Source organism: Uloborus diversus, chromosome 2 (genome assembly GCF_026930045.1).
Source record: "Uloborus diversus isolate 005 chromosome 2, Udiv.v.3.1, whole genome shotgun sequence".
In the NCBI taxonomy this organism is placed as follows: domain Eukaryota; kingdom Metazoa; phylum Arthropoda; class Arachnida; order Araneae; family Uloboridae; genus Uloborus; species Uloborus diversus.
Window position 1 is genome coordinate 141,226,364 of NC_072732.1, and position 72,089 is coordinate 141,298,452.

The 72,089-nt window shown below is 34.5% G+C and overlaps 2 protein-coding genes across 2 annotated transcripts; both read right to left on the reverse strand.

Annotated features, from left to right (window-relative positions):
* Nucleotides 1-40,963: 40,963 nt before the first annotated feature.
* Nucleotides 40,964-43,020, reverse strand: LOC129216575 (uncharacterized transmembrane protein DDB_G0289901-like). The gene has a single exon (XM_054850789.1). It carries the CDS (start codon nt 43,018-43,020, stop codon nt 41,053-41,055), a length of 1,968 nt encoding a protein of 655 aa, XP_054706764.1. The 3' UTR covers nt 40,964-41,052.
* Nucleotides 43,021-43,036: 16 nt separating this feature from the next.
* On the reverse strand, nt 43,037-53,902 carry LOC129216576 (heterogeneous nuclear ribonucleoprotein A1-like). The gene is made up of 3 exons (XM_054850791.1): nt 53,812-53,902; nt 43,193-43,757; nt 43,037-43,136 (listed from the first exon to the last, which is right to left on the reverse strand). Exons 1-3 carry the CDS (start codon nt 53,900-53,902, stop codon nt 43,037-43,039), a joined length of 756 nt encoding a protein of 251 aa, XP_054706766.1.
* Between the last annotated feature and the right edge of the window lie 18,187 nt (nt 53,903-72,089).

Genomic DNA, 72,089 nt, shown 5'->3' on the forward strand with positions numbered 1-72,089 from the left:
TTATTAACTTGGTGTAAATATTGAGTTTGTTTATTGTAGCTGCGTTTTAAGAACCTCGCTCTTTTCATGGCTATTTCTTTTTTCAGCAAAATTTATGTCACTGTTATAGCTTTATAGCTTTTATGAAAAATGCAAACTTTTCTATTCATAAAATTTAAATAAGTACAAAAATATTCCTATTATGATTTAATATTGTAATTAATCTGTTACCTTTTTTTGTTTAATTTGATGATTAAAAAATGTCTACGTGCAATCTTTCCACTTTAATTGCATAATTTGTTGACGGTTTCATAGTTTTATTCTTTTTTTTAATGATTAAACAACATAATTTAATGTTTTTTAACTGTGTTTAGTGCACCTAAATCCATACATTATTACAATATTACTGAAATTTTAGTTATATGTTCAATTTTAAAAACAAAAACAAGTCAATTGGTTATTAAAAGTCTCTTTGTTTTTCTTCCTTTTTTTTCTTTCTTTTTTTCTTTTTCTTTTCTTTTCTTTTTTTTTTTTTGGCTGTTGTTCTTTCTTGTTCATCATACAGCAGTCAAAAAAAGGAGAAGCAGCCCTATACAGATTGTATGTAGTACGATCCAAAAGTTCGGGGATAAGCTGTATAAAACCTTACCCAGAATAGTTCTCATTACCGAAGCACATCCACCTTCAAAAGGTCACCTTGAAGGACTATGTACTTCTGCCAGTGTCCATATAACTTTGGAATCACTCCTAGAAGCCATTTTTCGCTACCTTTTATGATGCAGCTTTATTTTCCCCTGACGGAAGAAAGCGGCGTCCATGCAAATGTTTTTTTTTTTTTTTTTGCTAGGAACAGGTAAAAGTCATACGGAGCTAAGTCCGACGAAATGTTATGTTATTTGTTTGTCATATCAGAGTATTGACCAATCGAACCGTGCATCCTCAACATGAAAGTCGCCTTCTTCTCCAGGATGAATTTAAAGCAGCAGCGCAAGAGGTCTTACAGGAGGTTGCGAAAAATGTCTTCCAGGAGTGCTTCTAAAAGCTATACGAACGTTGGCAGAAGTGCATAGTCGTCCAAGGTGACTATTTTGTAGATAGATGTGCTTCGGTAATGTGAACTATTCAGGGTAAGGTTTCATACAACTTGTCCTCGAACTTTTAGATCATACTACGTACGTATGAATTTTCAACCTACTATTTCATAACGTTTTTGAGTGACGCAAGTTTACGCGCATGAAAACATCCCAAGAGAATTTGCGATAATTAACTGAGGAGGCGTTCAAAATGGATATTTCGGTCATCTATATGCTCTTAGGTACATATGCATGTACAGATGTGCCGAAAAAGTTTAAATTGGGTGATCGTAAAATAGAAATTTAGGTCGAAATCTGATTTTTTTTTTTTTTTTTGTGATTACGATTCCTAATTCGTAGAAAGGAAGCAAAGTGAAATGACTCAATGATCCTTTAAATCCCTGATAATCTCATCAATTTATTTCTGTTTGATTTTTTTTTCCTTTTTTTTTGCCATCGGCCAACGGCATCGGCCATCGGCAATCGGCCATTTGGAAGAAAACAATCGGCCATCGGCCATCTTTGAACAATCGGCCAACAATCGGCATCGGCCCATCGGCCAAAAAATGCCATCGGTCGAGCCCTAATGATGACATTGAGAAAGCTGTCAAGGAACAGCAGATGGCCTTTAGGAATATGCTGCAAAATAATACACTTGAAACAAGAGAAATTTATTAAGAGAAAAGAAATCTAGCAAAGCGCATCATACGTAACGCACATCAGGAATCGTGGGACAAATTTATTAGTCATGTTGAAAATGATGTGCATGGTAGGGAGACATTGGCTTACAAGATCCTTAGAAAATTGAACAAGGAGGAGAGAGACAATGCTGACATTAATATCATTAAAACGAAAGAATGGATTGAGCATTACAGAAACCTCTGGTATAGCCCAACTGCAGCTATAGAGTTTGATATCGGAACAATAGACCAGGACATAGATTACATCGAAATGAATGAGCTGCAGGAAGCATTGAAGAGTATAAAAAACAGGAAAACTGTAGGTACTGACAACCTGAACGCGGAGCTCCTAAAATATGGAGGAAGCTTACTGCATGAAAAAATGCTCCATCTATTTAATATTAGCTGGAAAAATTGCGAGACTCCCATGGACTGGAAAACTAGTAAAATTATATATATCTTCAAAAAAGGAGATAGAAATTGCTGTGGGAACTAAAGAGGTATTAGCGTACTTAATAGCACCTATAAATTATACAGTAAGATAATTAACAATAGGCTACGGACGATTATGGATCCATTACTTCTAGAGGAACAATCTGGATTCAGAAAAGGCAGATCATGTATGGATGATGTGTTTGTAGTAAAACAAATAATTGAGAAGCGTCGAGAATTCAATCTAGAAACACATATGATTTTTATTGACTATGAAAAGGCTTTTGATCGTGTAGATAGAGAGAAACTGTGGTCTATAATGGAAAAAAGAGGCATTCCTAGACATCTAATCCAGACCTGTCAGTCTCTCTATGAAAATACAGACATACTGATTGATACAGAGAAAATCAAAACTAATCAAGGAGTACGTCAAGGTTGTGGTTTATCCCCAACCCTTTTCAATATTTATATTGATGATATCCTGTGTACTTGGAAAGCATTAGTTAATGCTGGTATTAACCTAAATATGTCAACTTACGTTAATACATTACTCTTTGCTGACGACCAGATTATTATCCAATCAAATGAAGACGATCTTCAAAGATCCACCTACATACTCCACAAGATATGCCAAGAATATAATATGAAGATCTCAATCCCGAAAACTAAAACAATGGCATTTAGGGGTAAAGAGCCAATTAGAAGTAAAATTGTTATTGAAAATAGAAGTATTGAACAGGTGAAGCACTTCAACTACTTAGGATGTGACATCACCTTTGACCACGACAATGATGTCCAAAACAAACTACATAGGTTTCAACACTTATGCGGAACCCTTACAAGAACCCTAAAGGGAAAAACGAGAAAGGACACACAACTGAAGTTCTATAAGGTTATGGCAGTGCCAACCTTACTATACGGCTCTGAAACATGGACTTTGAACAGTCAAGAAACTAGTAGAATTCAAGCAGCAGAGATGAAGTATTTGCGATCACTGAAGAAATGCACTATCCTAGACAAAATAAGGAACGAATCCATTCGAAGGGAATTACAGACATTCAGCCTAAATGAAAAAATCACGGAATATCGCAACGATTGGAAAAACCATATTCGACGTATGGCACGAGGGAGACTTCCAAGAGCTGCCTTTTATTACAGACTAAGGGGCAAACGAAACCGTGGTAGGCCCAGGAAACGGTGGGGCGACCAAGAAGCCGGAACAGGCTTTATGCCTAATCCTTGAAGAAGAAGAAGAAGAAGAGTGTGACGTATGAAAAAAAAAACAGTATTTCAGCAGTTTGACTCTAGTTAAGTGACTTTAAAAACGGATATTAGTTTTAGAATTATAAAGGTCTACATTACTTCTTTGAGTTCCTCACTGTTTCGATTTGCACTTTGGTCGTTGCTTATAAAAATTTCTCCTGGCGGTGGCATGTCTGGAGCGTTGGCATTTATTAATTGGTCAGCACTTGTTACTCTCCATTGGCCATTAACATTATGTATCTTCCATTCCAGACGACCATCTTCTCCCAGAAGCGACCACCCGTCTTCGCCACCTGTACCAACAACATTCCATTTCTTTGCTTCAACAACTGCTTTTGCAAGTTCTGGAGGGATACCTCTCTCTCCATCAAAATGTGGGTCCAGGTAAGTATCCGGACCAGCTCCTGTTAAGTCAACATGATCCGGGAAGCTTTCCGGAATTGAAGCATCAATACCTAGTTCTGGCAGAAGAGTTGAAGGTACGTTTTCTCCAAAATCTTGGATGAAGTATTGTATTTGAGGTGATGGCAACGTTGGAGATAATGGATAAGAGTGTTCTGACGCAGGAGTTTCGGTTATGTACTCTTGAACTTCGAATACATTGGCTGGGTTGTTTGTAGATGGTACCGCAAAGTTGTTAAAAGTATCCCTGATTTCAGCTATATAAGGATAGTTTGGAGAAAACTGTGACTGCAACTCTTTTTCTTGGATTTCAAATAGATGTTGTACGTATTCATCGTCTAATGTCGATTCAATGGAAGATATGGATGCATTTGTTGGAAGTGCAGGAGTTAGTATTGGTTGTTCAGCACCACCTAAGGATTCGCCATCTGCCACAGTTTGTTCGTCGTTGGTTTCATGAGAATTTAGAAGTTCTGAGGAATTTTGGGAAATCAGAGGTGGGAAATCGGAAACTCCGGGAGGGAATTCAGGAAATTGAACATTTTCTGACTGAGGAATGTTAACTGAAGTTGATTTTATGTTGACAATCGTTTCATTTCTGTAAGGAATGTTCGGAATATACGTTACTGGCTCTAACGGTTCACCCAAATTTTCTTTCATCTTGAATACATTCTGAAAATAAATATAAAATACGATAAACAAAACACCATTTAGAAATTGCACTAAAAATCGATTTTTGACTATACTGCCGTGTACAGGTAAACGGCAGTAACTGCAGATTTTTCGATTTTTATTTTTTTTTTTTTGCATTTTTGAAATCTTTATTACTATAATTTTATGGTACAAACACTTTTATTTGGCTGCCGCAGAAAAAAAAGCATTTTTTTTATCAGTGGTAATTAGCAGTAACTGCTTTTTTAGCAACATTTTGCGGGCAGTCGGCAGTATGTACATACTGCTCTTTACCTGCCCACGGAAGAACGAAAACTTTCTCCCGTGGTCTGGTAAACGGCAGTAACTGCTTTTGTCGCTACATTTTGCAGGTAATTGGCAGAATGCACTTCCTGCTCTTTACCTGCACACGGAAGAACGAAAACTTTCTCCCGTGGGCAGGCAAACGGCAGTAACTGCAAATTTTTTGATTTTCATGAAATTTTTTGCCTATGATCGTTCTGCCGTGGGAGGGTAAATGGCAGTAACTGCAATTTTTTCCATTTTCTTTTCTTTTCTTTTTTTTTTTTTCGTTTGGAATTTTTCAAATCTATGCTTCTTTAGTTTTATGGTGCAAACATGTTTATTTGGTTAGCGCTAAATAAAAGCATTTTTTTAAATCAGTGGTGATTAGCAGTAACTGATATTATCGCTACATTATGCAGGTAATCAGCAGTATGTACTTACTGCTCTATACCTGCCCATAACCATTGTCTGGAGAATGGAACATAAATGAATCGCCGCCAAAACCTGGACCAAGACGCATAAACGGTTTTCGCGATTTCTTTTTAGCTCAACTAAGGGCAAGCAGTAACGTCCCGATGGGAGGTCATTGTGTGACCTCTCAAAAATTTCCTTGATTAGACAAATTTAGAGAAAATATTGCATTTTTTTAAATGATTCCTAGTCGCTTCTCATTAGATGTAGGTATGCGTGCCAGGTCGTATTTTATCTTTCGGCAAAATTTGGGAATTACCGTCTCTCGTCTTTGAGCGAAAGAGATACTTAAAAGGGGGAGATACTTTGGGAAAAATAATCATACTTTATTTCAAATAAAGTCGAAGAAAACGTTTTGTAATTTCACAGCCCTCAAACATTAAAAAAAAATCTTTGATTCTTCATATCCGTGTTCTAAAAACAATAAAACAAAATTTTTTTTGCTAAATGTACAGTTATAGAAGATAACATACGAGTAAACACAAGTAATGCTTGGCAGACGATAAATAAACGTGTACCAACAGAACGATTCTGTTCCATTTGTTTTGTTCTGTCGCAGATGGTATTTTTCACAATTTTTTATATACAGTGGCTCCCAAAAATGTTCGTACACCTTGAAATTTTTTAGTAAAACTAAAATAACGCGAAACTGAATTCGAATATGAAGTCCAATATTTTTTTCACATCATTCCTATGTCATTCTAAATACAACCCAGTAGTTTTTTTTTTAAATATTGACGGATCTTTTTTTTAATGTGTCAGAAAACGAAGAAACAGAGAAATAACACGCCACAAAAGTCATCGTACACTCAAATATTTTCGAATAAATTCATGATTAAAAGTATCATATGCCGTTTATTAAATATTTTTGCATTGTGTTGACCCTTAAAAGTCATTTGGCTTTAATTTTTTGTTTATTTATTCCTTGATATTGTGCTTATTACTTTAAAATGGCTGGTATTCGTAAAAAACAACAAACACCATTCGAAATTTGATTTTTTCCTCACGGTAGCGGTAAATTGGTTTAAAATGTCTCAAAATTAGATAATTTATACCATTTCATAGTAAAATGCTAGATAAAATGGTTTAAAGAAAAGAATCGGACCGAAAACAAGGTAAGAAAGTTCAACTGGCAAAGTTGACAAAGCGTGATCGGAGATTTAAAGTTAAAAAAAATATGAAAAATACACATTTGAGTGCTGTAAATGTTTCTGCAGGGTTAAATGAAAAATTTTACATTTAATTTTCGCCTAAAATTGTTCACCAAGTACTCTGATTAGCTGGATTAAATGGGACCTCTTCCCGCTGAAATTTTCTTGGTCGTGCGAAAAACAGAAAGCTTACGCTTTTCGTCGCAAAATCAATGATAAATAAGCTCACAACGTTTTACAATTACGTCTTACTTACAGCTAAAAATGAATTGAACATTTTTGGTTAAATTGTTGTGTAATTGTAAGTAGAAGAAAAAATTTGGAACCTAATCTTAAGAACTTAGTTGGACCAGTTAATCGGGATGGTGGAGGTGTTATAGTGTGAGGGTGCATATCAGCATCATGACTTGGTAGTTTGGAATTTTTTGATGAAATAATGAATCATGCCGTTCCTTTAAATATTTTAAAACCCAATTTTGAACTATTAGCCAAAAATTTGGTTATTGGAAACAACTTTGTTTTTTATCAAGACAACGATATGGAGTACACGGTATCCAACGTTTGCGTCTAGTGCCTCGAAAATTGTTTTAAAGTTTAGGAAATTTCCTCTCAATCTCCAGATTTGAACTTAAAGCAACATATTTAGAAATATTTGGAGGCTAGATTACGAAAATACGGCTTTGAAACAAAAATAGAGCTAGAAACAGTAAGACTCGAAGTGTTGTTGAACACTTACACAGAAATTACGCAAAAGAAGAAAGAAAAAAGAATGAAATTTATTCCCAGGCGTTTAAGAAGGTGTTGTTGATACTGCATGATCATCTACTAAATAATAACTTAATAAAAAGTTAGATTATTCAATAATATATAGACATTTTTTAAAGTGTACGAAGACTTTTGTGAGATAAAATTTCCGGCACTTTTTGGTTTTTTATTTTTAAAAAATTAAGCTTTAATATTTTTTAAAAACTTTTCATGCAGTTTTGATAAAAATTGATCATAGATCTTATAATTAAATACCTGTTCCGAAACATTAATTCTAACCAATGGATAGGGGCCAATTTCGCTGGAAGTCGTAGGTGTACGAACACTTTTGGGAGCCACTGTATACTAAGCTGCTGCAGTTTTAGTAGTTCGATGAGAGCCATTATCAACACACGAAGCATTTCTTTCGCCTAAATTTTCATGGATATTTATTGCTTTATTGCAAAGTGCGGAACATTAAGCGATTTGTCGTAGTTTTAAAAATGCCTAAAGAATCTTCTAGTTGCCAAGTAACAACGTATGAACATTAAAGAGTTTTCGACATTGCCGTAAGCAATCAAAACATATGCCTTTTTATTTTATTTTTAAATTACATTTCATTTATTGATATTAAATTTATGTCAAGTGTATACACGGTATTATTTATTTTTTAAAGTAAAATATATTATTCACATTGCAATAAACATACTTCGTAATGACATATCTACTCCGTATTATGTTGAATTTGTAATTATTGGTCATTCAATAGTACATTGTGCAGTTACTGCTGATTGCCAGTAAAAGTGCATGAAAATTACTGCTGCGAAGTGCAGGTAAACGGCAGTATCTGCTTTAATTAAAGTTTTGATTGCAAAATCAAATTGAAACAAACTGCCCAAAAAATACTTCGATGTAAACATATAGAATAGCCTAAAATCAAATTTCAATATTTAATTGATATTTGTGGGAAATCAAAGACGCGTTTCTTCAAATATCTCAGAAACTCATTTTTGTAGATACTGCCGTTTACCTGCACACGGCAGCATAATTACACAAATAGAAGAACTAAAAAAGCATATTAGAAAATGCAAAAATCATTCAATGGAAATTCCATAATTTTTAAAGAATTTATATTCAAAAGCGTATTTTGATATGATATATTTTGTAGCATAAAAATTTAAAGCACTTAAAGTTGCGTAAGCGAAGTGAAAGTTATAGTGTAAAACTTTCAGTTTTAAATGCTGAAAAATTATATTAATCTCTTATGTCTCATCATATTTTTGAGTGTGTTCACTTAGTCACATTACTTTTAAACACCTGAGTATTGCTATATTGCTATAGTATAGTTTTAGAGCAATACGTAATGGTAACCTTTTTTCAAAATACAAAAAAAAAAAAAAAAAGGTACATGTTACCTTTTTACCTTACTTTTAAATTGCTTATTTTTCTGGGTCTAATAATTCTGCTCTGCTAAAATACATTGCAATATCATTTAATTTTAGAGGCAGTTTGGTTCAGATTTACAGAAAAGTTTCCAAACTTTTGTTAAAACCATTTTTTCAATTCCTGTATCAAAATATAATAATCTCGTACTTTTTTCTATATTTGAAGAATTTCGTAGAACCTGAAGATTAAGCCAATTTTCAAAGCTGTGCTTCGTTATACAGTATTTTGCTTATTCTCAATCCCCGATCAGCAGATAGAGGGAGTTTAAATTGTTAAAGTAATTTAAATTGTAAGAAAAAAGAAAAAAAAAACCATTTTGTATTCCTAAGAACTCAGTTAGTATCAGAAATTAATTTTCATCGTGATAGAATTCAATTGTTCGAGACCTAAATTAGGACTTCTTACCTTATTTCCATGGGATGGTTTAGAAAGAGTCTTTTCAATTTGTTTGGCAATAAATTGATTTGAAGAATTTCTCACTGGAACCCACAGAGGCTGTTTCGGCTCGTCGTGATTGTCCTTTCCTTCCACTGACCATCGATCTCCTTCCGCCTCGCTGTTTTGAGCTGACCATTTCACTTGGTCACCATTTTTCTGATACGACCATCCACTACCCCCTTGACCTAAGCTCCAAACCACATATGCGTTAGCCCCAGGATTTGGTGTAAACTTGTCGAGTTTTACCACTGGTCTCTTGGTGGAAGTTGTCGAATCTTGGAAAATGTCCGATTTTATTCCTGGCCTTTTTGTTGGAATCGTAATGTCTAGAAAAAAGTTATTCTTAAATTTAAGAGCATTAATAATACCGCGGCTTTTTTTTTAAAAAAAAAGGTGATGTATTACATGAATAATAATTGAACTAATTGAGGCAGTGAGAAGCAAAGGGATGTAAATGCCAAAATTAAATCTTGGTAATTTGATAATCTTCTATATATATAAAAATGAATGTTTGTCTGTATGTCATCCATGAACTCAAAAACTACCCGGCAGATTTGGCTGAAACTTTCACCGTTTGTTATTTTTGGTACTGGGATTGTTTATAGACCAGTTCGAAAAAAATCCGATCGATAGTTCCTTTTTCATTCCAATTTAAGTCACAATCCATTGGATAAATACGAATAAAATTATCGGCTGCAGAAATTAATTCGCGTGAAAGATCTCATTGATAAGAAGTTAGCTGTTGCCATTTTTCTTGAGTTTGAACAAACAAATTCTTTCTTAATTGTTTTATGGCTTTTCATGCAACGGGGGGGGGGGGGGGGGTAAAACTTTTTCTATTTGATATTTTTAGCGATTGATTGATCTTGCAAACTGCGTGAGTACAAAATTTGAGTATAGTCACGGCTTCACTTGATACCTGGACCGATTATTATGAAAATTGCTATATATATATATATATATGTATTTTTCCACGGAGAAGGTGCATAATATGCTCATTGAAGCTACTCGCCACCAGGTGGCACTGCAGAGTAGCAACTTCTGCCCCGTTCAACCGATTGTCATGAAAATCAGTAAAATGATGTATTTTTTTTGTTGGCGTAGCAACGCGTGTCGGGTACAGCTAGTAATCAATAAAATTGGTAGGAGAACCTCTCCTCTGTTTTAGGTCAAGAGACGGTACTAGTATCACTGGTGGGTACTACTATATAGCGTGATTTAGAAAAAAAAATAAACCTAGGATCAGAACTTTAAACGCATTTTAGTCGAAATTTTAAAAAGCCCACTTACATCTCTTTCCTGCTCACTGCCTCAATTACAAATTCAAAAATTGTCACACAATAAAAATACCCTTGTAAATAATTGCAGGATAAATACATCCTTTATAGAGGCTTATGATAAATTACTCATGAAATAAGTATCACAAGTATACTAGACTGGTTATTACACGCAATAATGACTTGAGTGTCCGCAAGAAATAATTGAACTGGAGAAAAATTTGCTTTCCTCATTTTTAAATACGAAGCAGATTACCGTGAATTAGTTTTGAAATTTAATACGCTTAATGGTCTTATATATTTTATGCAAAGTAGATTATTGACTATAAAGTGTTTTTCATCATCGGAAAATAATAAGTCAGCTGCTTTCTTTACTCACCGTTTGTGGGAAGGATCAAAAAAGCAGACGGAATACTAAACAATAACAAAATTAACATGTTCTAATGGAAAAATATCTAACATCAAGAATTAAATAAGGCTCATGAACTCACTTTGGGAAACTTTATCTCCGTAGAATGAGGAAAAGCTGTTCATTTCTGTTGGTTTTACTGTGCTGTACAAAATTGGTTCCTCATTTTCTGTTTCTGTTTCTTCCAGAGAAGCATCGATGTCTTCTAAAGGAATGTCATCCGCTTCTATTAGAGTCGTGATGTCGTGATCCTCAGTAGTAGTAGTTATATGAATGCTTGGTAATGTAGTTATTTCAATATTACTATTATGTTTTCTTGTTTGGTAATACTCGGGCAATGCTGTCGCTATTCTACCATAATCTCTTGTTATATAAAATGGCTCAACTGTTGTTTTCACTACAGAAGTGCGTTTTCTGCTAACACTTCTAGACGGTCCGTCGTCTTTTATTGGATCTGGTGTTATCACAGATTCAAACTCTGTCTCGGGTGCGACATTTGGCTTCTGTCTCTCAAACGTATCAATGCTTGTACCAAATGAATTTTTTTGAGGTCTTCGTTTATCAGTCCCTGGACGTTCTGTTGTCCTGTGACGTTTTCTCCAAGATGTTTGAGGGGAGGTGGTAGTACTGGAAATTTTCGTTCTTGTTCTGACCCTTGAGGAAGTGGTACCAGTTCGATAATTCAATCCAGTATCTTGATGCAGTGGCACTTGAGTAGATGTTGTTTTAGTTTGAACAGGTATCGGAGTAGTAGTTTTGACGCTCAAGCGACCGCTTTCCCTTGACCAAAGAGGACGTGTATTGTTCCTGAATCTGCGTTTTGTTCCAAATCCAGGTCTTCTAATATTTGATTGAGAGCTTTTTGGTTTATTAGAAGAATCTCTTGTTTCGGGTTTGGTTGCCTCGGGAACATCGACATCATCCTCCAAATTGTTTTTCTTTTCTTCTTGCTTATCGTTCACATTTGTGCTTGGGATGTGTACATTTAACTGTTCTTCGACTTCTGGTGTTTCTGTTGTTGAAGAAATAAACGGAGTGCTAGATGTTCTTATTCTTTTACGAAAAATGATGGGAGTTTTTGTAGATCTGTTTCTTCCAAACAACCTAGTTTTCGAGTTTATGGCAGAGTTTTTGTCATCTTCTTTTAGCGATGGTAATGGCGTCGTTGTTAAGGGAAATTCTGTAGTTGATGTGACACTTTCGGTTTGGGGTAGAGGTGTTGTACCAGTGGACGGTTTTGCAGGGAACAAAGAATTTTTTCTGATTGCTGGTCTTCGTCTTCTTGCAGAATCAAACCAGAAACCAGGTCTTGAGCCTGGAGCCAATGGCTTGACTCCTGGTTCGTCATCTGAAAGGGAAAAGTTTATCAAACAACTTTAATATTATTATTATTATTATTATTATTATTATTATTGATATATAAGCCTAGTGAAAAAATACAATATATCTTTGTAATTTTATTTCTAAAATTTTAATGATTTGCTATCCCCAAACAAATTTTTGTGAACTATGATACTAATATGTAGTTACAATATAATTTTAAGTTATTTTAAACTTTTTTTCTGAAAGGATGTGGTTGTATGTTACTCGTAAAACAAAGTCGACGGACGACATTACCATACATTAAAAAGCAAATTCCGTGCTCGGTATCAAGTGCAACATACCTAAAAGGTATTTTAAATTAATTGTTGAAAACGTAAATTGTAAAACAAATTAAATGTGCATTTGTTTCACTTCAGAACTTCAGAATTCGTTTCACTTCAGAAGATTAGTTTCACTATTACTTCTATCCCTACACTGTCGACTCTCGATAACTCGAAGCGTTATGGCTCGAATATTATTTTATCTCGAATTTTTCATTTGGTCCTAAAATAGTTTAGTGTTTTCAATGCAAAGTTGTCTTTATGTCTCGACTGTACCTACTCATTTTGAGTCGAAATTTTTACAAGAGTTTTGTTTCCATTTTATGCATAAAAAAGCAGCTAAAATGAGAAAAAAAATTTTTTTTCCTTTAAGACATTGCTTTGCTAAAAGTTTGTGTCAGGGGGATAATTTATTTACAATAGTGCTCCTCAATACACAGTGTTTCACTTAAACTTAATGACATTTTAAGAATCGATAAAATTCTAGGCAATCCAAAATAACTTCATTTTTCGAAGAATATTAACAAAATTTATTCTGTGTAAAGATATTTTTGCGTAGTACTAACAATTAATATTATCCAAACTATAAGTGTTATACGTGAAATACACCGCCAGTTCAGTCATTTCCAGCCGAGGACTGCAGTTTCGTGCTTATTAGCACTCATCAGCCCGGCATAGGAAAGTGACTGAGCTGGAGATGGGAAAACCATTTAAGGAAGCCAAGAGTGCGAAACAAACTGGTAGCTAATATAGAATTAGCAGACCAGACGAGTGACCGAAGCAATGGTTCGGTTCAACTCGAAGATTGAACGCAAGGCAATACTGAATATACCTTGCCTTGCGTTCAATCTTCGAGTTGAACCGAACCATTGCTTCGGTCACTCGTCTGGTCTGCTAATTCTATATTAGCTACCAGTTTGTTTCGCACTCTTGGCTTCCTTAATTGGTTTTCCCATCTCCAGCTCAGTCACTTTCCTATGCCGGGCTGATGAGTGCTAATAAGCACGAAACTGCAGTCCTCGGCTGGAAATGACTGAACTGGCGGTGTATTTCACGTATTTCCGCTTTAGCCCTGGCTAATGGGCGGTAATTTACTGAATATATAAGTGTTATAGTCATTACGCACTATTCCTGAAAAGGAAAATAAATATTATTCTTTAGAAGGCTGGGAAAATGAAGTTCGATAACTCGAACAACGGATTACTTGAAGGTTTTAGCTGGTCCCTCGGGACTTCAAGCTATTGAGAGTTGACTGTATTTCGAGTATGTAAAACTTACTTTTTTCCCGTCAGTTTAGGAAGACTGAAATAGATGAATGAAAAATTTAAACGAAGCTTTTCTAAGACTTTAGATGTCTTATTGCTTTAAAGTAACCAAGAGTTGAAACATTGGGAAATGTAGTTATGAGATTACAGGAACGGGAGAGAAATTAATGGATTTAGAAGATCAACTTTATGCTTGCGATCATTCATGTCAAAATTAAGACATAAGTCCGACATTAAATCTTGATTCAAAGGTAGAAACTTGTTGAAAATCATGTAGTAATTGTTAATGTTAACGTACTGTAAATATGTAAATACTGTAAATAACTCCTAGTTGGCTGGGTGGGTGGAAAAGACAGGGTAGAACCCAGGAAAAAGGTTGACAAGGGGGTAAACAGTTAAATGAAAAATCTTCTGCCCACCATTCCTTGAAACTTTACATATCACTCACTGCAGCTCGTTCATCTGCATTGCTCAAATAAAATTTTTCAGTGGCGGACATTTGTAAACTCTTATCATAACAGAGAAATTAATTCACCTTTTACTACTGCAAGGTCCTCCCTCGCTTCGGCCTGTTCGTTGTCTATTTCCGTTTCCTGGGCCCTAACATCCCGTCGCTGGACAGAGGTGGTAGACTTGCGTGGCAAAGTAGACCTCTTCCACGTGACTGGTGACCGGGTTGTTGTAGATGTAGTCGATTCCGTCCTGGCTGTAGTTGTTGAAGCCAGTGTTGGTCTGGTGGGTCGTACTCGCCGCCATGTAACAGCTGCATTGCATACACATACGAAGATGACCAGGAGGGTGAATAAGAGAGCTTTACTTGATGTCTGTCAAGAAAAGTACTCATCAAAAGTATATGCAGTCAAAGAAGATGTTTTATTGCAAACGCAAAATATATAAATAAATAAAAGTAAATAAATAATAATGTATACTTATGTGCATAGCGTACAGATACGTATGTATTTGTGAGGAAAAAAATTCCACAGAAACGAAAATAAATAAATAAATAACAATAAACCCCACAAACTTAAAAATGAACCCAGAATGCAATATAAATCCTAGAAATAACCTAAAAAAGTCCATGGTAATGCGTTGCACTTGTTGTGAATTTAACTTAATTTTATATAGAAACTGTGATTAAGTTAAGTTTTGAAAAGAACCAAATGGAAATAAAAGAGCTTTAAACAAAAATATTGAAGAAAATGAGGGAAAAAAATCAGTTCATTAAACGAATTGTGACGAAGTGAAACGATCTGATAACTAAGTTAATGCCTAAAAAATACGACGTCCTGAAAATTCAAAGTTCACTTTGAGATCAACTGCAAATATGGGGAATACACAATGCCATTTTTTTAGTGTAATATTTTACATATTATTTAATAAAATGATTTCCTGTTTTCAAATCCTTTCGAAAAAAAAAAGAAAAAACATTTACATTTTTTTGCTTTTAGTCTTTTCTTAAAGTTTCGCGAGTTCCAAAAAAATGTAAAACCTTTCTTTCGTTTTGATGTGGCCGAAAATGATTGTTAAGAAGCACCATTCCTCTCATTTTTTAAACCACTCCGTCACGCAGTGCTTTGTTGGGAGCAATTTTCTGTCAGTGATATGCAGATTCCGCAAACAGGGATTTAGGAAAATATAAAAATGATGTCTTCCATATCGTGGAGCAATAACTTCATTGTTTGACCCGGAAAAAAAGATGTTTTTCAAACAATTTTCCGTGAAAACGGTTTTTTAAATTTTAGTCTTTGCTGAAGGAGTTATTATTTGAATGTTAGAGAAAATATTTACTTGTATTTTGAATTTTGTAAAGAAAAATTTGGTGTCCTAATCATGAAACAGAATAAGGTTGGAAAATTAAAAACTTCTAAAATCGGAATTAGAATTGTTTAAATTTATTGCCAACATTGAAATTGACGCATCATTCGTAGAACAGGGTGGCGACAGATCAGGGAAATCAGGGAGATCAGGGAAAAGTCAGAGAACTTTATTAATCAGGGAAAAGTCGGGGAAATATCAGGGAATTTTGAAAAAATATCAAAAAATCAGGGAAAAGTGATTTTATGAAGAAAGAAAAAAAATTTTTTTTTTTGCTTTACAAAATTAAGTACTCTAATTCCCTGCGCGTTTCCCGCCAATTATCTGTTTAAAAAAAAGTAAAATTAATGAGGTGCGATTATACACTGTCGCATATTTGTGCATCTTTTTTCCTCAACGCCAAAGTATTGAATCTTACTTCTTAACCACAGAATGAACTTCCTAAGATTACTTCTGTGTGTGTTAGGTTGTTTATTTTACCTAGTTTGAAATTTCCTTTTACGCTTTCAATGAACAACCATACAGGCAAAGAGGAAGCCTTCATTAATGTCTTAGCTCCTTTGCCTTTATTCCATTGTCTCGAAGTATAATTACTTCGCGTATTGTAATCACGATTTCAAGAAGAAATCTTTGGTTTTTGAATTAATACTATAAAAGCTCAAAAGTTATTACTTCTTTGCGTTTTTATTTAAATTGCTGAAATTGAACTTTCAATTAAAAAAACTTTGTTTTCTGCCGTTATATTATTTGTTGTCACCGCAGATTATGAAGGTTTTCTTTTCTTCAGACTTAAGTGATTCTTTAATTTTATAACCAAGTTGTATTCTTTTTTTATATATTTTGAAATTAATTAATTGCTTTTTTTTCCTTCTTGCATTCCAAAGTTGTTTGTTACAAAAACAATCTAAGATTTTTTTCTTTACATACTGAAATCATTTGAAATAGAGTTAACTTGTGTACTTAAGTAAATATCTTTATTTTTTTATTGTTAAAATGCTGTATTCATTCGTTAAAACCTATATTCTTGATTAGAGAAAAGCTTCCTATGAATGGATGTCAAATGATTTCATCTGTTTTGCATACATATGTCAATTAAGAATAACTACATTACTTCTATTCTTTCACTATTACTTGTTATTCTTGCAACAATTATTATACTGTTTGAAAACTTAGTTCAAAATAATTTCAATTACTTTTTAGTAATCATAAATACATATATGCTTTTAAGAGTAATTTTAATAGTTTCTTAAAGTTCTTATGCTAAGTGGTTTCTGGAAGTAAAGCATTTTTTTTTTTTTAATTTTCTACAATCTTTCCACGTAGAAAAATTTAATATACTGTTTTGTAGGTTTTTTTTCCCCAAAACATTGACTTGATATGTTTTTTTTAACCATTTTATTAAAAAAGTAGCATCTTTTTAAAACATATCTTTAGTTCAACAACTTAACACAACTTAAAACGTTTAAAATACTGTATTTTATACAAACATACAATGGATTTCAAGTAGAGCAAAGAAAGAAAACCATTATCATTGGTAATGTAAATCAGGGGAATTTGGTGAACTTAATCAGGGAAAAGTCAGGGAACTTTTTTTCACGGATCCTGTCGCTACCCTGTAGAAAGAAATAATGTTAGTTGGTAAAAAATTTCACTTTTATTTGAAATATTTCTAAACATAAAGTTTAGTAAATATCGCAGAATATTTTTAAGTTCTAAAAACAACAAATGCTTATGAACTCGGGTTTATTTTTAGCGACTACTTATTTTAACACTATATGAGATGCAAAAACTCACATGAGTTAAATTTTGTTTTGATGACATTGATTTACGTCTGCGTCCTGTGTCTTTCATTTTTTTTCAAAAATACAATCATTTGAATATTAGTCAATAAATTCTAATAATAATAACATTAACTAACTAGAGACTCATAACTTGTATCCAACGACGCAAAAACTTACCATTTTATTTCAAAAATGCTGTTGCGTCTTCCTTTGAATAAACTGTTTTACGAATTAAAATTTGTACAAAAATAATATTTGAAATCTTGACACATAAGTTTTGAATTATTCCGAAATTTACGATATTTATAAGGCTAAAATATTTTCGTATCTTTAACGCCAATTGCAATACTAAGGATATTGCTTCTCTTTTTCTTTTTCTTATTTTGGAACAATGGCTGAAAAATTGAAAATGAATTGTTATTGAATGATTACCCTTAAACAGTTTCAAAATCTTCAAATGAAATACAGCATCATAGCCACGACAATCAAATATTTATGCATTTAGTGTTTCGATAAAGTTGATTTTTTAATTTACTTGTTTCATCCCTATTCAAATAGTACAGTGAAGGGAACCAATGATCATCAATTACCATTCATCAAGGTATTGTTTCGAATCGAAATTAATGAAAAAGTAATTAAATATCCAACTAACATTCTTCTTTTGCATTAATGAAGAACATGAATTGTATATTACCTGCTTACAGCGATAACAATTACAACTGTAAAGGGAAGAGAACCAATGACAGTCTGTTGACTTCTATCAAGTTCTTTTTCCAAATTACCATCATTAAGTCCTTATAGGGCTACTATTCCTCGTAGTATACATTAAAGTGATTTTCAGAGTAAGATTTCTCTGAAAGATAAGGAATTCATTCCTGTCATTTAGTAAAAGGAATTTAGTTTTTAACCCTTCATTCTTTGAGAAAATAGAAAACTGATAGAATGGCGCATTCGGTGTTCATATACTTTTCTAGGTTTGGTACCACCTAATCCAGATTCGGTGACATTGATAACTATGGACATTGAACAGTTTAAAGCTTTTTTCTCGAAACCTCAGAGAGGGTTGAAAAGCCGTTTAAGTATTCTAATAGTAATATTCTTCTTTTTTTTTTTGCATGGTAGTAAATGTTTATTGCATCTGTAGTAAAATCGTTTCGATACGAGTCGAAAAAGTGAAATTCATGAATCAATGGCAATCTTTCTAATCTACCATCATCTAATCCAGCGGCGGTGTATTGTATACAATGGACATTTAAAAATTGAAAGTATTCTTCCCACAGTCTTAGAAAGAGTTATACACAAGTTATGTATCCCATTTCCATTCTTTTTTCTTAGGAATAATCGGTAATAAATTCCTTATCATATCGGTTGTAATGTAAAATTCTTTTGATATAAATGTGGCACATTAGAGAGTTTGAAAAGAGAAATCAAAGAATCGAGGATAACCCGTTTAATCCAAACCAGTATTTAATTTAGAGACATTGAACTTGTTAAAGATCGACTTTTAAAAACAGATAGCACCCTTCTGACAATCTTGGAAAATGTTTAGATGCAACTAAATATCTTATTACCATTCTTTTTTACATGAATAACTGGTTTAAAATCCTTATCATATTGATAATAATACTATCTTGATAAAAATGCACACTAGACAGTAAGAAGAAAGTGAAATTTATGTATAATGGCAATGCGTGAAACCCAAACCGTTATCAAATTTAGAGGCGGCAAAATTGTTAACTATGGACATTAGCTAGTATTCTTCTCACAGCTTCAGAAACGGTTAAAAAGCAAGTGTTATATGTCCCGTTACCATTCTTTTTTTTTTGCAAAATCGGTGGTAAAATCCTTTTGGTATGAATGTGGACAGTTCGAAAAAGTTAAATTAATGAACTACACTGTTATAACCAGGGGTTCCAGACGAGTGAAAATATTCCCTCTAAGGTGAAAGCATAGTGCCTGAAGGAGCAATGCAGGCCAGAAAATAGAGCAGAGGAGCCAAAACAGCATGCAATCGCAGAAAGACTCATTGCGCTTGCGCTTTTTGCCTTAGACATACATTCAACCACCTCAATATGGCGGACAAATAATGATTGCGTTTGTGTGTCTCTCACATTGAATGAAGTACACTATTGGATTAAAACACAACTTTTCTAGGATTAATTATCCGAAATTACAAGTAAGTACAGCTTTTGATCACTTTGTAGCTTTTAGGGCTTTCAAACATAGTTAAGTGTTTAAAAGTGCATTTATTGCTTTTCAGTAACCGTTAGTCTTCTAGTTCCCGTTTACCGTTACTATCGTGAAATTTCCATCATTCAAAACGCTACTAAAAATATCTGTCATTACCTTCTTGAATACTCGATAAGCAGCTTTTATTAATTACCAAAAGAACCTTAATAAAAATGTTTCTTGTGCTTCGTAATTATAACAGAAAGCTAGCGAGGAAAAAAAAATCTCTCTGTCTAGCTCTTTTTTTTTTTTTTTTTTTTGCTTTCTCATTCAAGTGTTAGGATCATTTCCTGTTAGCGGTTGATACTCGATAGCGTTAGAAATTCCTTTTGGTTTTTTATTTAACTGGTTGAAAAACTTTATGTGCATTTTATTTTGTTACTCTTGATTAACGTTTATGAAACGATTTTGTTCTTCCGTAATTGTAATATCCCTGAATAATTTTGGCTCATCATGTAAATAATCCTTAAGTACAGCTATGCTTCATTTTCGGAATACGTCATGTTTTAGTAAATGTATAATTTCTCACATGTTTTAAATAATTACTCGTTTTTAAATTATAACGTATTTGTGACAGATCTTTGATACCAAGTGGAGAGGTAGATATTTATTGTTTTATTAATTTTTAACATTACTTTTTGTTAAAAAAAACCATCAGAACCCTGAATTTTTTCACATGTTTTTTAACGGCCCCAGAGTTATTATTCATATTATTTATTTTATGAATTTTTAAGAAAACGATAAAGATTTCACCGGTCCGCAAAGTTTTTCATTTGCTTTTACCGCTCCCGTGGGTCAAAAGAGGTTGAGAAAAACTGAGTTAGAGCACGATCAGATGAATTAAAGCTATGAGCACTTCTTAACTATGTTGAAAGCTCTGAAATATGATCAAATGCTGTAATTACATGCTTTAATCATTCCCAATACCGAGTTCAATGTGAAAATGTCCAAAACGTAGAATATCATAAATCAAAACAAAACTTAAAAAAAGAAAAAAAAATACACAACTGTATTCAAAAACGCACACAATACGGGGGAGGGGGGAGGAGGATCTATAGTAAGGGTGCCATTTCTCTCTCCGAAGGTTCCTTTTTTTCACTCCGGCTGTCTAGTTTTTAAAAGGTGCCTGTTTTTCACCCTATTTAGAGGTGCGATTTCGGCTCCGTATTGGGTGCCGCTGGTGAACAAGCGTTTCTCCCCTGAAAGGTGCGGAATGCATCCTGTAGTTTTAACAGTGTAATGGCAATTGATCTACTTCCGAAAACCATTTATTCCAGCGGTGGTGAAATTGTCAACTATAGACAATTAAAAACAGTATTCCCACAGTAAAAGGGAGTTAAAAAGCAATTACCTATCTGGTTACCGTTCTTTTATGCGATAATAAAATGCTTCATATGAACATGATGTGGACAGTTCGAAAAAATTAAATTAATGAGCTAGTGACAATCTATCTATTCTAAAGGCGGTGAAATTGCTAATTATGGACATTTAAAAATACTATTTTTCCCGCAGTCAATAGGTTAAAGGCAACTATGTATCCTATTACCAGTCTTTTTACATAAATAACTGGCAATAAAATGTTTTGGTATGAATAAATGAGCCAATGGCAATCCATCTATTCCAAACCAATATCTATTGCAGAGGAGGGGGGGGGGGGGCGGGGATCGTTAACTATAGGACATTAAAAAATAGTTTTTTTCCCATAGTCAAAGGGTTAAAATGCAATTATTTATCCTATTGCTATTCTTTTTTGCATAAATAATTGGCAATAAAATGCTTTCGACAGGCAATAAAGCTAATGTGGACAGTTCGAAAAAGTGAAATTAATGAGCTAATCGCAATTGATCTACTTCAGACAACCATTTATACTACAGGTGGTGAAATTGTTAACAATAGACATTAAAAATAGTATTCTTCACCCAGTGAAAGGGGGTTATAAAGCAATTATATATCCTGTTACCATTCTTTTTTGCAAAAATAATTGGTAATAAAATGCTTTCGGTACAAATGTGGACAGTTTGAAAAAGTGAAATTAATGAGCTAATGACAATCCATCTATTCAAGAGGCGGTGAAATTGTTAACTACGAACATTAAAAAATAGTATTCTTCCCATAACCAAAGGGTTAAAAAGCAATTATGTATCTTATTACTATTCTTTTTTGCATAAATAATTGGAAATAAAATGCTTTCGGCAGGCAATAAAGCTAATGTGGGCAGTTCGAAAAAGTGAAACTGCGGTGTGAATGGCAATCCGTCTCAAGTTCTGCAACAAACTTACTCACCCGCTTTGCAGGGCTCGCCATTGTCCACCAAGGAGGCCCAGGACCACATGAACCCCGTCTCCGAGTCTGTTGTCCACTTTTATTCGACCACTTGTGGAATCTGGTTTGGATGCGGAGGCATCTCGGTCCCGTCACGCCCAGCTCAGAATGCCGAGTGACGCGTCGGGAATGCGAAGACATATTTCGTGGGCTCGGGCACGGCGAGTACAAAAAGAAGGATCCGACACGCTTTCGTGTGCATCGGGATCAGCAGTACCTCGGTGATCGGGAGGGCGGAGTCCTCCTCCACAAAAGGATCTCTCTCTGGATATTCATGATGTTCGAAGGTCCTGTATGGAGATGAGCTCGGGAGAGATTTTTGTGTTCCATTTCGTGAAATTCTTCCAAGAGAGTTCACAAATGTTTATTTTCTTAAACTCGAAAGTAAATATTTAGCTGTGTCAGAAATTTTATTTTTCGCTCTTACTTCCTGAATTAAAAAACAGAAACGTTATGTTGATAAGCGCCAACTCTTCAATATTCAAAAGGAAACAGCTATACGATGGCGCTCAAAGGGCAACAATAATACTATTGTGTATGTTGAGTAAATTCACATAAATGACTCTGTCACTAGCACAGCGTTGATTTTCCAGAAGGGGAGGGGGGGGGGCGTCAGACACATGCATATACAATCAACTCTCGATAACTCGAAGTCCCAAGGGACCGGCTAAAGCGTTCTAATTATTGTTAGTTCGAGCTATGAGAGGTTTCCACAAGTCTTAAGAGTTTGGGACCCGATGAAAATTTCGACATAAAGAAATATTCGATTTATAACCTTCGAGTGATCGAGAGTCGACACTTAAGTACCATTCTAGGATTGGCAATAAAGCTTAAGGTGCCGCTGGAGAGAACCTAGGAAGTTACGAAGTTAATGTTAAGTCTACGGGGAAGTTTCCTCCCGATTGCTAATTCGCATTTAAATATTTTGAGATAATTTTTTCTGCATAATATTCTTCACAGCAGTACAAATGACGCGTGTTTTTTAATTTTTCATTCTCCTTTAAAATTTAACATTAAATGGCGATTTAATTTATGAGTTGACAAAGTAAGAGATGCTTTCTGTTTAAACACATCATGAATACTCAAGATCAAACATTTGCGCAAATTGAAAAACTACGCGTCACTCTTGGAAGTTTGGGCTTTTCAGGGACACCTTTTATTTAATCTTACTTAAATTAGGATAAGAGTAATTGGAAAGGGAAAAACTGGGAAATTTTGCAAAAATTGGCGAATTTTCGTGTTAACCACGCCTTTCGCCGGTGACATTGAGAGGAAAAGGGGGACAGCTTCTATCCCCAGATGGGGTGGAGAGTCGGCGAATACGTCAATCAATGCTGCCAGGCAAACTCGGATATCATAAAAATGGTGAATAAGTCAGTTGGTATTATTAAGAATTTTATGAGAATTTCGTGTAGTCTATCTGATTGCGGCTGCTTGCCACGAATATTTCCTCGTAATAGTCTAAGATTCCACTAGGCTTGACCTACCCTCATCGAATTTCCGAAAATTATTACCATAGATGAAGAGTGAAAGTTGTAAATAAATCTTGAAAGTAAGAATTTCTACATCTTTCACGTGAACTAGTCAGGGTTACCAGGGTGCCTAATAATGAGTAATTTACACTCATCCAGTTTCCGAAAATTGTTATCATAAATGAAGAGTAAAAGATGGAAATAAAACGCTTAAGTAAGGTTGCCTGCCTTTTAGGGACTCTAATCAGGGTTTTCAGTTGCTAAAAGATGCCCAAAGAGGGAGATAATTTAACCCCCATCGAGTTTTCGGAAATTGTTATCATAAATGAAGAGTAAAAACTGTAAATACTAAAACGCTAAAATAAGGTTGCCTACCTTTTTCCAGTCCCTAAGCAGAGTTACCAGAGGCTAAGAAGTGGCCAAAAAACTGCTGTTATAAATAAAGAGTAAAAGTTGTAAGGAAAACGCTTAAGTAAGGTTTCCTACCTACTGCGTGTGAACTAACCAAAGTTGCCAGGGTCGAAAAGATGCTCAAAAATAAGTAATTTCCCTCATCGAGTTTCCAAAAATTGCAACTTGGAAACTCGATGAGGGGGTAGGTCAAGCCTTGGGATCTTGGTCTAGTAGCTTGTGATCGAAGGTTGGACGACCTTTCGGACTCCTAAACTGGTTCCCCCCTTAAGGAATGATGTCGGAATCGGATAATAAAATCGCCGTATTGGTGCAAACATTCACCAATCTTGTCTTTCTGCATCAGGCTGTATTTGACATTGGGAATGGGTGCAGATTTTTCACCCTTTCGTTTTATTAAACCATTGCGACCTTTGTTTTATTAAACAATTGCGACTTTTGCTTTATTAAACAAATGGTCGCACCCGCACGGCTTTGAATTAGTAGAAAATTAAAAGATCTTTTGGTTCGCCTGTATATTTACAAATAATGTTTGGTGAATTTCTCGCCAATTGGCTTGCCTATGTTTCGGTTCCACATTATGATAACTTGGTAATTTACTCGTTCATCTTATGATAATTTAGCTCGGGAAAATGTTCTTAAAATTAGAATAGAAAAAGAGCAAAATCGAATTTTCGAAAAATCGCTTCGAGCTGCACAGCCCCCATGCTACAAACTAATTATGTGCCAAATTTCATGAAAATCGGCCGAACGGTCTAGGTGATATGCGCGTCACAGAGATTCTGACAGACAGAGAGAGATCCGGACAGATAGATATCCAGACAGAGAGACTTTCAGCTTTATTATTAGTAAAGATTGCGAATACCCAAAACCTCCACGTGACTTCAAAATCGATTAACACCAATCAGTGTCTATCACAATAAATCACACCAACTATTCTCACAGAATAGTTAAACCACAGTAACAGACATTTAAACATTTTGTGAAGAAGAGTTTGATTTTTTGTGTCAGCTGCTGATTGGTGTTTGTCGATTATTAAGACACGCATGGAGGAGCGGCCGCTATTACTTAATAAAATTATTAAGGATTACTGTAGGTCGGTCCGGATAGCTTATTAAGGTTCAGTTTTGGCTATTTTATCTCACAGTTCCATGCATTTTAGAATGAGTTGTTTACAACGCCAGAACATGAGTATACGCATGCAATATACTGACAGCCTGGTTCTCCCATTCAAAGACTGCAGTTTCGTCCTTGTTATGGACTCATCAGTCTGGAATAGGGAATAACCGAGCTGGAGGCAGATGTCATCTCATTGAAGCTGAGAGTGACAACAACTAGGGGGCAGCATACTTGTTGATGTGCCTCGTATTACTTAATATAGAAAACTAACAGTCACATAATATGATGGTTGCGAATTTCGTCTCCATTTCTATTCCATTGCATTCGTAGAAATAAGAAACTCAACGAGTAAGGTACTATCGCAATTGGTGATTGCGAAAACCATAATTTGAATTCAAGACGTCAAAACTCATATTAATGCCGGGGCTGTATGCTGGGAGCTCTATTTATTTATCTATTTTTGAAATTTAAAACGAACTAAAAATGCATATAAACAGTATACATACTACGACCCAAATTCAAAAAAATAGAATACTTTTATTTTTAAGGGAAAAAGCTTGATCTAACAAAATTTAAGAGCAAAGTGGGTATTTAAATGAACGTGTCGCCTTTCTTAGATTTTAAAGTGAACATAACATTTCATACAGACTTAATAGAAAATTATCGTATACGGAAATGTTCAAAAGTTTATTGTGATGATACTGTACATTGAGTCAAAAAGAAAAAAAAATATATTAAAGTTAAAATGGAAAAAATATTTTTAAACAAAACAATATCAGTATTTTGTCGCGTCATTTTTTTTCAAGAATCACATCTTTAATCCTTTTAGACATAAATTTCACCAGCTGTTTACATTCAAGGCTACTGATACTGTTCCCATGTTCGCATACCCTCTTCAATGCGGCAATGAGTTTAATTTTGTTAGCGGTCCCTGGATCTTGAACCTTTTTCTTTAGATTTGACGATGCTACAAATTTTCGATGGTATTGAACTCGGTAGAGTTGCTTGGTCAGTTTAATACCGAAATCCTTCTTTCTGCTTAAAATCTACGAGTCAATTTATAGATGTTACACGAAGCGGAATCTTGCTGAAAGATAATTGTGTCACCGAATGCGTCCATACTGTGCCTCAGAAAAGAGTATCATGCAGTAATCCAGTATAGCTTGATGAACAGTGCAAGTCACATATCGTTTTAACATGCATACAATTGCCTAGTTCCAGCAACCCTTATGCATCCCTTTTCCATAAAGGATGTCTCAATTTGTGAGAACGTCTTATACAAGATTTTTCTAGAGCTTCACTTTTCTAATGCCAAACCTGGACACTTCTTTCTTCAACAGATATTTCAAATAAAGATTCATCCCTGAATAAAATACTTTCTCAGTCTTTTTGTACCAGATGAGCTTCTCTTTGCTTCTCGAGAGTTGGGTACGTCTTTGCTTCATATTCATCTTCGGTTTTGCTTCCGGGACCCGCAATTGCAACTGCAGTTTATGCAATCGTCTAACAAGGAGACGTTACGGTTAGTGATGTTCCGGATATCCGTATCCGTATCCGCGGATATCCGAGGAAAAATAAAGATCTGTATCCGTATCCGTATCCGTTACTTTTTTGACGGATCTTAAACGGATCATTTCTACTCTAAAATTTTTTAAATATTTGAATAAAAGACTCTTAAATTCCGTTTAAATTAGGTTTTATTCCCTATTTAAATTATAAGGTATCATTTCAGAAGCCAATCTGTACCCCCACCCCTTGTTGCAAAAAGGAAGGGGAAATGAGCTTTAAAAGTGTGTATCAGTATGTCTTTTTGTGGCATCGTAGCTCCTAAACAGGTGAACCGATTATGATAGTTCATTTTTCGTTCAAAAGGTGACTTGATCAAAAGTGTTCTTAGCTTGGCCTCGTTTTTGTAGAACTTTAATTACCGGAGATATTAATTAAAAACCAATTTAACGTTTTTCACGATTATGGTAGTAAAAATTTACCCGTACGTTAAAAATGTTGGCCCTAATTGAGAGAACGAAGTTTTCTGCGTTTGATATTTATTTGAAACTTCTAACGTATATACAGTAGGAGCTATGATCTTGTTAAGTAAATTTTAAACGCAATTCTAAGCCTTTATACGTGTGATTGGTATCGATTTCATAGTCGGAAGATAAGGAGAAAAAGCTCAATGATTTAAAATTTTTACCTGCTGTCAGTTCATATTTGATAACAAATGTGTGTTCTGACCCGCGAAATTCATCTTAATATGAGATCGGCTCTCTGGGACATGTTTGGTTTTTTGAATTTTTAATTTTAGTTTTTGTTATTGATTTGGGGTTTCTGTCATTCTTCATTTTTATTTTTCTCGGCATGTTTCAAAAAAAAAAAAAAAAAGTGAGACTTAATTCTCTATTTACTGTTTGTAAAGGTGTTCCTGGCTCTGTATTTCGTCGGTCGGAGAAGTTTGATGGAATGGGTCAGCGCTGCATTTATGCTGAAATAAAATGGGACAAATTATTTCTAGCTTGTCCAGTAGCAGCTTTACACTCTTGCTCCTGTATCCTACATCTACCGAGTAAACTAGAAATAATTTTTCACATTCCATCTAAGCATTAATGCAGTGCTGACCCATTCCTTCCAACTCTCCCTCAATTTAAACGGATATTTCTTTAGAGTAAATCATAGTCTTGATTATATTTTTGCCGCAGTTGACATTTTTTGAAGAAACTGAAATTATTCTGACGGGAATACCTTCCGTAACAAATTTTACACTTGGATAGTTGAATTGGGGGGGGGGGGGAATTGAGATCGGTATCCGTATCCGGGGGGGGGGGTATCCGCGGATCTTGACACTAGCGATCCGGATCCGGATCCGTATTCGCGGATCTACTTTTTTAACGATCCGGCACATCGCTAGTATAAACGTCTTAGAGAATTTACTTTTTGTCGCAGAAAAACGAAAACTGCTTAAATATGGGATCTGAAAAATTATGAATCTATCGATAACCCTTCGATGCTCGGTTTTCTGTCGTTCACCAAGAGTAGCGATGACATAGATAGATACATAGATATAGATACCGCGACTTTTATTAATATTAGATATTTTTATTTTTACCTCGGCTAACAATTTCTATATTTCACATACCTCAAAGTTTGATAGTTTAATACAACTATTGCCCGTACCTTCATCAGTGGCGGGTTTACCATATAGAAAATGTCGCAATTGCGATGAACCCACACGACATAGGAGTCCCGAAGGGAATCCAAAAAGGCACATGAAAAATATTTTACGTAGTTCTGTTCATTTCCAAGAGCCTCCCGAAAATGTATTACGATGGGACCCCAAATCTGTAAATCCACTGCAAACCGTCGCTTACACAGTATATTCCACACAGTAGAGTCATTAGGGCGGGGGGGGGGAGTGAAGTTCGAAGCGGAATACGGGGTGTGGGTTTCTCGGGTTAAGAAATGAGTACGTTTCAATGTAACTACGATCTGATAAAAAAAAAAAAAAAAAAAAAAACAGCAATGTCAGGTCTTTAAGAAAGAAACCCATCAAAAACTAAATGCAGAGAGTATTCGCTATTGATGACTGAAAAGCAGTAAAATGATAAATTACACTATCGATAAAAACTTATGTTTTGAAAAAAAGTTGTGTTGGCTTTTTTAAAAGATGCTATTTTGAGAATGCACTGATGGTGTTCCTGGGAGATCGATTACGAACTTGACAGTATATATTGACAGTACCAAACTAACCTGCCTATTTTGCCTGTTGATTGCGAATAGCTACTAGTCATTTACCCTATATTTATGCTGAAAGGTAGGAATTATAAACAGATATTTTTAAACGTTTTTAATTTTTCGCGAATTTTGTGCTTTTTTGACTTACTCCTAGTGGGGGTGTTTCTTTCAGTCAAAAGTACTACTTTTAGTCACTGAAATCGATAGAATAAGCAAAAAAAAAAAAAAAAAATAGAGCGAGAAAAAACTTTCCTTTTCCCAACGCTTAATTTTTAATTAAGTTTTTTCAAATGCCCGATTTTTCATACAAGGCGTGGTCTTTATGACGTCACAAATGATGCACTTTGGCGCGCAATTCACTGGCACGCTGAATGTTTCCGATTGCTGTCTACCGCGTTTCCAGGCTATGATAATTCAGAAGCGAATTTGATTTGATAATACACGTTGAGGTCTTTAGCTATTCTCAGCGGAGAAGCTTTATACCTGCACACACACACATAATTCACAAACGTTTTTTCCAAATTTTATTCTCAGGACAATATAAATGAAAGATTTACAATACATGAGAATGGAAGAGCACCCAGACACCAGGCCGAGGTGGGAATCGAACCCACACCTCTGGGTTAGAAGACACAGCTTCTACCACAGCACCACCGAGGCCCCAAGCGAATTAAGTATTTCGCTCTACGCTTGCTATCAACCATATAGTTGCCACTACATATGAGTAAAGAAGCAAATTAAATACTGTGCCCTGCGCTAATGGCATCAGTGAACAGCATTTCATCCCTTGTGATGTCATGTGCAACATCTGTTTCTGTATCAGCCTCATGAAATTCACTGCTTCAATGCTAAAAAAATAATAATAATTTAGAGTGTGTACCAGTGCTTGGATATGCAAAATATAGTTCGGAATTTGACAAGAAGTTCAATTGAATTTTAGAGGCAGCAAATTGCGTGATTTAAAAGTCTTTTAAAAATATTAATATCTGTTTCAGTGCCATAAATTGCACTATGAACTACTTTAATGTTTAAAAAGGTGATTTAAAGTGTGTACCAGTGCTTGGATATGCAAAACCCGGTTTGGAATTTAACTAGAACTCACTTCAATTTTAAGCACTTTACAATTATTTTTATTTTATTAACATATTATTATTTTCTATTATTATTATTATTATTATTCAATGGGAGGTGGGCGGCACTTGTCAATATCGCCTAGGACGGCAGAACTACTAAAGCCGACCCTGGATAAACGTCTCTTAGTACTCTTTCCGCATAGTCTGCTTTCAAATTTTGCGAAACTTTTGCCTATTAGAGATAGAGATCCTATACCCATCACTTAATAGCGCCACCTTTTGACAAATCTCTGAGAGATGCAGAAGAAAGCAATTGCGATACGTTTTCGTGTGGTTCTGCTGGTGTGGTTGGTTTGTGTTGTTTTTACCTTAGGTCTCAAAACTCGACTGCAACTTTCAAAATAAAGGTAAGTGACATTATTAGATACAAAATCAAAACTGTTTTTCAACCTCATATTTTTGTTTAGGTAGAATACAAACGTAATTTTACACTCACTTGATGAATCCATTTTATTGTCTACCAACTCGTGTGTTTTGAAAATTTTAAGATCAAACCACTGAAACTCGCTAATTTCACAGAAACGTCTGTTTTTTTTTCCAAATTTCTTGAAATTTAAGAAGTTGAACTTAAAGTTTAGCAGATGTTTGTGTTATTGTTTGAGATGCATTTTTCCCAAACACACACACACATCAATCAAGTTTTAATTTATTATTTTCCGAATCTCAATTGTTGTGAAACTGTATATGTTTGCCAATTTCACTAATTACTATTTAATTTGATGACAGTAACTGGATAAATACTTGAAGATAAATGCTATATTTAATCATTATTTTTTATCTTAATCTGTTTTATGATCCAAGTTTTATGAAGTGATGTGTTCCTGATTTAGGTTGTAGATAAAAATTTTAGCTTGCTTCGGTACTTTTTTTTAATAAATATCATTTACATTATATTTTGTAAGTAATACTTTTGAAGTAGAGTACGAGCATTCAAAATTGAGTTTATTAAGGGTTCGTCTACAAATGATGTCACACTTTTAGAGGGGTCTGGAAATTGTGACTTGTGACAAGGGGGAGGGAGGGGGTCGCAGGAAGTGTGGTATCGCTCATTTTGTATAACATTTTCTTTATGCTTATTAGGGTAGTTCAAAAATACATGTAAAAAAAGTTTCTCGTAGATAACGGGCCACTCCTCAATATATTTAGACTTGTGGATAGTAATACGCTGGACACTTAGCTTCCATTTCAACTTAAAGAGGGTGCTCAACCCCCTCCCCCAAACTTCATTCGTATGGGGAGGGGGGGGGGGTTGAAAAATACATTGAACTGAAAAAACAATGCCTATAATATATACTAGTAATATGCATATACATTGCAGTAAAATAATTTTCTGCAAAAAGCAGCTGGGGAAATTGAATGTTTCTAAACTTGTGGAAATTTTCTATACTACGGCTAATGTTGAATTAAGGGGTCATTGAGCACCCTCTAGAAAATTGACTAAGAAGCTAAAACTTTTACAGCATAATACTATTAATAAGTCTTAAAAAAAATAGGGGTGGCCTGGACTCTAGCTGAAAAAAAGTTTTTTTGAACTACCCTAATGCTTATGTAATATAGCGTGGGATGTGACAATGGGAAGGGAGGGGGTAAGATAAAGCGTGACACTTTGTGACAGAGGGGCAAGTGATCTAATATAATGGAAAAAAAAGTGACATCATTTATGGACAGCCCCTAATCATACTCACAAGAAGGTTAATATTTTCAGAATAGTGCAAACCAATTATCAAGTTCTAACTGGAAATGAGTTTGGAAAATAAGTTAAGTGTGAGATTTTTGACACATGAGTAAAAATATCAATTACGACAAATCATTCACAGGTACTGAAAACGCACTATGTTATGCTTTGGGAAAATACATAAAGTTAATTTCAGATAGTTTAATGTTAAACGCGAAACATATTGGAAAAATATTTGTTTGATTATGCTTCAAATTTAATGTTCAATTTTAATTTTGAAAGTATAATGCTACCAGAAAATTTCTGTTGCTTGATTCCAGCTGTGTGTTAGTAAATCAAATAGAAATAGTAGCAAATACAATCACTATGTTAGTGTTATATTATTATATATTTTTCAAAAAAAAAAAAGGAATAAATCTACTCGGGGAAAAAAGCTTTTTAAATTAATTTAATAATGTTAGGTAAGCTGTATAGCTGTTTCACGTATATAAATATACATATGCTGCATGAAATAGGCGAATTAAACTGACATTTTCCTAACTTCTGGTCCAAAATTTGTGTAAATATTTTGACCAATAAAATAAGCAATGCTTGGGAGGGGGGATTTAACGCAATTTACCAAATAAAATTTTACGGAATAATAAAATACGAGCATACACTTATACCTACACTTAATAAGAGACAAATTTCACCATCAAGACAGAACTGAAATACTATGATAGTCTCCTAATAATTCAAATTATCAAACAAAATTGGCCGAATAAGAAAATGTTTTGGCGGTTATAGTGTCCTCCGATCGGGACATCTCTGACTAAAGCACTTTTAATAAATGGCATTTTGGGACTAAGCATGAATGTTTCCATTTGAGCAGTGCAAAACAGAGTTTTAATGCTTTGGTAATACTCAATTTATAATTGAAGTTTGAAATGAAGTCCATTTCCATCAAGTTTTAATATAGAGGTCAGATGAGGGGAAAGGATGTAGTAGATGCTCTTGTTTTTCAAATTCTTTGCTCCTCCAAGTATACATTGCTGATAACTTGATTTATCAAACGAAGGATGGCAACTAAAAACGATTCAGGTCCAATCATAGTTAAAAGCATGATTGCATTTGATGATGCAAATTAAGTTTGAAGGAATACACAGAGGGAATTTTAGCGTCTTAATTCTCTAATACTTGGCTAAAAATCACATCTTTACTAATAATAAAGCTGAAAGTTTCTCTTTATGGATGTCTGGATCTCTCTCTGTATGAATGTCTGGATCTCTCTCTGTATGAATGTCTGGATCTCTCTCTGTCTGATGTCCGGATCTCTCTCTGTCTGGATGTCCGGATCTCTCTCTGTCTGGATGTCCGGATCTCTGTGACGCGCATAGCGCTTAGATCGTTTGGTCGATTTTCATGAATTGTGGCACAGAATTAGTTTGTTGCATGGGGGTGTGCACCTCGAAGTGATGTTTCGGAAATTCGATTTTGTTATTTTTTTATTCCAATTTTAAGAACGTTTTACCGAGCAAATTATCATAACGTGGACGATTAAATTACCAAATTATCATAACGTGGAACCGCAGGCGAAAAAATTGGCGAGAAATTCACCATCCATTATTTGTTAATATACAGGCGAACCAAATGACCTTTTAATTTTCTACCACGGGCAAAGCCATGCGGGTACCACTAGTTAAAATTAAAATAATTTGGGAACTCAAATGAGCTAACGTCTTGCAGCGATCACATTTTAAGTCTGAATTCTGGATTTCTGATAGACTAAAACAGTGTGACTCAGATAATTATCCGATACCTTTCATATGTTCACTAGCTAGGATTACATCGGAGAGTCAGGGATTCGTGAAACTTACAGAATTGACCCTGCATCGGGGACAGACGCCTGAGAACGATGTGATGGCAGGGGCGCCCAGAACTTAAATTTTTGGGAGGGCGGAGGTTCTCAATTTTCCGAATGGAACTCCAAATTTTGCCGAATGATGATAATTTTGCCAAACAGAACTCCAAATTTCGCCGAATGATGATACTTTTGCCGAATAAAACTCTGAATTCTGCCGAATGATGATAATTTTACCAAACAGAACTCAAAATTTCGCCGAAGGATAATTTTGCCGAATCGTCAGAAAAAAAATGCGAAATAATGGAATTTTTGTAAAGTCATAGTGACCTTCCATCGGGGCGCGCCGCTGTCTGATAATTCTGTTATTGTGGATGGTTTTTGTAAAGAACTTTTAATTTTTGGTAAAATACTGAGAACTGAAACCTAAATGGGTCCACTTCAATAAGATCTTATAAAGCTTAAAAACGGATTAACTCTCTGTATATCCCGCTATTTTAGAAACGTAGAAGAACAAATTTGGCTCATCTCGTGATTTTCACTTGCATGACGTAATTTTAAAGCCTTATTCCGCTACTTCACTCTTTAAAAATTGGTTATAATGTATTTTCTGAAGTATTAGCACTGACCGCTCGTCGATTTTTCAAGCCATATATCTCCTAATTTAATGAAGAAAAGATTTCACCGAAAGTAGATTGTTTGTTGCTCAAGAAAGTTGAAAAAAGTATCGTAATGAAACTCGAGTTTGTTTTAAAGAATGAAGTAGAACTGTTCCTTGAACCTGATAAAGATTTTTCATAAAAAGGGTCATTTCTGACGTAATTTGTGTAAATTTAGTACATATGTTTTATATCGGTTTTCATACCTAAAAAATACGCATATTTTTAAGTGACTTCGTTAAGAAAATTGAGCAGTCCCGGGTTCCTCTTTTCAGTAACAGTTTTTAAAATCAAAGTTTACAGTGCAATTCACAGGGACAAAAAAAGTGCTAGGTCATTTTTTTAATTTTAAACTAGTGGTATCCGTACGGCTTTGCCGGTAGTAGAAAATTAAAAGGTCATTTGGTTCACTTGTATATTTACAAATAATGGATGATGAATTTCTCGCCAATTTGCTATGTTAATTGCTTGCCCATGTTACGGTTCCACGTTATGATAATTTCATAATTTACTCTTCCACGTTGTGATAATTTGTTCGGTTACATGGTCTTAAAATTAAAATATAGAAAGAACAAAATCGAATTTTCGAAAAATCGCTTCGAGGTGCATACCCCCATGCTAAAAACTAACTTTGTGCCAAAATTCATGAAAATCGGCCGAACGGTCTAGTTGCTGTGCGCGTCACATACATCCAGACAGAGAGACTTTAAGCTTTATTATTAGTAAAGATAAGATGGGGACTAATTGGTTCATAAAGGCAATGAAGCTCGATATCAGTCATTACAAAATTCTTGGAAGTTAACCTTTTATAGCGCTGTTTGAGAAATAACCTCGCACGAAATGCATTTACTTCTGAGGGTGGTACGATTTTATACCATACGGGATAGGAGTGTTGTCAGTAGGGGATGTTTTTTTCCGATGTAACTTTTTACTTCCTTTTACAAACGAGCTGATGTGTGCATCACATGACTTCCTTTTACTCCAATTTAATGTCATTTCCCCGTTACTGGCAATTTTAATATGATTCAATAGTTTACTCCCTAAATATCACCAACAATTGCCAAATTAAAACAAGATTTAAAAAAAAAACCCGCCAAATTTGTCGCCAAGTTGGCGACAAAACGTGGCGACCAAAACACTGGCGGTATATCGCCAAGTTTCCGCCAAATTATAACACCACGTGAGTTTACATCAAAATTAACAATGATTTTCCCCCAAAAAGAGGCAAAAGACCCCCTTTGAAGCATACTAATGCAACCAAAAAGGAAGATGCACAACTAGACCCCACTAGGAGTCTACGTACCAAATTTCAACTTTCTAGGACATTCCGTTCTTGAGTTATGCGACATACATACACACATACGCACATACATACGTACATACAGACGTCACGAGAAAATGGGACACTTTTACAAAAAAGGAAGTATTGTATTCGCGAAAAAAATTTCACACAAAAATCGGCTTTAATTTCCATTTTGCTCACCCCCAAATGTATGTTGAGTTTTTTTTTTTGACCTGATCACACGTGGATATGTGCCTAGAAACGTACAGACACCCGAAATATCCGTTTTGACGACCTTCGAGCTAATTACATCGAATTTTCTCGTGACGTCTGTATGTATGTATGTGCGTATGTATCTCGCATAACTCAAAAACGGTATATCTTAGAAAGTTGAAATTTGGTACGTAGAGACCTAGTAGGGCCTAGTTGTGCAACTACCCTTTTGGTTGCATTCGGATTTTCCTAAAGAGGGTCTTTTGCCCCTTTTTAGGGGAAAATCATTGTTAATTTCGATGTAAATTCAAGTGGTGTTATAATTTGTCGAATACTTGGCGATATATTTTCAGTCTTTTGGTCACCAAATTTTGTCACCACTTGGCGACAAATTTAGCGATTTGTTTTTTTTTTTTTTTGAGCAATCATGATTGCTTATTGTTCCCAGTAGACTGTTTTTGGCGTTCCTTTGATTTTTCCCACCGCCACCCTCCGCACCATCCAGGTCGGCGACGGGCTCCTCACGATGCTGCACATCTAGCGAAAGCCGTCTCCAGGTTGCATCCACGTCCTACACACACGCGCATACATACACAACTACACACACACACGCACACACATACACCTACACACACATACACAAACACATACACACACGCATACATACAGACACCCACACATACACACACAAAAACATACACACACATACACACAACTACCCACACATTAATGCCTGCACACAGACACAAACACACATGCCTACACACACATACACATACCCCCCCCCCCACAGACACAAACACACACGCCTACATACACACACTCGTGATTGCGAAAAACATAATTTGAATTCAAGATGTCAAAATTCAAATTAATTTTTTTTTTTAAATTTTAACTTTGGTTTCAATCTGGCCACTGTTGGTGATATTTAGAGAGTAAACAAATGAATCACATAAAAATTGCCAATGCTGGGGAAATGACATTAAATTGGAGTAATAGGAAGTCATGTGATTCACACATCAGCTCGTTTTTTCGAAAACTACCTTTAGTTTATTTTTTCAATTAAAAACTAGTATGTTGTGGCCATCACGAAACTTTCTTCTATATTTTTCTTTTTTTTTTTCTGATCCCTCCCCATGCTTGACGAGGAAGCAATATTCCCAACAAAAACAAAATTACACATGCAAAAACTTGACGACTATCCCAATGTCTGAATTATTGCAAAAGCAAAGCAAAGAGCGAAAATTGAAAGTTTTTCTAAAAGCCTTGCTTGAATTAATTACAAATATTTTATTTGTTAACAAACATAAGATGGCAACAGTTAAAAATTTTAAATCATTGAGATAATATTTCCTATCATTTCCATACAATTAAAATCACGAGAAATACGCAGACGACAATCTATTACGATTTATCTTTCTTATTGTTGCATTAATAAAAATATTTTTATTCGCAAAAAAAAAAAAAAAAAAAAAAAATCAACACCTCTTGGAGCGATCGGCGTCAAAATTGAACCAAAGCCTGTTTACACATGGATTCACATATATTCCAAATTTCAACCAGAACGTAGCATTACTTCTTGAGATAGGACACTCAAAATGGAAAAAAAGAACGGGTGATTGCGCTACCCCCCCCTTTTTAGCTGTTGACACAAAAATAAAATCAGTTCTTATACCCACTAAGGGCTACTTGCCGATAAATTTTTCTTTCATTCCGTTCATTATTTCTTGAGATACAGCAGTCACAATTGACGACAAAAAACGTTCCATAGCTCAACCCCCGTTTGCGTTATTGACACCAAAATTGAATCAGCACCTGTTCCTGTTAATACCAACATATGGACCAAATTTTGTTTGATTCCGCCAGTTACTTCCTGAGTAATAGCAAGCACGCGTAACTCGAAAAACGCGTCATTGCTCCACCCCCCTTGGAGGAATTCGCGCCAAAAACTAATGGGCACAAGTTCACATAGGGGCACATATGTGTACCAAATTTCGTTCGATTTCATGCGGTAGTTTTTGTTGTAGAGCGGCCACAAAAAACTGGTCACACACAGACGTGACACACATACACACACACATACACACACACATACACACACACATACAGACAGACAGACATTTTCCAAAAATGGTCGAAATGGACTCAGCACACCTCAAAACGTTCGAATCCTTCGAAATTCGAAAATTTGCACGAATCCAATACTTTCTTCTATATATTAGGTATAGAAGAAAGTAATAATTTAAATAAAATTTTGAAACTTGCTGTTTTTTTCCTAGTGCAAAAGTTGATATTAGGATTGATCATAAGATGTGAAAAAGAGAAGAAATACTAGTTCAGTTTAAAATTACACGTTTTCCAATTTTTTGAAATTTTTAAAAAACGCAATTAAGGGGATAGCTAGTCATTTTTGAGAATGCGCCGTTTTAATGACGAGGAATTAATCCGTGTGACGGATTCGATGGGTGATTTTGTTATTGTGAATTTTAAGAAGTTTTGCGTTAGTGAATTTCATGAGCGGTTTATTTTGGAACACAAAAGGTAACCTAAACACACCGACGCATAGGTAGACTACATTTAAACTAAAACCGGGTGTTAAGTTGCAAATTTTTAAACTAAGATCTAATTTAAAGAATAAGAAAATATATTCTGTCTAATCAGCCGGAATTCAACTTCTTTCCAAGCAGTGGGAATCGACCCCTCCACCTCCTGAATCCACCATCGTATCTAATACATTTATATTAGCGCATTCTTTTCTAACACACGTTCGTAGATTTTCCAACTTCATTTCCCCGCCGATTCAACAAGTATATTTTATAGTTGTTTTTCAGACACAAGTTTTATTACTTTCTTCTATATCTAATATATAGAAGAAAGTATTGGATTCGTGCAAATTTTCGAATTTCGAATTTTGACGGATTCGAACGTTTTGAGGTGTGCTGAGTCCATTTCGACTATTTTTGGAAAATGTCTGTCTGTCTGTGTGTGTGTATGTGTGTATGTGGTGTGTGTGTGTGTGTATGTGTGTGTGTCACGTCTGTGTGTGACCAGTTTTTTGTGGCCGCTCTACAGCAAAAACTAAAGCATTAAATCGAACGAAATTTGGTACACATATGTGCCGCTATGTGAACTTGTGCCCATTGGTTTTTGGCGCGAATCTCTCCAAGGGGGGTGGAGCAATGGGATGTTTTTTGAGTTACGCGTGCTTGCTATTCCTCAGGAAGTAACTGGCGGAATCAAACAAAATTTGGTCCATATGTTGCCATTAACAGGAACAGGTGCTAATTCAGTTTTGGTGTCAATAACTCAAACGGGGGTTGAACTATAGAACGTTTTTTGTCGTGAATTGTGACTGCTGTATCTCAAGAAATAATGAACGGAATGAAAGAAAAATTTATCGGCAAGTAGCCCTTAGTGGGTATAAGAGCTGATTTTATTTTGGTGTCAACAGCTAAAAAGGGGGGTAGCGCAATCACCCGTTCTTTTTTTCCATTGTGAGTGCCCTATCTCAAGAAGTAATGCTACTTTCTGGTTGAAATTTGGAATATATGTGAATCCATATGTAAACAGGCTTTGATTCAATTTGGACGCCAATCGCTCCAAGAGGTGTTGATTTTTTTATATTTTTTTTGCGAATAAAAATAGCTTTATTAATGCAACAATAAGAAAGATAAATCGTAATAGATTGTCGTCTGCGTATTTCTCGTGATTTTAATTGTATGGAAATGATCGGAAATATTATCTCAATGATTTAAAATTTTTAACTGTTGCCATCTTATGTTTGTTAATAAATAAAATATTTGTAATTAATTTAAGCAAGGCTTTTAAACTAACTTTCATTTTTCGCTCTTTGCTTTGCTTTTGCAATAATTCAGACATTGGGATGGTCGTCAAGTTTTTTCATTTGAAATTTTGTTTTTGTTGGGAATATTGCTTCCTCATCAAGCATGGGGAGGGATCAGAAAAAAAAAGAAAAATATGGAAGAAAGTTTCGTGATGGCCACAACATACTAGTTTTTAAAAATATAGTTGCAAATTTACTCTAGCAAATGAAGGGTTTAAATGGTCGTTACTAAATAACTTTCTTTTCCGTATTTTTGTTTTGTTTAGTTTACACACTGCTTTTAATGATAGTGACACTCTGCAATGTCATACTAAGTCAGTTTGAGCTGCCAAGTTAGTGGTGAGAAACTGTACCTAGTTATAAGGTATAGAGAATAATACTGGAACAATGATGAAATAACCTAGTAATAAGTCAGAGATATTGCAACAAATGTACTTAAAATGTAGTAAAGTATGTCACGAAACTTTTGATGATGAAACCAGGGGTGCCCACCTGTAGAATAGTCAATTTTTGAACTATATTTTTGTCAAAATACAATTATTCAATTTATTTACTCCATATTCATCGTAGGCATTTCCTATGTCTTAGTACTCAAATTTGGAAGTTTTCCAAGTTAGGAACGTATTGGCAATTTCTCAAATTTATTAATAAGTAATTTAAACTGAAATAGTTTAGTGGAAATGAATCTGGAGAAAAAAGGCACAAGTACATAGCTGAGATGAAGTATGAAAAAAAAAAAAAAGAAACTAATGCTGCTCAATTAATGTATGTACCTAATAAAAGTTATTTCCATCCTGAAAAATCGCATATTTTACCGAAATGTTCAAATGTTCAGCTTACCCATCAAGCTGAAGCACTACGGCTTAACTCACATTACCTCAAAATATAACTATTCATTTATCCTGCAACACTATTTATTTCTTATTGGTGGAATACTGACAGGTGTACCAGCCTTCAAAACAAAATTCTTCAAAATGCCCCTAGTATGGGCACTGTGCTTGTCGGTATCACCTTCATCCGAGCTTTTGTAAGCCTTCATGGTTTACAATGAAGTACGAATTCTTTCCCCCTGAAATTCTGGTTAATGCAATAATGCTTGCAAAATCATGACTTAGAAAAGATTTATACGTTAAGATACATTAAGAATTTGGGTTTTAAAATATTTTAAAATCAAAAAAGCTTGTTTCTATTCCAATTTGGTCAAGTCTTTTGTTATGTCCCATAGGTGTTAGAATTCAAGAATCAATAAAAAAATAAATAAATAAATAAAAAATGCTCAATGAATTATAAACTAAGCAAACTATAAAAACATTTATTTACACGTACAAAAACTTGCAAAGTATCAAAAATACAACTGGTTACAGCTGCTTTGAAATTCGGAGTTTGATCATTTATACATCATTATATTCGTGCAAGAACTCCTCATACAGTTCTAATACATCATTGGAAACAGTAAATTTTACACTCGCTACTTTTTCTTTGAAAGCAGAATGTTTGTTTTCTACATTTCATCACAAAAAAAAGAAAAAAAATCAATGCTTAACCAAGACGTGCAGTTAAGTTCATTTTAACAACGACGTAAGAGATTGTTTTTAAGCAGAGTGAAATTAATTGCGTGAAACAAAGCATTCTTTTGCCGTTTCATCTTTCTTCGTGATTCAGAAAATATCTTTAATTTTATGGCGGATAAAAGAAACACGATATACCCATGCAGCTTATTCAATGCTAATTCTAATTAATTTTCCCATCAAAATTAACATGAGTAAGCAGCATTTTCAGACAAAAACCAAAATAACTCTTCTTCAGTCAAATGTGAAAAAAATCAAACATTAATATATCACAAGTATGGATAACTTAGGCATAGAATTTTTTGAATATTCTATACGAAGATAATTTTGTTACCGAGACCATTTTTGTTGCTGTGTAATTTGTCTTTGATTTGGTTGTTTCCAAACGGCTGTTCCCCTGATGCCTGTCGGTTTGGCAGATTTTAGAGCTTGAATGACAGATTCTATATCTTTCTTCATTCCATCTTCTCCTTTTGGAACCTTCTTGCCAGAAGTATAATCAAGAATAATAACTTGTTTTCCTTTTTTGCCTCCTGACGTTACTGGTTGATTTCGAGATATATTATTACCTTTTTTCGTTCCGAAAACAAATACCATTTTGCTTGCACTTTTCTTGCTTCCTTTTGCTGTACTACTTGTTGTATTTGGCTGCGGTGTTGATGCTCCATTAGTATTAGTTGGCTTCCAATTACTGTATACAGCACCATTATTACCCATCCAGCCTCCAAATCCTCCTCCTGAGCCCATCCAACCATCATTCCACTTCCATCCCTCTTTACCACCTTGTGGGTTCCACTGCCAACCACTACTACCAGCTCTATTCATCTTCCAGCCACTACTGCGTCTACTGTTTCTAGTTTTACCCCTATTTCCATTACCATTTCTATTTTTTGGCTTCCGGCTTCTTCCTTGGTTTGACCATGCATTTGAGGCTGCAGTAGCTGAAACTTCAGGAGTTTTAATTACAATGATATACGGAACCGTTTGACCCCCAGCAGCATTTCCTGGCCAACTAGTTGCAGCATTGCCAGCTACTTGCCAACTGTTTCCATCATTTCCGTTAGTTGGAGGAGCTCCGTTTGAAGTACTCCAGCTTGAAGGTGGTGATCCTTGAGCGGAATTCCAAGATCCTCCACTTGGATTTGCTGCCCAAGATCCACCTGAAACACTTTTACGGTTGTTGTTTAGCTTATTATTTGGTGTCCACCCTCCTGAATTATTACCCGCATTTCTCCATCTGCCTTTTGTTTTACGATTTTGCCCATTAGCCCAACCAGCTGCATTTTGGGTAGGTCCTCCACCGTTTTGCCATCTATTTGCACCATTTTGTGCACCATTACCTGAAGTCTTCCAACCATTTTTATTTCTTGTCTGAGGATTTGAAGTCTGCCATGGGCCTCCTTGACCAGAAGAGACTGTTTTTTGCCAGCCATCATTTTTCGATGCTGCACCATTCGCTTGTTGCCAACCGTTATTTACAACTTGCGGAGTAGGTCCTGCTGCTTGCCAAATAACTGCACCATTTTGTGGCGAAGCTCCGGAAGTTTGCCATCCGGCAACTGGTTGAGGAGAACTAGTTTGCCATTTTACCCCATTTGTAGTAACAACTGCTCCGTTTTGCCAACCACCAGTATTTGTTTGCGGCGATGCATTACCAGTTCCGTCCGACCATCCTCCATTTTGTTGAGGTGCTGCATTTGCATCAGTCTGCCAGGAATTAGTCTGTGCCTGTGGAGCAGCGCTCTGCCATCCATTGGTATTTTGCCAGCTTCCTCCATCTGAACTCCAGCCTCCAGTAGTTCCAGTGTTATCAGCTGTTGTTGCAGGACTTGTCGGCCCTCCACCATTCCAACTTCCTCCTCCACCTGTATTTGCACCTTTAGCGTCCAGAGTTTCTTTCCAGTATTGATTAGTATCTCCAACTGTCCACACTTCTGGATCCGCTCCACCTCCTCCATAAACTCTTGCTTCTCCTTTACCATCTTCCGAAAATTTCCAAACGATGTATCTCCCTTGTTTATCATCATCCCAACCTCCGGTAGGAGGCGTTGTTGTGGTACCAGTAATGTCTGAAGATGTAGTATTGGTACTTTCCGCTGTAACATTTGCAGATTCAACACTTACTGGAGCAGAAGCATTACTTTTGGCAGAGAAGTCATCTGCACTAGTTACCTTCCATTCCCCATTGATATTTTCGATCTTCCATTCGACATTTCCTTTTTCATCAACAAGTTTCCAGCCTTCAGGTCCTCCATCTCCAACAACCTTCCATCCCGAATTATCATCTATGTTCTCCATAGTTTTTGTGTCTTCGTTATAAACCTTCCAAGACAGTCCTGCATCTTGCCAGCTTGTACCTCCCCCATCGTTCCATCCGGCACCGGTTGCTGGCCCGGCATTCCAACTTCCACCCCCTCCTCCATTAGTTGCGGGAGCTGCATTGTTCCACCCCCCATTTTGCGCTCCTGACGGAGTAGCAGCCCAGGTTTGAGCATTATTTGCATTCCATCCACCTGGTGCCGGTTGTCCCCCTGCTTGTTGCGGTGCCCAGCCACCACCACCGCCTTGTTGGGGAGCTTGCCACCCTCCAGCATTATTATTGTTTGCACCTTGGGCAGGTGCAGCATTCCATCCACCCGATGCAACATTTGGTGCCCATCCATTTTGTGGAGGCGGGCCATTACTTACAACAGGAACTGCTGCAACCTGTGCAGGTCCATTTACCCATCCAGCAGCATTTCCTGCATTTTGATTCCATCCTACATTATTTGCTTGTGCAGCACCAGGTGGTCCATTCCAGCTTCCTGCCGCACCATTAACCCATCCGCCCGCTGCATTATTATTATTATTATTGGGTGGATTTTCGTCTTCGGTCCATCCGTCTTGCGTCTCTTCATCACTAGATGATTGATCGTCACTCCATCCCGCAACGTTCCATCCTCCAGCTGAGGGGTTCGCTCCAGCTGTAGCATCGTTAGGGGCCCAACTGTTTTGAGGTGCAACTCCACCGGTGCTCCATGGATCTGCAGCTCCCCCTGTAAAACAAATGTTATTAAATTTACATTTATCGAATTAAGTGATTTCGCTGAATTTTGTAGCTTCCACAGATTAGCTTTTTTCTTCTAAGCATCTGAAAGAATTTCTCAACCGGGGTCACAGAACTGCAGGTGACCACAGGAAAAAATGACGAAATTGGGGAGTCATGAGCCTCCGGAAAGTGGCCTCTGCTGCCACAATGTTTTAAAGTGTGGGAACATAGATCTTGTTGCGGCTTCACAATTTGAATAAGCCGTCAAAGTTCGGCTGAATGTTCAAATAATGAGGATATGAAACAAAAATGACAAAAAAAAAATGTTTGAATTTATTGACTGTTATTTTATCTACTAGTAGTTGATATAAAATCCTTTTTGTTGCTGGATGTAGTTTTTGTTTTGGTCTGAAATAATTTAATTTTCTACAAATACAGCAAGTACAATTCAGCACTCTTAACAGTATAGTTTTAAGAAAATGTACTCTTTTCATATAAATATAGTAAAATTATAATAAAAATAATAATTGAATAAAAACAGAAAAACCCGACTGCTTTAAAACCAAAAAAAAAAAAAAAAAACTAAAAAAAAAAAAATTAAGCCCAGTAGTTAAGAATGTTATTAAGTACTACTGAATAACAACAGCATTGAAATAGTTTTTTAATCGATACACACATAAGACAAATCATAAATTCAAAAGCAGATCAGAAGGATCAACAGTCGGGGCCCATTCTTTTTTAAATCAAGGAACCTCATAAAATTTGAATGGGCCCCGACCGTTGACTCTTCTATTCTGCTTTTGAATTTATGATTTGTTTCGTGTGTATCGATTATAAAACTATTTCATTGGAGTAATTATTCAGTAATACTTAATAAAATTCTAAACTACTGGGCTTTATATGTTTTTTCTTTTTAGTTTTTTTTTTTTTTTGGTTTCTACGCAGTCGGGATTTTTTGTTTTCATTTAATTATTTTTTATTTTACACTTTTTAGTTAATTTTCATTGATTTAGTTATTATGATTATAAGACGGTAAATTTCGCAATCTTGTCATTTCATTGAGGGAGATCTTGAGGGTTATTAAAAAACTCACGTGGTCTAAACTACTGATTATTAGTCCCTCTAGGGACCTAACGCGGCTTAAAGCTACATATGCTTGACCTTTAGCAAAAATGCGCGAACTTAAGTCAATCACAGCTATATAAACACTTTGTATAACTACTCATGATGACGCGAGCGGAGAAACAACGTTAATCGAATCTTTCTCGCAATACTAAAAAAGCCCGCCAAGAAAGTACACGTTGCGAAACTCAGTCTCCTTGAATCACGACAAAAACAAAGGGAACATGTTAAGAGATGAAAATCGAATTATTGGACTTTGTAAACAAAAAATTCAGGCAGTGAAAACGCTACCTGCATTTGTAGCACGTAGTGTCGCACGCAGGTAGCGCGCGTCACGATCCCGAACTAACAATATTGGCTGGTTGTTGATATGGTGAATTACGATTACCGTCATGTGTAAAGTGACACTCCCAAGGTTGAGACAAATCGATTGACATAAGAATTATCAAAATTGGCCAAGGTGTTTAGTCTCTACAACGCCACATAGGAACAAACATACGTGTAGAGACTCATAAACACATTACCCTCCTTTGCGTCGCGTACGCGCAGTCAGGTAAAAAGTAATACTAGAATTTTAAAAAATGATTTGTGAAATAAGTAATGCCAGAATAAATAATAAATGACTGATTATTGAGCATTTATGCATAACAGTATTAGTTTTCGGCCTCATATGTCATTTGAAGTAAGAGAAAGGCACAACAAATTACGAAATCAAAGGCTTCTTCCGAAAAGAACGCGTTTCCTTGATCACAGAAGCGAATAACTTGAGGAAATCTATATCTGTGAAATTAAAACCAAAATAGCAATAAAATTTACTCGTGAAAATCCAACTTACGTCGAAAAGGAAGAGAAAAAAAACCGTGAACAAAATTTATGCATAATAATGTTTTTTTTTTTTTTTTGAACAGTCGTTTTCAAATAGATGCAACCTTAACGTAATATGATTTGATAACATAAAAAAAAGATTGCTGATGAGCAATGTTTTCATAACATAAAAAAAAGAATAGGAAGGAAATAAAAACAGCTTCTTAAAACGTTCGAAAGCAGCAGAGATTTTTTTTAAAAAAAGTCAAATAATCGCACGAAAACAAATAAGATCAATTACCGCCCCGGGTGTCACCCGTGCTAGGGACGTGACTGCTTATTGCATCTTTAAAATATCTGTAAAAAGAATAATAAGATAATTCAACCAATATTAAAAAATTTAAAAGTAGGGTGTTGAGATAGGAAACTCTGTGTATGTCGATCTATCTGTCTCCCCCCCTCCTCATTAACTTTTGAGTAAATTGTCTGATTCTAACAAACTTTATTTGTTTAAAAGATCTAGCACGGTCAAGTTATTTACATATTTCACGTTTTATTTTGAACATTTTTTCGCCCCTTTTTGAACAGTTCAAAAAAACTTATACGGATTTACTTCAGACAAACTTTGTTTCAAAAAGCTCTTGATTAATTTTTTAATTTCACTACTTTAAGGTATTTTTGAAAAATTCAAAAATTTTGCACATTAGGTTTCCAAACACTTTTTTCTAAGAAACCGAAAGCATTAAGAACTATTTTTTGGTACGAAAATTTGTGCAAATAGTGAATTTTTCATCGTGAATTGCGAAACTTCTCAAATTTCGGTTTCAAGAAATGCGAAAAAACAATAAAAATTGAAGAACCGTATTTCGCGGGCTTAACATTGACTCATGTCAGACGTTAATATGACTGAATCAAAATGAAATGAATTCAAAGCGTTAATGTTTTTACCAGGACTGTTGAATCGGACGGAAAATACCCTACTCGCATAATTTTTGAGTCATCGATCCCCGTACCCCAAAATCAGTCCGTCCCTGACTCCACGACTCCAACTCTGACTCCGCAACCATGGCAGAACTGCAGTCGCGGAGGGAAAATGACCGACTCCGACTCTTGGAATATTAAAAGCATCGGCTCCTGACTCCAACTCCTTAACCCCAAACTCAATCCGACTTCGACTCAGTCCTAATAATTGTTGAGATGATTTGCTTTTGATTTTCCTCATAATAGTTTTAATTTATTCATATTATTTTTGGCAACGGGAAATAAAAGGAAAATCGGAGTGCTTTATTTTTACCAGAAAGAAAGCTGTGCACATGAATTTAGTTTTGAGGAAAATTATTTATTTAAGCTGACTTTCTGTTGTTTAGTTATTTAATTTCTGAAGTACTATAATTATTTATTTAATTTTTTGCGAAGGGAAGAAAATAAAATGCGAGCCGTTTTATTTTTACCCAAAAAAAGGGCTAAAAACTATTTTTTTTTGTTGATAAAATCTCTTTATAGTGATGAATTTTGATTTTTAATATTTTTTAAGGAGATTAAAATGTATTTTTATTTATGAAATATATTAACTGCGTTGTTTAAAAGGTGCTCCTACCTTATTTGCTCTTACATTTATTTTTTACGCTTTTATTTTATCACATGAGGAGGTATATATTTTGTTTTTCGCATTTAGCTTTAAATCTTAGAAAGGTATATTAGGCATAATTTTCAACTTTAGATAACTAAGCGTATATTGATCGAATTCTGGAAAGTGTTGGTACATGGGAAAGTGGGCTCGTTTAGCTCTGGATGGAATTTCCTGTTAAGTATCAAAATATTCATATCGATGCATATTGTTTCTTTTATTTCAATGTTCCTATTGAATCTTATTTATCGGAGGGCTTTTGTGTAATCATTGTGTTTAATACGTAGCTTAATGATTGCTTTACTAGAATGAAAAAATATCAATGCCTATCACGACAAACTATGAACGACAAATAAGATAAATAAATACCTTTGTGCTGAATAGTAAAGTAAGAAATAACAAAGTCAAAAAAGCACAAATTGCAGATTACTGCAGACACTTGTTTCGGCGTTACTGGGAACGCCTTTTTCAATGCAAAAAGTAATGAGCTTATTAATGAAAAGACATCCGACAAAAGCCAAGTGTTATCATTTTGCCTAATTATAGATTGCCAGGCTTCTATTATCAATAAAATGGAAGAGTTGGTTGGTCTAGTTCATCCGTGCTCCATTTTTTACAAATGAAACGTAATTTCTAACACTTGCTGTTGCAGCACCAGTCCGTGGAAAAATCTGAGCGATCCTCGGAGATTTTCACGTTAAAAAATGACTTGTTAAAGAAATAAATAAAACAATAACGAAATAATAATGATAATCATAATTATAATAGTGATGATGACAATAATAGTAATAGTGATGATAATAATAATTATAATAGTAATAATAATAATTATTATAACAGCAATAATAATTATAATAGTAATAATAATTATAATAGTTATAATAATGATAACGATAATAATAATAATTATAATAGTTATAATACTAATTATAATAGTTATAATAGTAACAATAATAATAATAATTATAAAAGTAATAATAGTAATAGTTATAATAAAAATAGTTATAATAAAAATAGTTATAATAAAAATAGTTATAATAAAAATAGTTATAATAATAATATTTACAATAGTACTCATAATAATAGTTATAACTAATAATAATAATGTTGATAATAATGATACTAATAATAGTGGTACTATATGCGATGCGTTTAATGATGTTTTGTGATTATTTTTCGTTATTTACTGTGGAAGTACAATAATTACTTATAATTGCATTTAAGTATTATTCTAAATAACTCATGACAAAAATCTTGTACTTATATAACAATTTTTTTACTCAGTAAAAAAAAGAAAAAAATGTAAAAAAAAAAAAATGCACCGGTCCGCTAAATGTTTTCACATCTCGTCCGCGAATCAAAAAAGGTTGAGAAATGCAATTTTTTGGAGTGTTAGTTTATAAGAGAACAAAAATAAAAACACGTTCTAAAAGATTAGTTACGATCGACAACGTCGTGAAAGAGTTACGGACATAAAATGGCTAGAGGAGAAAAAGAAGAAAGTGAAAAGATGAATTAAAATCAGTGAAGCGAATAAAATTCGATTCGGGAAGTGAAATGGTTCTGATAGTTTAACTTCATGTTTTATGAACATTTCCGAAAAGTGTAGTGATTTAACACTTATGATTTTGAATGGATTTGGAAAAAAAAAAAAAAAACACTGGCGGGTTTTAAAAATTAAGTCCTGTTTATTCATTTCCGTGATCTTCGGTGATTTTTTTTTTTTATATTTTCATTCGAAGTAAGCAGTGCATCTGGAATGTGGTCTTTTCCTTCAGTCAGAAGTACTATTTTTAGTCAATGAAATTGATAAGCAAAAAAAAAAAAAAAAAAAAAAAAAAAAAAAAAAAAAAATAAATAAATAAATAATTTGAATTTTGTCATCTTGAATTCAAATTATGTTTTTCGCAATCACGAGTGTGTGTGGGGGGGGGGGGTATGTGTATGTGTGTAGGCATGTGTGTTTTTGTCTGTGTGCAGGCATGAGTGTGTGGGTAGTTGTGTGTATGAGTGTTTGTGTGTATGGGGGCGGGGTATGTGTATGTGTGTGTAAGTATATGTATTTGTGTCTGTGTGCAGGCATGAATGTGTGGGTAGTTGTGTGTATGTGTAGGTGTCTGTATGTCTTTGTGTGTGTATGTGTTTGTGTGTAGGGGTCTGTGTGTGTATGTGTAGGTGTGTGTAGATGCGTGTATGTATGTATGCGTGTGTGTGTAGGATATGGACGCAAGCTGGAGACGGGTTTCGCTAGAGGAGCAGCATCGTGAGGCCGGCCGACGGGTGGTGCTGGCAGAGTGTGGCGCCGCGCCGGTGGGAAATAAAATGATAGCACGCCAAAAACAGTCAAATGAGAACAATAAGCAATCGTGATTGCTCAAAAAAACATGGATCGAGAAAAAAACATTCATTTTCCCAACGCTTAATTTTTGATTATTTTTTTTAACTGTCCGATTTTGAAAATAAGGCGTGGTCTTTATGACGTCATATATGATGTACTTAGGCCCATCTGTCTACCTCGTTTCCACGTTATGATAATCAAGATGCGAATTAAATATTGTGGTCTGTGAATTGCAACAGTCAATGGCATTTCATCATTTGTGATGTCTTCGGCAGAAGTTTAAACAATGAAAGCATACCGATTAAAGTTTTTTTTTTTTTTTTTTTTGAATATTTAATTCAGACAAATTATTTAAAAAATGGCCAGATCCTATGTTTTTAAGCATGCTCTTTCAGAAAAAAATGCTTTTAAAATTTTGGAAACGACCCCATTGTAACTTTTTTTATGTGAATAAAAAATGAATTACAAACTTCTTTTCTCCCCTTTTCTTTCTTTCTTTTTCGTTTCAAAAGATGTTCGCGAGGATGTCTCATCAACTTGGTTTAATTTTTTGAGTAATTTTGCTACAGCTTTTAACTGCTTAGAATATTTCAAGATTAGGCTAAAGAATAAAAATTTAACTTTTAATTGTTTACACAACATATAAAAAGATTTGAGATGAATTCGAGAAAAAAGAACTGTTATCCACACTACTTATTATAAAAAACTAGAAAACCGCACGTCAAGGTATGACGGGTGAAAATTGCTTCCAAATTTGAACGAAGCAGTTGCCTATTTGGTGATTATTTGATAATTGAAATTTTAACCTCAACTCCAGTGGATTAACCCTAAATTGCAGTGGCTAGCGTTAATTGTTGACCACTTTTTCGTTTCTTCATTCTCCTTAAATTAGTCTTACCAGCAAAACAGTTAAGTTACCGGATCCAGTTCAGCCTTGTCAAAACAAAGCGTTTCCCTTCATGCCAAAAATTGGTATCAAATTATGAATAACGTACTGAATTTTCGTGCTTCAATAATGAAATAATGCCGTCACGCATGCTATGGCGCGATTTTAATTGTTGCTGACGTCAAGAGTGTTACTAGATCAGTGAATTGGCTATTGTATATATGAGGATTAGCCATTGCGTGTTTTTGATTCGATTAGTTGAATATTTATTTTTGAATTTTTTTTTTTTTTTTTTGATTTTTTTGAAAAAAACATCAGAGTATCACATAGGGCAAAAAGATAAGTAATACAACAGTATAGAATACAAAAAAAAAGAAGCAAAATTAGAACTGTTGAGCAAAAGATTTCATATATCGTCTCATATTAATGTTTTCACTACGTGATGGTAACGTTACATGGACGCCCATATGCAAAATTTTAAGGGGGGGGGGGGGGCTCAGATATTTTCTCCATGGTTTAGCAGGATATTTTTCCCGTAGAAACCGATTTCAGTACAGATTAGAGTTATTAAAGTTTGACATTTTTAATAAATTATTCAATAATGGCTGGAGAAGAGATGTTTTTACATTTTTGCAAAGAAAAAAGTACTAAAAGCAAGGAAGTTCTAATTTCTAAGGGGGGGGGGGGAGGGTGCTTGAGCCCCACTTGCCCCCTATATGGGCGCTCTAGTAACTTTAATATGACTGGAATGTATGTGCATGTATAACCTTAATTTTTCTTTTCATACGAACTTACCTAAATTCCATCCATTAGCAGAATTTCCTTGCCCAACATTCCAAACTATGTATGCCTGGTCGTCATTTGGTTTGTTTGCCTCGCCACTGCTTTGCTGCTGTTCAGATTGCGGACCAGTGCTTGTTGGACCAGCTGCCTGTTGCTTCCAAAGAGGAAAATTCGGAGCAGGTCGCACTGCCCAACCTTCCTGATTGTTGCCGCCGCGGCCAAACTTCCAAGCAATCTTTTTTTCTTCGTTTCTTTCCCTGGTTTCCCCTTCGTTTCCCTGCAAATATAATCAACTTAAAAGTGTTTGGTATCTGCATATAAAGGAATGTGGACATGCAGAATGCAACAGGTAATTTACTAATATATCCTGTTGAGTACTGCAATTCACTTTAATTAGTGGTTCTATATCGACGCACAGAAGAAAAAACTTTGAAAGAAACAACTTTGTTATGATTGGTGGTTTTAAATCGCAGCAGATATGGGCTGGGAAAAAAGGTGTATGGATACCGAACTCAGCTTTTCATTATGATAAATGGAAGATATTTTTTGAAATGCCTGTCTGATTTATGTCAATTACCGAATGTGGCGTACATCAGAGAGCACATAATCCAACTTCACCCCCGAGCTTTCAAGTACTCTTGGCTCAGCGGTTTAAGCTCTGGGTTAGCATCACAAAGGGTTGTGGATCAACTCCCTTAATCACTCTGTCGTCTGCACTCTTACGCCACACCGAACACACATGGATTATTTTAGACCCATTTTTGAGTTATTTTATTGAAAAATTTCAGTTATATTTTTTAACATGATTGTTGCCCTGCTAAAACTATGTGTAAATAAAAAAATAAATAAATAAATAAAAAAAAACGCCCCCCAAAAATTAAATAAATTATGCTTTCATCAATGAAGTAATGCCTTAGAAAACGGGCAGAAAGTTAAACTTAAAGAGTTAAGAAGTAAAATAAGATAAATAGATGAATCTACATATGAAGCAGTGAGAAGCAAAGGAATGTAAGTGCAAAAATTCGAATTTTGGAGTTAACCAGTACAAATAATAGTGGAATCTCTCCTTTGCTTTGGGGCAAGAGATGGTACGAGTAGCTCTGGTGGGTGCGTTTGATAAAAAACTTTAACTTTTTTTTTTCATATAAGACGAAATAAAAACCTTTTTTTTAACAAAAAAATGTAAAGAAAAACAGCTTATTTATATATTAAAACCATTTCTGATGAGCACAGGGCTTCCGCACTCCGACACTACCCTCTGCATTTTAGTACGATGGATACTTGGAATTACGTACAACTACTTACGTACGGACACATGGCGTGGGCGTTGAAACTCTGAAATTACTCTGACTTTCTCCATCATTCCCTACCTCTTAGTATGGGGCCTAAAATATACCTTAATAGTCAAATTATAAATTGGCAGGGCGCGCAGTGAGTAGAACCTCGTCTCCTGAACAACTTCAGTTTATTTCCTAGAGTGTTACTGTCGTTATGTCTTTGGATGGCATTCGGCCCAATGCGCGTTTGTTCCGGATTTAACTTGGCTATCGGTTTTTTTTTTTCGGTCATGGGACGAATTGGTTATCTGGTTAGTCAATCAGATCCACGGTGACAGGTCGAAAACGACATCGGAAGAAGATCGACCGATACGAGAATCAGCTTGATTTTCCGGGAAGTTTTTTTTACCAATTTTTGACGATGAAAACCTTTTCCTTCACGTAATCGCTTGTTTAAAGATACATTATGAGGTTGCATATTGCTAATTGTTCTGAAATATGCAATTGGGCGATTCTACAGGTTACTGACTGACATTTTCATAGCAAAACAGAAAGTATTTTGTAACATTCAGTGCAAAATATACATTGTACAGAAGAACTTTTCCCTTAAATTATTATATTTTTTCGCTGAATTTAATGGTATACTTGAATTTCCAAATACATTTTCGATATGATTTTAAGAAAATGTTGAAAATATTTTTGTCATTCAATTATACTGTTCAATTTAGCTTAATAACTGCAATACTCTAGGGAAAAGGTTCTTCTGTATAGTGTAGATTTTGCGTTGAATGTTACGAAATGCTGGTATGCTTTAAAAATATCATTCAATTACCAGTAGAATTGCGCAATTAACAAACATCTGTCTCCATTGATTTTTATTCTCAACATTAGATGACACTATTTCAAAAAGGCTATTTCAGCGTATGAATTTTGCTAAGAAAAAGTTTCCATAAACTAAATTATTTGCTTACAATATCGAGGAAAAGTGAATTAATTTGTCTTCACATTTCATTCATTTCTTATTCAACTAGTCAAGTTAACATGTCAACTAGTTGTTAGCTTAGGGCTGTCCACAAAGGATGTCCCATTTCAAGACGGAGGAAGAATCAAATTTTAAAAGATACCAATAACGCCTTATAGAAAAACCTAATGTTTCGAGCTGGAGTACAGAAAATAGTTTCCAGATAGATTGTTTTAAATAACAATCTATTAAAATCTAAAAACTTGACTCTTGGACTAATGGTAGCGTCAAAATCAGAATGTTCCTGCCTCTGATTCCAGCTAGTTCAGTAGGAGCCTCTGGCTGTTCTGACATGTTGTCTAACACTCTTCACATTACCTAATGTAGTGTTTCTCAACCCTATTTTCCTTGTGACCCCTTCTAAAATTCAAAAGAGATTGGCGAACGCCTTTTGTAAAAATTAGTAACAGATTAGAGAGCAAATAAACTTAGTGGAAAATTTATTTTCTAATTTACGCAATAGTTAAGAAAAAAAAGGGGGGGGGGAGAGAGAAAATGGAAAAAGGAAGAGAAAAGCAAACAAAAAAGAAAATAAAGAAAATGTTATCCTTAAACATCTAAATACAAACATGAAGGAAATGAGTACAAAAATAATTTAAGAAGTCAACTTGTTGTTAGCTTAGGGGTTGTCCACTAATTGTGTCATGCTTAAAGGGAGATTGATTTCGTGAAATTATGACAGTTTGGGACAAGGAGGAGTCAGAGGATAACAAGAAGTGTGGTACAATGCATTTTTAAATGAGATTGTACTTATGGAAAATGGCGTGACGAGGGGAGGGGGATGAGGGGCTAAGAGGAATTGTGACAAAGAACGTTTGGGGGTTAAAAATGCTGAAAAAAAAAATCCGACATCATTCATGGAGAGCTCTAGCACAGGGTTCCCCGTTTTTTTTTTCCACCTTGAAAAAAATTGTCCCAAGTAAAATTTCATTTTGTCCATCTCATCCAATTTTTTCGGTTAAGTGAAAGTTATAAATTATGAATACGAATTTAACGATAATAAATAAAATATATTGTTTAGAAATATTGTTGCATTTGTTACAGTGTAAAATTCATATAATTAAGGTATAATAGTTGTTGAAAGTTAAGAAACACGAGAACTAGACTGTATCATATCTAATCACGAACAGAATAACACAATATTTACATTGTATGAACGTCTAATAACTACAACCCGATTTTTCAGTTGTGAACAGGAGTTAAAGACTCGAAAAGTTTTGTGCAACTGAATACATAAGTCAACCTTGCTAACAAAAACAATTTGGCGCTAAGGAATTCCTCATTTTGAGTTTTTTTTTTTTTTTTTAATCGAATAATTCTAGTAGCATTTAATCGATTAAAGTGACGGAAAAAGTCAATACTTCATATTTAAATACAAAGTTTTTGTTACAGTATATCCACGTAATTTATAAGTTATTTGAAACATTTTAGTTTTATTTTAAAGCAACGTATAAAGTTAAAATAATAACTATAATTATTACAATTATTTCTATGTTAAGAAATCTAAGCACAGTTAGCGAATACAAATAGAGCCGCCGCGAGCCTAGACGGACCCTTTGTCAGATTAGTCACGGGGCCCCCTCCCTCCATAAAACTTATAAAAATTGTACTCTACTCCCATTCCGAATAGGGCTCTTTGTTTCCATTTAGGCTGACATGACCTGTCGTTGGTCCTAATTGCAGCAAATTTTACTTTTGGTTGGCACAAATGTGCAAAGATTTTGTTTTTTCTCTTAGCAGCAATTTTACTGCTTACAGGCTCTGTTGTAACTAACAAGATGTTAGCCTCGAATTGAGCAAGCCTTCCCCATAAAAACGATATTCAATTAATTCTCTCAAACTGTTAAGTATCATGTTTCAGTACATTCTATCAGTTACTGTTTTAAACAGGGATGTTTTAAATTCAGATCCTTTTCTTTTCATAAAGTAAATAAACAAAAGTAGGAGAAATAAACCATACAAATGACTAGCAAAAAAGAAAATTCTCCCAAATAAAATTTACAATATGAATTGTAAAAAAAAATTTAAAAAAAAATCAAATACAGTGAGAACTATTTCTATAAAATACTTTACAAAGGTACCTAATTTTAACCAGATATAATGAGAAATGAAATTATCTTTTATTAAGGATTTATGTTATCTTTAAATCGTTGCAATCGTAAATTCCCTGTATTAAAACGTAATTTTTAGAGTTGTGTTGTTTTAAATAAAAAGGTTAGTATTTCTTTCATGGACTTGAATGTTTAGATTTTTTTCTGTGTCACAAAAGTTTTTATTTAAAACTTTTTTTGTAACATGTATAAATCCATTTTCATGTTGGTAATGAATAGCTTATTTCAACTAAAGTTATTCGAGGAAAATCCGCCAATTACATCAGGGTAATTGTTGTAACAATTTTTCTGCTTCAATTTGCGATTAAGCTAAATAGTTTAACTAGTTACACTGAAGTTTTTCAGAAAAATGTGTTGACTAAGTACAAGGACGGATCCAACTTCTGGTTTGGGAAGTAGTCATTATCGGAAAAGGGGTGGGGGGGGGGGGGGGGTGGCAATTTTAGAGTTTAAATAGGAGACAGGCTGGGGCAAATTTTTGACGCATTAGTCTCCAACATACAGTTTTAAGCTGTATTTGGTAGCTTAGAAGGATCATGACACCTTATCTCCCCCCCCCCTACTCTTTGAATCCGCGCCTGACTAAGTAACACATAAAGGTCATTTTATGGGTGGAAACTCGACCCTTTCAATATTCTTAAAATTTTGGTGGGTATGGTGAACCCTGGGGTAACATTGTAACATTGTTGTTAAAATTTTGTCAGACTATTGCTAAACTTCTTAAAGAATGCTACGCAACATGTAATGTAATGGAGGCTCAAAGGCTCGTTTTGTTTTGTGGAAGGTTGTCGCGCATCACACGTGATTGACAAACATTTTTTTCCATTAAAAAAAGATAAAATGGAGGGAGGGAAGACTTTCATTCATGAAACCGAAACCGCAAGTCACGTGATAGATTTTAAAGCAAAGCATTGGAAGAAATCAGGTTTCTTCCGCTTATTACACGCAAAACGTGCCAACCATTCGTCGTTGTTAAGTCACTTGATTTGGGGTTTTTGTGTCAGCTTTTGTTCAGCCAATGATTGGACTTGCTCCCTCCATTTTAATTCCTGTTCTAAAGTTTTTCCATGTTTGCACTTTCACTGCTCTGCACCTAGAAGTCCTTCCAGAGCCAACGCATCGGAATACCGAGCGAAGCATAATCTGAACGCTATAACTAGTACTGTGGAGTCGGAGTCGAAGAATAGAAGTCAGGAGGATTCTGGTGTAAAGGAGTCAAAAGTTTAAAATTCAAAGAGTTGGAGTCTGTCATTTTCCCTCCAGGATCGTAACTCTGGCAGTGTTTGAGGAGTCAGAGTCGAACTTATTTTAGGGCAAAGGAGTCAGACGTTTTCATTTTCTCATTTTCCTTCCGACTCCACAGCCCTCGTTATAACGCATGCCGACACTGTGCTTTGCTCCTATAACGTATGCACAAGCTGTGCCTCACTCGTAATTTCATTCCACTTTTTCACCATGCGTGCTTATGATTGTATTTCCCATTTCCAAATTACATTCCCAGGGTAAGATTTTTGCAGAGAATTCACAAAAATAGCTTTAAATAATTTATAAAAGGCATTAGTCGAAATCTTCGCTTAAAGTTTCTCCATTACAAGAAATATTATGTACTGTGTTCAAATACTTCATGAATAAAATGTCAGTGATTGTAGTAATCGTATAAAGATTTTTTTAAAAATGTTTTTTGAAGCAGCCATTCGAAATAGTACTTCCTGTCACTAGCTCGGTCTGCAATTGACCTTCCGGAGAGGAAGGAATGTCATAAAAGTCCTTACCTGTGTATGAATTACCTTATTAATTTTGTTAATGTGTTAAAACCGAAGGTTCAGGAGAGGGTGCCCCCCCCCCTTCTGCACCCCTGCTTCCTTTTGTTTCCTATGAATTTGATCAGTAAAGTTTGTGCCCTACTAGGCTGGGGTGCCTAACAGTGAAGTCATGGCACAAACTACGGCACAAGGGGGAGGGGCATTCTTTACTTCCCTTTCACGGGTTCTCGTCGTTGGGGTCCTCAGTAGTTCTTGGGGGTGCCACTGTTCTTGGGAGGAATGGGCACGCCTGCTATCTGGCTGGTTTGGTGATGACTATTTACATTCAAACAATTTCAGAAAATTGTCTTACCCAAGCATATATTTTTAGGCACGACCTCTTCCCCTTGTAAATGTTAGTCTGTGTACGCCCCTGCAAGGTCCTTCATAGAGAGAATGGGAAAAACCGGTGTAAAATGAAACTTTAATTTTAAAAACATAATAACAAAAATATAGGAATTCAATTTGTACATACTTGAGGAGAAACTTCTTGGTTTGCATTCGGCTTGGTTCTGGTAGATTCGAAGCGATAACCCCTCCCCAATCCTCTCGCCCGAAGAGCTTCGTTGCTGGATACTCCTTCCGTCGTGGCTTCAATGGTTGCGCTTTCGGTGGCAACGGTGGTTGTTGGCTGCGCATTTTCTGCTGTGGCTAATGTGGTGGCTTCTGTTGTGAATGATGGAGAGGTGGATGTTGTTAGTGCTATCGTCGTGGCTACTGTGGTGCCTGGTGGGTTTGTTGTAGTAGTTGTGGCTGCAGTCGTGGTAGTCTGCTGTGACGAATATTTGAGAAACGAAAGTAGCAGGAACCAGGGTAGTGGTTTCCACTGGAAGAAAGAACAGGGAAAAAATCATTTTTATGTGCCACTGCTGATAATATAAGGGGTCATTCATTATTTACGTAAGGATGATTTTGGCAATTTTTGACCCCCTCCCCTCAATGATTTTTCAAACCCCTCCCTCCTATTCTTACGTGAGATTTCCATTTCGTTTTTCAAAAAAAAAAAAAAAAAAAAGGAAAGAATAATAACGAACTTTACATCACTGGAGTCATTATTAAATTGACTATTATTAAATTAAACCTTTTCGCGTAAAAAATATTTACTCAAATGTAGGAATCTAGACTAAAAAAATTTTCAACATTTTTTTGTATGTGATGCGATACTAATTAAAAATAAAACATGTCATATTTTCTGCCCACCTCTGGCAAGTTGAGTTCCGTTGGCCTGCCGATTAAACGATTCCATTTGCTGAAATAAAGGTGAGGAAAAACGGCTGAAGTTCAAAAGGTTTAATGGTTCCTTAACTCTGCACTTAACAATTCCTCTTGCTCTCCCCTGAAAGAAACGGACTTGCTCAAGACCATAGCTCAACTTCTCAGAGGCGGACAGTAGTGCGATTTATTATATGTTACACAATTCATTCTTTGTAAAACAAGCAAAAAGTAGCTCATCCTAAGGCGGTTTTTTATCCTTCAGACGCAAATGAAATAGATCCCTGCCAAACCATTTGACCGCGCGATTTCTAATGTAAAACATCAACTTGGAAAATATTACGTAATAATGGGTTTGACCCCCCCCCCCTCAAAGTAAGGATATGCAGAGATTTTTTCCACTCCTCCTCCCCCTCGGGACCCTTACGTAATTAATGAATGGCCCTAAGTACATTATACTCGTACATGGACGATGGCAAGTGTCTACATTTGACTCTTTGAACTATAATTCAAATAAGCGCTTTAAAAAGGACTTTAAAAACTCAATCTTTTAATATATCGTATCACATAAATCTTTTTGAAATTCTGATTTTGACAGTTTTATATCATTAAGATAAGGAGATAACATTTTTAGAGTTCTAGTCAGAAGATAATGCTCACTCACTCAGTACTTTAAAAATTAATTATACGTTAGAAGATTCTCACGGGCTAGTTTATCGAGCTTTTACTGAGTGACAAATTTGCAAACTAACCGTTCCAGATGAAATCGAGTGCATGTTTCTTAATGTATTGTATTCTGTAATGCTGTTGCTTAATTTGAATGTGTTAGAATGCATGTAACTTTTAGATGTGCTTTCTAATTCCTTTCTAATTTTGTAATTGCATTCCTTTCTAATTTTAGTGACATGACCGCTCATGCGGGGAGGGAGGGCAGCACTAAAGGGCCCACGCAATTCAAGAAACCACAATAATAATCTCTACATAGTATAAAATGAAGTCCCCCAAAAGCGTCTGTGTGTTTGAACTTGCAAAACTCGAGAACTACCCGACCGATTGTGCTGAAATTTTTCACAGTTTGTTCGTTTAAGTCCTGAAAAGGTTTGCAGACCAGTTTCAATAAAATTCCATGAATAGTTCTTTTTTTTATTCCAATTTACGTCAAATTTTCACATAAATTCTCAAATATGGGGGTGAAAATTTACTTGCACATATTAATTTTACATATCGTTAGAAAGGATAGAATTTTCCGCGTTCTACGCAATTTGTTTCAATGCTCTAACTTGATTACGGCGGGAGTTATTTGCATTTTTAACTCAATTTTTTTTAGGCTTAGCTGAAATTTGGGCACTGCTTTCTTCATTAAATAAATCAATAAAAAGTGAAGGAATTGTCCCACAGCTTTCTTTTTGACGCCATTGGAAAAAGCGCCCTTTTTTACTTCAGATCGAACTCGACCTATGGTCACAAAATTAGCTTTTATCTCGAAAGGAAAAAAAGTTACAAGCCCTTTTTAAATCAAGTTTAAGAAATCTCGATTCCATTCAAATTATGAACCATTTTCTTTCGCATTTTAATTCCTTAAACTTATTTTATTTTGTGTTTCCATGGTAACGCATTTTAAATCCATCTTTCTGGATTTAATTTCTTAAAAGTATTTTAATATCTGTCTTCATTGTTTGGAAGGGAAATCATGATGTTTTATTTATTTATTTTTTACGCGTGATTGTTGAATATACGTCACTTGACACAACTTTTATTTTCAAGGTAGATCGGGCAAAGCCGGGCGACGCAGCTAGTCTAATATATAAAAAGCTCCTGTCACGGTGTTATGAACTCCTCCGAAACGGCTCGACCGATTTTTATGAATTTTTTTGTGTGTATTTGGTAGGTATGAGAATAGGTTGTAAAGTATACTTCATATAGCTAGGTAATCAGGGTGTCCCTATCCAGAACTTTTTTTTGAAAATCGTTGTAATAACCATTGTTGAAATTAATTGTGAAAACCATTGTTGAAAGTCATTGTAAAAACCATTGTTGAAAGTCATTGTAAAAGCTTTGCTTGAATTAATTACAAACATTTTATTTGTAGACAAACAGAAGATGGCACCAAAAAATTGTAAATCGTTGAAAGTTTTCCTACGTTTTGCCGGAGCGTCGCGTCATTCTGACATTTGTTTTGTATCACAAAGCAGTGCGTGCCAAATTTTGAACGATACGAAAATTTCGTGTGTGTGTGTGTTTTTGTGTATATATTACTGTATTGAAAAAAAATGAATGGTTCTTTTTTTCTTTTTATCGATGATCATCGTGTACAGCAATCTATTCCTTTTTCTGCCAAAGATCTCATCCCCCACAAACTTACAAAACATTCGTTATTTCTTGATTAAAAACCAAAATATTACCTGAAAAATATTTATATGGCAGAACAACGTTTGCTGGGTCAGCTAGTAAATATATATTAAGAAATAAAAGAACTTATACTCTATATCAGTACTTATATCAAAATTATTTTGTAACAATTTAATAAAAATTTCAGAAAAAACTAGAAACTCAACACGTAATACTTAAGAACAACGACGGATCTTAATTAATAGAAATAACTTATTAGGAGCCATCAAAATATGAATTTCAAAGTCATTTTTTAATAAAAAAAAATGTTTTATGTACGGAATGAAGTAAAATTGAGAAAAAGGTGATGAAAAATGCACAAAACATGTTTTTGTTGCAAATAATAAAATCCCCATTGTTGAAATTTTATGCAATTCTGTATATGAATTTAAATGTAATTCATGCAAATTCGAGCGTTTTATGAGGCCAGTCAGTGAAGGGTTAACAGTGAATTGAGCATCCAATAACGAGGAAAGTACAACCTTTCATGTAATTCCGAATGCAGAATAATAAAATGGAAAAGTTTTTTAATCCTCAAAATTAAACGTATAGGACAAATCGTTCAAATTACAGTACCAAATACGGCAGAACAAGACAAAATACAAAACCACACAAAATGTAACAATTAACCGTGTTAAATAGAGGAATAACATGTACTTGAAAAAAACGGATTCAAGTCATTCAATATTCCCCGAAAATGCCTAGGAAACTGGTTGACGCAATTTCCGAAAAAATGTTTCGACTTTGTTTGGATGAACAAAATCCTATTAACTTCGGTTCAACACAGAACAAATATCTAAAAAGACTTTTACCATTAAAATAAATGAAATGAAATTAATTACAGAGGCAAAAATGAATTCGTAGAAAAGTTCAAGGAGGGCTGGCAACAATTAAATATATTTAAAAGAAAATCGGTAAATTGCAAATTAATCATACACAAACTTTTAAGAAATACAGAATGAAAGCTGAATCATTTACCAAACTAAGCCGAAACCATTTAATGTGAAAACCCTTTCCAAACCAAGATCAACAAAGAAGAACAGTTGTGGACATTCTTCTAAGCTTGGATTGAAATTAAAGGATTGGTTGAAACTCGAACAATATAAAGTTATGGGATACTTGCTTCCTAGCTGACATAACGTATAAATAAAATGAGTTTTCAAAAATCAGTATTAAAATTCACACACAAACCAATTACCCAGACACGCTTAAGCAGGTAAGTTGAAAACCTTATATGATAATGAGTAAAAACATTTGAACAAACGAATTCAAATATAGGTAGAATTATTAAAGAAATTAAAAACAAACAAAAATCACTCTTTTAAATCTTTGCTTTTTTTTTGGGGCGGGGCGGGGAGAGGGAAAAGTTATCCAGTGGTTGGTTAGAATTGCTACAGATTTTTTGCAGGGTCCCCAAAATTTATAGATTCAGGCCTAATATCCGGGCTTAATACTCTACTTAGATTCAATATGGTTTCACCGCTCAGGATCATTCATCACTCTTCATTCAAGGATGTCATTGAGTTTGAGCAATTTATGTCTTGACAAAACGAAGCATAAAGCCTGTTCTGAATGGACTCAAAGCAACAAAAGTGATAAAATCCTTGAGTTTTAGGGAAAACTGAAAACTGACAGCAGAATAACCGCCGAAGGTACAAAGAAATATAACATTTCGCTTCTCAAAGGCTTTTATTTGAGTCAGATGGTGAAAGTCATAGTTGCTTTCATTGTCATAATGGAAATGAAAACTGTGTCCTGCAATGAGTGTAATGAACAATGAATTTACTTTCTTGAGGTTTTTTTCATGATTGTAAAAGCAAAACTGTTTTGCGGATCAACTTTTTACAAATCACTATGACTTTTGCTGATGTCTTCACGTTTAGTTTTTATTGTATTTGTTCTACTTCGAAGGAACATTTTTTTTTGTAAATATGATGTCGCTAGAAATTAACAAAAATACATATGATAACAAATGTTGATGAGTACAGTTGATTTGCATTCATACTTAATACTTTACCGAGTTTTTACGTCATCGATTTTACATTTTGCAGATCAGAAAAGTAAGACTTTTCATTAATGCAAAATCTCATAAAAGCAGTATGACTGAAACTGTGTATGAAAAAGAAATGTATTTTTTTCTTGAATGTTAAAGAAAAGGTGAATCAAGTTTTTGTCGTTACTAGAGAAAACATCGTACGGGGCATAAAACTGCCAAAAACTCAATGAAAATAACACTGTAGATGTAATATCATTTTTTTTTTTTTAATCAGCTAATTCCTTTGCCGTTTGCCCGGTTATTTGTATCAAATACATTTAGACTTTGTGGAAAATTTTTAAAAATTAGCATGCTATTTTTCTTGTTGTTTAACACTTTCTTAACTAATTCAAAAAATTCTTAAAATCAGAGAGACAAAATTTCTTATTGATCAACTATTCCCCTACATTGAGAAAGTCGCGCAAAAATTTTTGAGAGAAAGTTAAAAACAAAATTTTACAAAGGGAAAAGAATCAGCTTTTGTTTTGTAAGAATGGAAATATGACTCATCGAATCACAAAAAGAGTTAATGAAAATAATACAGTGCTGGCCAAATTATTAGACTAAGACTGTTTTAAAAGCAAATTTTTTATTGATTACATAACTATAGACACATTAACGAACAGTGATATAATTATCTAATATTTAGTATGCATTCTCTTGTTCTTGATGAGCATTTTAAGTCTTTTTGGCATACTTTTCACAAGGTTTACACCATTTCTTAACTTTTTAAAAAAGGAGGTAAAAAATTGTTTGTACTCACTATTATATATACTCACATACTCACTAATTACCTAAAACTAACTTTAACGGAACACACTAATAAAAATAACTAGTGAACTGTTTAATCTGATTGAGGTTATGTTCCTGGTAGGTAGATAAACAAAGAACATAAACAAAGTAGACAGTGCTAAAATAAAGTAATAATCAGTGTACAGTATATACTGTACTTTAACAGTAAAATAAATAGTATTTTAGTACAAATAGTGTACAAAAAACAAAAGAAATGCTTTTTAGTCTAATAATTTGACCAGCACTGTAAACTGAATCGTTTTGAAAATAAATTATTAAGAAATCCGAAGTTTTTTTCATACGACATAATTGCACTTACTTCATGTGATGTGCATCAGTTTAAAAAAAAAAAAAAAAAACTTAATTTTATTAGTTTACTCACCAAATTTTGCTGTTGCAATTGAAATGTTTGTATGCGTGCGTTTGTCATATAATAAACATCAGACACAAAAATAAAAGTAAAGAATCAAATTGCTAGATGGGGCAGAAACTTCCGATAATGTGATAATGTTAAAATATTTGCAAATATTTTCATGTTGTGTTGCACAATATACAGAATGGGCCTAAGGTATTGAACGCATTCCATTCTTGAATAAAAAAGGAACAATAAGATATTGTACATGTTTCTCTTTCTTTATCGGAAAGATAATGTTAAGCGAATTTTCCAACAACATTTTACACACTAAATGTCTTTCACATAAACAAGTACCTGGCGCGAGAGCATTTCTCGCGAAATTTGTGTTAGTCTGCAAATGGTTAGGGACCATCGGTCCGCGAGCCGATGCGCCCTCAAGCCTGAAGACCTTTTTAAAATTTATTTATCTATTTACTTTTTGGTGCAACATTTTTTTTTTCCTCTCTTAAACTTGTGCGACTTCACTTCGCTCTTTTTTCTTTTCTTTAGACTTCTTTTCTGGTAAACCTGTGTATAATCTCTCCCCTCCCGTTTTTATTTTTATTTTATTTATTTGTTTATGTTTTAAATTTTTATTTTAGGTACTTTTTTTTGCGCCCTTTAGAGACCGAAGTGGGCTCCCTATTGCGGGACCCAGTCCGCCCCTGAGCATGAAAGCCGTTTAATGTTTTTTTGGCCTACTCTGTATTTTTTAATTCCGAAGAGGAGAGAGTCTACACTGTTAAAAAAAACCTGAAAGTTCAGGTAGTTTTCTGACTGATTTTAACAGAATATTTCCGTAATGCTTCAAAATGTATTTTTTCCTTCCAAAAACAGAAATATCACGAAAGGAAGTAACGAAAACAGAATTTTTCCATTTCTAGGGTTGCCGCTGTGCTGTACTTTGTTAGTATCCTGATTAGCCTTCAAGTTATGATAAACATCGCTTTTTGATAGTGCTTATTAAATTGCACTGTTACATTTTTTAATTAAAAGCTTATTTAGAATAACAACTCAGATGGCGAAGACAAAATAGATAGCTTGCTATTTCATGTCTGGAAAGTAATATACTCGTATGTCGAAATTGTTTTTACGCCTTTGGACTTTGTAAGTTTGGAAAAATGTTTGCGCCATTTTCAGACAGGCAGCTGTGTTTTGATCGCCCTGGTGATTTGATGTGAGTTTTACTGAGTCAGGATTAGAATATTATTGCGGTGTATTATTTTGCTCAATACTTCGAACAATTCTGTTCGTTAGTCATATTGTGTGTTCTAGCGGTGAGAATAGTTTTAGAATCTCGTGTTATCCATTTAAAATAAAGGCTATTGGATTATACTTGTGTACAGACGCAATGGAGACACTTAAACTTAGCACCGCTGGTCACATGTAAGTATTGTAGAATATCTTTGTACATGTTAATATACAAATGTATTTTTCTTGTTAATATGCATTTGATAGAATTCCGATGGTAGCTGATTTAGAATTTATAGAACTATTATAAAGTTACTGTTTTTGCTCTAACGCGTTGTATTCTTGAAAGTCATTAAAACGTTAAATGCCAACATTTCGTATCAATCGGAGATTATCGTGGTGTGCGAGCAAAACAGAAAAAAGTCACTCAGTTTTTTTTTTTTTTTTTTTGACAGATTGAAAGTAAACATTTTGAATCTCTAAATAAAAGTATGTCTTGCTGTTATATTTTTTGCGAAAAGGCATAGCAAATTGTTAATCTTTGAAAATACAATTACAATTTTGACAAGAATAAGTTTTCTTGACTACTTAGAAATCTGGAAACATTCATTACTCCTTTCGGGATTTCATTTATAATAAAAAATATAAATTATTTAATTTATTTCCTTAGGATCTCATCCAACAACTTATTTGGGATTATTGCAAGTTTCTTGTTAAAACATTTCGGGTAAAACGAATTGATTGATATGTTTAGCCTAAGTATAATGCTTATGCACTAAAAATCTATGTTGCTATTCCAATGAGTGAAAAATGCGGAAATCACCGGGGGGGGGGGGGGTATACATCATCTGAGCAAAAAATTCTTCACGTGTATGTCAATGATTCTGTTTTTAAACACAGTAAATTGGTATGCGGTACAATCCATCAGGTATATTATTCCAAGAAAAAGTCAACCGGTTTTTAATGGTATTTTATTTGACTCATTCTGCAAAAAAAAAAAAAAATTCTATTTTTCATGTATGCTTTTCCATGCCATGTCAGAATATGTACGAGGAGATGTGGAAGGAAATATCGAGCAGTATCAGCATCAAAAATTGGTGTTATATTCAAATCCACTAATTTCCTTGCTGGTACTTTTCGATTATTTTTATTCATCTGAAGGTGCAAATTTCAAGATAGATGCTTGAAAGGTAAGTTATCAAGCAAAAATTTCACTTAAAATATATTTAAGTAATAAATACAAATTAAAAAAATAATAGTTTTTGAATGGTTAACTATTTTTATAATATATATTATTTTAAACATAGGATAGAAAAACGAGAATGAAATTTCAGTAAAATATGTAAAAATGAGAAACGAAAAAATAGCGCAACGAAAAATCAAGAACCGAAAGTTCTGTAAAGATACAGAAAATTTAAAAACGGAAAAATAGATAAACGAAAAATTTAAAAACGGAAAAATAGATCAACGGAAAGAAGAGAAATGGAATTTTCGTTAAATCACGGAAAATTTATAAATATACGAACAGAACTAAACGGAGAAATGAGAAATGGAACTTCTGTTAAGTCACGGAAAATAATTTAACGGAAACGTAATATTTACGGCAACTTTGCTGCCGGTACTTTATCCGTTATTTTCAGGAAATTTTTTTAACAGTGTAGAGTACATATAGTCTGCTCGGGCTCTGCTATTTTTTATCATGAAAAGTTCAATTCAACTGAAAAAGTAACCGTTTTAAATGTTTAAAGATATTGTAGCGTGATACTTGTATAATGCATTTTTTTGTGATCTTAGTGTTAAAAGAAAAATTTAACGTCAAAAAATAAAAGTAAAGAATCAAATTGCTAGATGGGGCAGAAACTTCCGATAATGTGATAATGTTAAAATATTTGCAAATATTTTCATGTTGTGTTGCACAATATACAGAATGGGCCTAAGGTATTGAACGCATTCCATTCTTGAATAAAAAAGGAACAATAAGATATTGTACATGTTTCTCTTTCTTTATCGGAAAGATAATGTTAAGCGAATTTTCCAACAACATTTTACACACTAAATGTCTTTCACATAAACAAGTACCTGGCGCGAGAGCATTTCTCGCGAAATTTGTGTTAGTCTGCAAATGGTTAGGGACCATCGGTCCGCGAGCCGATGCGCCCTCAAGCCTGAAGACCTTTTTAAAATTTATTTATCTATTTACTTTTTGGTGCAACATTTTTTTTTTTCCTCTCTTAAACTTGTGCGACTTCACTTCGCTCTTTTTTCTTTTCTTTAGACTTCTTTTCTGGTAAACCTGTGTATAATCTCTCCCCTCCCGTTTTTATTTTTATTTTATTTATTTGTTTATGTTTTAAATTTTTATTTTAGGTACTTTTTTTTGCGCCCTTTAGAGACCGAAGTGGGCTCCCTATTGCGGGACCCAGTCCGCCCCTGAGCATGAAAGCCGTTTAATGTTTTTTTGGCCTACTCTGTATTTTTTAATTCCGAAGAGGAGAGAGTCTAGAGTACATATAGTCTGCTCGGGCTCTGCTATTTTTTATCATGAAAAGTTCAATTCAACTGAAAAAGTAACCGTTTTAAATGTTTAAAGATATTGTAGCGTGATACTTGTATAATGCATTTTTTGTGATCTTAGTGTTAAAAGAAAAATTTAACGTCAAAAAAATTGTGAATGGATGCTTGTGGCTGTTCCGTGTCCAGGAGATCCCATAGTACCTGCAACGTTGAAATTTGGTACAAAATTACTAAAATTCAGGGGCTTGCAACTCGGAGAGTTTTATTTAAAATTCGAATTAGTTTTTTTGCAATTAAGATTTAAAGCTAAATGTTCACTTAAGTTTCCTTACGGATGGAAAATTTCCCGCTCCAAAATTTAATCACACCCTTCTTTGAAACGTAATCATAAAAAGCGGTTTTCATTTCTTTCTTTACTACTTTTTTATGCTAGTATCAGAACATCACACATCAGTAACCTTTTTTATGTTATTAAATGACATTATGTTAAGGATGCGTCTATTTGAGAATGATTTTTGAAGTAACGGGGTTATTATTTGACAGTCTTCTTTACATTGATTTTTTTTTCTATCGTCGATTTTCACGAGTAAATTGTGATGCTATTTTGGTTTTGATTTCAAGGATATTGATTTGCTAACTTATTTGCTGGATATTAACAAGGAAACGCGTTCTTTTTACAACTTTCCTTTAATTTAGAAAAAAAATTTGCACCTTCATCTCACTTGAAATGAAAGGGACACAATTAATAGTATTACTCATAGATGCTCAGGAATCATTTTTTTATTGTTTTTTATGGTACTTCTCTCTTTTGATGGTTTGATTCCTTGATATATCTTATAAACAACTAGCTGTGCCCCTACAGCTTTGCTCACAGGGTGGCTACAGGATCTGTGAAAAAAAATTCCCTGACTTTTCCCTGATTTCCTGAATAAGTTCACTAAATTTCTCTGATTTGCGTTACCAATGATAAGATTTCCTTTCTTTGCCCTACTTGGAAACCATTGTATCTTTAATAAAATGCAGTTTTTAAAACGTTTTAAGCTGTTAATTAAAAATTTATTTTGAAAAGATGCTCCTTTTTTTTAGTAAAATTAGTACATTAAATAGTCTACAGGGAAATATTATAGAAAATATAAAACAAATATCTTACTTCCATTAACCAGTTAGCATAAGAATTCTAAGTAATTATTAAAACCATTAGCTGCCAGTTTGTTCGGCACTCTAGGCTTCCTTAAGAGGTTTTCCACCCCCAGCTCAGTCACTCCTATGCCGGGCTGATAAGTGCTAATAAGCACGAAACTGCAGTCCTCGGCTGGAATTGACTGAGCTGGCGGTGTATTTCATGTATTTCTGCCTTAGTCCTGGCTAAAGGGCGGTAACTTACTGAATATACCTGCCTTGCCTTCAATATTCGAGTTGAATCGAACCAATTTTTCAGTTACTCGTTTGGTCAGTGCTAATTCTGTATTAGCTACCAGTTTGTTTGGCACTTTAGGCTTCTTTAAGAGGTTTTCCATCTCCAGCTCAGTCTCTCCTATGCTGGGCTGATAAGTGCTAATAAGCACGAAACTGCAGTCCTCGGCTGGAATTGACTGAGCTGGCGGTGTATTTCTAGATTAAAACCACTCTTAAAAACATATCTAGTCATTATAAAAGTAAAAGATTTGCATGGAAATAATTCTGAATTAAATTTTAAAGCAGTATATTTTTTGCTATAAAAATAACAAGTAATAGTGAAAGTGAAAATATAGAAGTAACGTAGTTTTACTTACGTAAATAATAGACATATTTGTGTAAAACAAGTTGAAACCTTTTAACAACCAGTAATATTGAGATATTCTCTAATCAAGAACTTAGGTTTTGATGAATGAATACAGCATTTTAACTATTAAAAATAATAAAAATATTTACTTACGGTGCACTAGATAACTCAATTTCAAATGATTTTTTTCATTATTTGAGGTAGTGAGAAGCAAAGGGATGCAAGTGACAAAATTAAAAATTTGGAGATAACCTGTACAAATGGTAGATGAACCTCTCCTCTGTCTCGGGGCAAGAGATTGTACTAGTAGCCCTGGTAGGTGCTGCTGTACATCATGATTTAGAAAAAAATTTCAATGAAAGCCTACCTAGGATCTGATCTTTAAACGCGTTTTACTCGAAACTTAAAATAGTCCACTTGCATCCCTTTGCTTCTCACTACATCATTTGTCAAAAAAATAAATAAATAAATCTTAGATTACTTTTGTAACAAACGACATCAAAAGGCAAAGAACAACTTTTATTTTAAAATATACATGTACAATATAACTTGGTTTCGAAAAAAAAAGAACTTTTAAAGTCTGAAAAAAAAAACCCTTCGTAACACTGAGGTGATAGCGAATAATATGACGGCAAAACACAAAGTTGATTTTGCTTTAACATTCAATTATATCAATTAAATTAAAAACGCGAAGAAGTAATAATATTAAAACTTTTGTCATAATCAATTTCAAAATAAAAAAAAAATTCTTCATGAAACCGTGATTATCGTGGGCTAATTACTTCAAGACAATGGGTAAAAGGCAAATGAGATAAGGCATTAATGACGGCTTTCTCTTTACCTGTAGGGCTGTTTATTTTACGCAGTATGGAACTTGTGGAAAGAAAATTCAAGCTATGTAAAATAAATAATTTTACACAGAAGCAATCTTAGGAAGTTCGCCCTGTGGTTAATAAGTTAAGATTCAATACTTTGACGTTGAGGAAAAATTATGTAAAAAATTTCCGGCAGTATATAAGTGCACATCATTAATTTTACGTTTTCTAACAGATAATGAGGTTGTTTCCTTAAGTCAAAAGTAGTACTTTTTGTCACTGAAATTGATAGCATAACCAAAAAAAAAAAAAAAAAAACATGGACCCAGAAAATTCTTTCATTTTCCCAACAGTTATCTTTTAATTAATTTTTTCAAATGTCCGATTTTTGAAACAAGGCGTGGTCTTGATGACGTCACAAATGATGCACTTCGCCGCATCTTTCTACTGAGATTCCACGTTATGATAATCAAGAAGCGAATTAAAATTGCGCTCTAGGCTTGCTATCAACCATATCGTTGCCAATACACGTGAGTAAAGATGCGAATTAAATATTTTGGACCGTGAATAGCAACACAGAATGGCATTTCATCATTTGTGATGTCATAGGACAAAAGCATAAACATTGAAAACGCGCCGATTTAAGTAATTTTTTTAAAAATATTCAAATTAAACAAATTGTTTAAAAAATGGTCAGATCCTATGTTTTTAATCATGCTCTCAGAAAAAATTACTTTTAGAATTTTGGAAACGATTCCATTGGCGAAAAATGTGTAGGGAATTAAAGAACTGAATCTTGCAAAGCAAAAAAAGAAATCTTCACTTAATCAATTTTTCGAAATTACTTGATATTTCCTTGATTAATAACGTTCCCTGACTTTTCCCTGATCTCCCTGATCTGTCACCACCCTGTGTTATTAAGTTAAAAAGAACAGATTAAATGTAAATTTCCCTTCACGCTCCGAAATAAAATGAAAGATTCTGTTTCGTTAGTAAAAATGGCCACATGTAATTTTAAATCAACTCCAATCATATTCCATGAAGTAATAAAATCCTGACATAAGGACGGCAACTGTCCGTTAAAAATTTTTCTTAAAGAAAACTATCGAATTGAAATACGCTTAAAATCATTTCAAATCGCAGTAGTTAAGCGTTAAAAGTTAAATAATAAGATAAGAAGTTGTAACTATATCCAATTCGAAAGAAACTGCCAATAAGCAAAGAAAAGGAGTTTGGATCGTCAAAATCTACTCATAATAAAACGAAAAAAAAAAAAAAAAGCTTTAAAACAATTAAAAAAAAAACATTTCATTTATTCATACAAAAAAAAAAAAAATAATAATAATATTTAATTCCAGCTAATGAATTTCATTGAGCGCGCAGCGAAGGATCACGTGCCTCGCTATCTACCAATCGCAAGCAGAATAGATTTTGCAAACTTCAGTCATTGGGCAATATGACCACA

What these genes read in the sequence shown, in the direction of transcription:
- LOC129216575 (XM_054850789.1), bottom strand. Translation starts at nt 43,020, where the DNA reads ATGGAGAACATAGATGATAATTCGGGATGGAAGGTTGTTGGAGATGGA.
- LOC129216576 (XM_054850791.1), bottom strand. Translation starts at nt 53,902, where the DNA reads ATGTCAGAACAGCCAGAGGCTCCTACTGAACTAGCTGGAATCAGAGGC. An exon ending in ACCATTAGTCCAAGAGTCAA is followed by an intron (nt 43,758 to 53,811) that starts GTTTTTAGATTT and finishes TTTGTTTTACAG; the next exon opens with GGGGAGCTGCAGATCCATGG. An exon ending in CAAACCTGGGCTGCTACTCC is followed by an intron (nt 43,137 to 43,192) that starts GTCAGGAGCGCA and finishes CTAATGGAGGAG; the next exon opens with GGGGTGGAAGTTGGAATGCC.